Source organism: Aegilops tauschii, chromosome 4, assembly GCF_002575655.3.
Source record: "Aegilops tauschii subsp. strangulata cultivar AL8/78 chromosome 4, Aet v6.0, whole genome shotgun sequence".
In the NCBI taxonomy this organism is placed as follows: Eukaryota; Viridiplantae; Streptophyta; class Magnoliopsida; order Poales; family Poaceae; genus Aegilops; species Aegilops tauschii.
Window position 1 is genome coordinate 444453441 of NC_053038.3, and position 71195 is coordinate 444524635.

At 45.5% G+C, this 71195-nt stretch overlaps 3 protein-coding genes and 3 long non-coding RNA genes across 14 annotated transcripts; 3 read left to right on the forward strand and 3 right to left on the reverse strand.

The window, feature by feature from the left end:
* The first annotated feature begins 10652 nt into the window (after positions 1-10652).
* LOC109772854 (uncharacterized) lies at positions 10653-14273 on the forward strand. Of its 5 annotated transcripts, none has more exons than XR_012182384.1 (6): positions 10653-11346; positions 11728-11768; positions 11876-11981; positions 12406-12730; positions 13516-13604; positions 13958-14273. It is a non-coding gene; the product is annotated as an uncharacterized lncRNA (long non-coding RNA). The 5 variants fall into 5 exon arrangements; XR_006662982.2 differs by having other exon boundaries at positions 12551-12730; XR_006662983.2 differs by having other exon boundaries at positions 12588-12730.
* A 16496-nt stretch (positions 14274-30769) lies between these two features.
* Positions 30770-31831, forward strand: LOC109772879 (uncharacterized). Its single transcript, XM_020331582.4, has one exon. It carries the CDS (start codon positions 31256-31258, stop codon positions 31694-31696), a length of 441 nt encoding a protein of 146 aa, XP_020187171.1. The 5' UTR covers positions 30770-31255; the 3' UTR covers positions 31697-31831.
* Positions 31832-32710: 879 nt separating this feature from the next.
* Positions 32711-36997, reverse strand: LOC109772880 (uncharacterized). Of its 2 annotated transcripts, none has more exons than XR_002235194.3 (3): positions 34886-36997; positions 34671-34782; positions 32711-33913 (listed from the first exon to the last, which is right to left on the reverse strand). It is a non-coding gene; the product is annotated as an uncharacterized lncRNA (long non-coding RNA). The 2 variants fall into 2 exon arrangements; XR_005754814.2 differs by having other exon boundaries at positions 34020-34782.
* A 381-nt stretch (positions 36998-37378) lies between these two features.
* LOC109772856 (sulfate transporter 1.2) lies at positions 37379-41144 on the reverse strand. Of its 2 annotated transcripts, XM_020331560.3 has the most exons (13): positions 40818-41144; positions 40679-40727; positions 40359-40566; positions 40076-40250; positions 39920-39985; positions 39715-39828; positions 39498-39614; positions 39275-39401; positions 38910-39196; positions 38630-38820; positions 38469-38554; positions 38286-38362; positions 37379-38166 (listed from the first exon to the last, which is right to left on the reverse strand). In XM_020331560.3, the coding sequence occupies exons 1-13, from the start codon at positions 41142-41144 to the stop codon at positions 38023-38025; spliced, it is 1968 nt and encodes a 655-aa protein (XP_020187149.1). In that variant the 3' UTR covers positions 37379-38022. The 2 variants fall into 2 exon arrangements, with proteins under 2 accessions (XP_020187149.1, XP_073352985.1); XM_073496884.1 differs by lacking the exon at positions 40679-40727 and having other exon boundaries at positions 40359-40588.
* Positions 41130-42453, forward strand: LOC120963072 (uncharacterized). Its single transcript, XR_005754816.3, has 2 exons — positions 41130-41275; positions 41367-42453. It is a non-coding gene; the product is annotated as an uncharacterized lncRNA (long non-coding RNA).
* A 1805-nt stretch (positions 42454-44258) lies between these two features.
* LOC109772857 (sulfate transporter 1.2) lies at positions 44259-50552 on the reverse strand. Of its 3 annotated transcripts, XM_073496885.1 has the most exons (15): positions 48523-50290; positions 48301-48423; positions 47487-47879; positions 47306-47354; positions 46973-47180; positions 46677-46851; positions 46523-46588; positions 46318-46431; positions 46098-46214; positions 45875-46001; positions 45509-45795; positions 45229-45419; positions 45056-45141; positions 44887-44963; positions 44259-44773 (listed from the first exon to the last, which is right to left on the reverse strand). In XM_073496885.1, exons 3-15 carry the CDS (start codon positions 47832-47834, stop codon positions 44630-44632), a joined length of 1989 nt encoding a protein of 662 aa, XP_073352986.1. In that variant the 5' UTR covers positions 47835-47879; positions 48301-48423; positions 48523-50290; the 3' UTR covers positions 44259-44629. The 3 variants fall into 3 exon arrangements, with proteins under 3 accessions (XP_073352986.1, XP_020187151.1, XP_020187150.1); XM_020331562.4 differs by lacking the exon at positions 48301-48423 and having other exon boundaries at positions 50277-50552; XM_020331561.4 differs by having other exon boundaries at positions 48301-50290.
* Between the last annotated feature and the right edge of the window lie 20643 nt (positions 50553-71195).

Here is a 71195-nt window from a genome sequence, read left to right on the forward strand (position 1 = left end):
AAGACCATCGCTCGTCCCGACCGCCACTCATAAGGAAGACAATCAAAACAATATCATGCTCTGACTTCATCACATAATGGTTCGCCATACATGCATGCTACGGGAATCACAAACTTTAACACAAGCATTTCTACCAATCCACAATTACTCACTAGCATGACTCTAATATCACCATCTTTATATCTCAAAACAAATGCAAGGAATCGAACTTCTCATATATTCAATGCTCTTTATATGAAAGTTTTTATTATACCAAGTGAAGCATGAGAGTTCAATAATTTCTATAAAATAAAACCACCGCCGTGCTCTAAAAAGATATAAGTGAAGCACTAGAGCAAACTGCCTAGCTCAAAAGATATAAGTGAAGAACATAGAGTATTCTAATAAATTCATGATTAATGCATGTCCCTCTCAAAAGGTGTGCACAACAAGGATGATTGTGGCAAACTAAAAAGCAAAGACTCATATCATACAAGACGCTCCAGGCAAAACACATATCATGTGGTGAATAAAAATATAGCCTCAAGTAAATTTACCGATAGATTGAAGACGAAAGAGGGGATGCCATCCGGGGCATCCCCAAGCTTAGATGCTTGGTTGTCCTTGAATATTACCTTGCAGTGCCTTAGGCATCCCCAAGCTTAGGCTCTTGCCACTCCTTATTCCATAGTCCATCAAATCTTTACTCAAAACTTGAAAACTTCACAACACAAAACTCGTAAGATCCGTTAGTACAATAAAGCCAATCACCACTTTAGGTACTGTTGTGAAATCATTCTAAATTTATATTGGTGTACTTTTTTAACTCCAAAAATTCTAAAAATTTAGGATGACCTAGGAAATTCATATATCAATCTTGTTTAAAAATTTAGAATTTTATCACGCTTCTATGATTTTAAACAATCTTGTTCAAAAAGTTTCTGTTTTCAGCAAGATCAAATCAACTATCACCATAGACCATCTCAAAGGTCTTACTTGGCACAAACACTAAATGAAAACACTAAAACACAATTACTACATAAGTAATAATGTGTATTTATTCAAGAACAATAGCAAAAACAAAAAACACAAAATAAAATTTGGGTTGCCTCCAAACAAGCGCTATTGTTTAACGCCCCTAGCTAGGCATAATGCATAGATCTAGGTATTCTAATAGAAGTGAGGGAGATCATCCATGCTCATCTCACACTCCCTCCTCTCAGCAGCAAGCTTTCTTTGTGGTAAGCAAAAAATAATCAAATGGGCTAAATTTAATAGGGTAAGGATATATAAGATCAAGTTTGGGAGGAATAGATTCCTCTTTGGGCCCTTTGTAATTAATAATTGTCTCTTCATTGTAGACATTCCTATGATTAAACTCCTTAAGTCCATATCTAAGCAGAAACCCTAGTCCGTTATTTTGTATAGCAAAACTATCATGGAGTTCAGATTATCAATCAAAACATTGGTAGGGACCTTTTTTCTTAGGTTTTCAATATAAGCGGCATAATCCGGAGATTGTAATCTCATAATTTCTTCTTGATTAAAAAGGATCTCCTCTATGGGAGGACAACCACTATTAATATTATAAATGAGCAAAAAATTTCACTGGCTTCTTTCATGATGAGCCTAAACTCGTGAGCTAAAAATATGGTGGTGACACTCTTAACGGAAGGATCGTGAATATTGGAAAATTCTTGTAAAAGCCTTTGTATGCATGGATGCATGTGAACAAATTGTATTTCAAATTCAATTACAAGCAAAGATATTGCATCCGCAAGGCTATTAGTTTTATTAAGAATTGACCCTCCTAGCATAGGTAACGTACAGGCACAAGTAAAGAAATCTTGAATAACCCCTTTTCCAATAATATTACCGCTACCTATACGGAGTTTTTTAGTGTGCATGATAGTAGGTTCTTCTTCATGAGGATCATTAGCAAAATCATCAAAGTTTCCCTCAAGATTACTACTATCTTTTTCAATGATAACCACCCTCGATTCAGACATGATTGCAACAAACCAATCTAGCACACAAGCAAACAAAAGGAAAACGAAAAGATGAACGGAAAGAAGGCAAATAAAAAGGCAATTTTTTTGTGATTTTCTGAAAATGTTTTAGAAGTGGGGCGAGGAAAACGAGAGGCAAATGTCAAAGAATGTAAGCGCAAGAGATGAGAGTTTATGATAGGTACTTGGTAGGCTTGATGTAGAACCTCCCTGGCAACAGTGCTAGAAATTCTTCGTGCTACTTCTTGAGCTTGCGTTGATTTTCCCCTTGAAGAGGAAAGGGTGATGCAGCAAAGTAGAGATAAGTATTTTCCTCAGTTAAGAACCAAGATCAATCCAGTAGGAGGCACAAGCAAGTCCCCAATATATGCACCCGCACAAACTAACAAACACTTGCACACAACGCGAAAATGGCGTTGTCAATCCCTCCACGGTCACTTGCAAGAGTGAGATCTAATAGAGATAGATATAAAAGATAAGTAAATAACAAAATAAAGTAAATATAAATAAATTGCAGCAAGGTATTTTTGGATTTTTAGTTTTATAGATCTGAAAATAATATGATGGAAAATATACCCAGGGGCCATAGGTTTCACTAGAGGCTTCTCTCTTGAATAAAGCATACGGCGGGTAAACAAATTACTGTTGAGCAATTGATAGAAAAGCGCAAAGTTATGACGATATCTAAGGCAATGATCATGAATATAGGCATCACGTTCGTGATAAGTAGACCGACTCCTGCCTGCATCTAATACTATTACTCCACACATCGACCGACTCATGCCTGCATCTAGAGTATTAAGTTCATAAGAACAGAGTAACGCCTTAAGCAAGATGACATGATGTAGAGGGATAAACTCAAGCAATATGATATAAACCCCATCTTTTTATCCTTAATGGCAACAATACAATACGTGCCTCGCTGCCCCTTCTGTCACTAGGAGAGGACACCACAAGATTGAACCCATCACAAAGCACTTCTCCCATTGCAAGAAAAAACAATCTAGTTGGCCAAACCAAATCGATAGATCGAAGAGAATTACTAAGCTATCTCAATCATGCATAAAATAGTTCAGAAGAAACTCAAATAATATTCATAGATAATCTGATCATAAATCCACAATTCATCGGATCTCAACAAACGCACCGCAAAAAAAGATTAAAGAGAGAGAAGAAGTCATCTAGCTACTAGCTATGGACCCTTAGGTCTGTGGTAAACTACTGACGCTTCATCAGAACGACAACAAGGTTGATGTAGAGGCCCTCTGTGATCGAATCCCCCTCCGGCGGAGTGCCTGAAAACGCCCCAAGATGGGATCTCACGAGAATAGAAGCTTGCGGTGGCGGAAAAGTATTTTTGGTGTGCCCCTGGTATAGGGGGATATTTGGGTATTTATGGAGCAAGAATTAGGGCGAGGGTCTACGGGGGACCCACAAGCCTGGGGGGCGCACCCCTAGGGCTTGTGGCCGCCTCGTAGGTCTTCTGGCCTCATCTCCAAGTGTCATGGGTTTCTTTTGGTCCAAGAAAAATAGAAACTGGCACTGGGCTCTAGGTTAATAGGTTAGTCCCAAAAAGGATATAAAATAGCATATAAAACATCCAAAACAGATAATATAATAGCATGGAACAATAAAAAATTATAGATACGTTGGAGATGTATCAATATCCAAGTACCTACAAGGGTTAGATGCAATACACACTACAAGAAATATGTCAACTTATGACCTTCTGTCAGTGACCCTGGAAGAATTGGTCATAAATCTATGACCATTTGAGACCAATTGGTCAAAAGCTGTTCGGGGGGCTCCAAACCCCAAACTATAACGACCATTTTGGTGAGAAAGGTCGTAATTTCCTTACACGAAATGGTCATAAAGTAGACAGCATTAGTCCGCTGCCTTATTTCTAGCTGATCACGACCAATATAGATGGTCATAACCTTGTAAATTGTGGTGGGTTGCTATGACTAGGCGCCACCTCATCAGTTTTGCCTATGTGTCATGTCCATGTGTCAATTTTTGCCCTAGGTTGTGAAGCAGCCTATATTTCTGTCATTCACAAAATTCCCAAAAAAATCTCATAAATTCTTTGGGTCATATCTTCGTCAAATATGTAAAAAACCTTCCTTGCCTAGTTCAAAAATAATTCAAAAATATTCATTTTCCTATTCTGTTCAGAACAACACTTTGTGAAGGAAGTGCTATTTTCTTGATTGCCCTCAAAAATTTTGGGCACTGTTTCCTATCCAAATCATTGCCTCATGACAAAATTCAGCTCCTGTAGCGACTAGACCTCAAACAGTCTGTGCTGCTGTGCACCAGTGTCATCCCTAGATCAGTAATGCTGACACGCACAGTACAAATGGAGGGTTTATAACAGAGTAGCAATCACACACTTATTACAACGAATATCTCAAAAGAGAATAAGTATGATAAATATGGCTTAAGGCCATCTAAAAAACGATAACAGCGGAAGGCTTCGAAGATAAGTGAGTCCATCAACTCCAATGGCATCTCTGAGTATAAGACCACGACCTAAGGCACCTTTACTCGTCGTCTGAAAAGTCTGCAACATGAAACGTTGCAGCCCCAAAACGGGTCAGCACATGGAATATGCTGGCAATGTAACACATAGAGAATAATGAACATAATAATGCTATACTACATGCATATATGGCTGGTGGAAAGCTCTATGGTTACAGTTTTGCGAAAAGCCAATTTTTCCCTACTGCAAAGGAATAAGTTATGTTTAACTATCATGGTGGTTGTTAAACATTGAGAAGGTACCTCCAACTCAATCCCAATTAAGTGTATCATTAACCCAACAAAATTAATTAAAGTAACATGGTGATGAGATTCACATGATAATCCAGGTACTAGATACTCAAGTTGTCCATAACCGGGGACACGGCTAACCATGATTAGTTTGTACACTCTGCAGAGGTTTGTGCACTTTTCCCCACAAGACTCGATCGCCTCCGCTTGATTCTCGCACTGCATGATGTTTGAGAAACGGATGACCGAGACACAGTCTTTCAGAAGCGTTAACTCTCTACTCCGGGTAGACCGTACCACCTACATCCCCTACATCTGCTAGTCTACCTCTTCAAGATCTCACACAACTTAATCAACTATGCTAGAGCCCATAATAACTTGTGGCTGCACACGGAAGTTTCTAGCATGAAAAATCTCATGATCCCTTTTAGCCTGGGTGGCGGTCCATAGGATGATCACACGGGTACCCCGGGATATCCAAAAAAAATACAGGCAGCACTGGGTTCCCCAGGTGCCTCAATCCACCCAGATGTGAGTTTTAGTTGCCACCTTAAGTAAACCATTATTAACAATCTCACATCTGTCATGAATATCTCTCAAACCCAATCCACGTCTACGAGCATAGCATGGCAATATAAGCAACGTAGAAGTAACTCCCAAGGGTTTGATAAATAAAACAGGTAATAGGTACTACCTCAACTACTTCCCAATACCCACAATGTAATTAGATCCTAACCATGCAATGTTTTAGGATTGATCTAATGCAATAAAAACTGGTATGGAAAAGTATGATCAAAGTGTTACTTGTCTTGCTGATGATCCGCGAAACCTAGAGATTCGAAGTAACAAGCGGCGCACTCCGGGTACTCTATCGCAAACAAACAAGCAAACTATAAGTACTCATCTAATTTACAGGTAAAACTCGAGTAAAAGATACAACCAGAAAGTTCAACTTAAGAACTCCGGTTTGCAAAAAGAATCAAATCGAACGAAGCAACGAAAGTCAAACGGCGAAAGAAACAAGCTTCTTTTACTAATCTGGATCTAGGTCAAATTTTACAGTAGCAAGAACTTGTTTGAGTAGGGTAAACGGAAAGAGAATTTCGAGACGAAACTCTAGGCGCTTGAATCGCCTGATTCCGATAAACGAGCGAAAAGTTAAACGAAAACGAAGATCCGATCAGGAATCGGGATCTGGAAAATCCCGGAAAAAATCCGACAAAAAGAAAACTGACGAACGGTTAAACGAACAGACGTTCGTTAACAGCGAAAATCCGACGAACACGTTCGTTAAAACGAACGGGTCGCTGAACGTTCACTAAATAATAAAACCGAAAAAAAATAAACCGATCTAGGGTTTAGAAAAAAAGCGAACGTTTTTTTTAGAAAACCGGCAAACGGCGGCGGCTCGGTACCTCGTCGGGACGGACTCCGCCGGGGTCGGCGAGGCTCCGGCGGGGCTCGGCGAGGGTGGCTTGGGGCGGCGGGGCTCGGGCGGGGCGCGGGGCGGCGTCGGCGGCGGCGCACGGCGAGCGGGGCGGCGGGCTCGGGCGGCGGCGCAGTGGGCTCCGGCGGGGTCGGCTTGGGGCGGGGACGGGGTGAAGGGGGGGCGGCGGCGGCTTATAAGAGAGGGGGGGCTGGTGGCGTGGGGGGGGCAAGGCGGCGGCGGCCGTGCTCCAGGCGGACTCGGGCGCGGCGGCAGCTGTGTGCGCGCGAGGGAGACGAGGGAGGTGGGCCGGCCGGCTCGGCTGGGCCTCGGCCCGGTCGGGCGCGGGGGTTTTTTTTTTAAATATTCCGCCGAATCTAAAAAAATCGCAGAAAAATAAATAAAAATCCAAAAAATGATAAAACAAATTTTCCCCGTCTAATAAAATTAATTAGAACAAGGTGAACATTTTTTTGACCCAAAAATGCAGTTTTGAAAACGTGCAATTTTTTTAATGCAATTAAAATTGCAAATAAAATCCGAATAAAATCCAATATATGATTTTAATATTTTTCCTCCAATATTTCAATTGTGTTGGAGAAGTCATATTTTCTCCTCTCATTTATTTTAATGTGAAATATTTTCCGGAGAGAAAATAATTAAAACCAAAATCCTCGTTTTATTATTTGATGAAAATCAAATATGAAAAATCGGGAAAATCCCCAACTCTCTCCGAGGGTCCTTGAGTTCCTTAGGATTTATCGAGGATTTGCCAAATGCAATAAAATATGCTATGCAATGATGATCTAATGTATAACATTCCAAATTGAAATTTTGGGATGTTACAGCTCCATTTGCCCAGTAAATCTTCCTCGGCAAATTTCCAAAGTTTTCGTTCAGCTAGAAGCTTTGTGAAGGAAGTACTAGCTATGCATATCCTAATGAGTTGAATTTTTGCCACATCCTCTATATGCACATATCATAGCTATCCACAAACTTTTAGCTCATTTAATTTAACCATTTTCCCTCAAAAAATTCCCAATTTTTTGTTTAGTGGAGAGCATTGTGAAGGAAGTGCCATTTTTATATATCCAAATGGCATGAAATTTATACAGTGACTTCATATGCCCAAATTATAACCCTCCTCCAAATTGCAGCTCAATCAATCATCTATGTGAGCCTAGGTTCAATTTCTATTTTATGGCCAGATTGGCACATTGCAAAGCAAATGTTATCTGGACCCCTCCTATTACCCTCAAACTTTTTGGGAACTCTACCATACCTATGTAACTTAGCTACACCAAATTTGAGCTCGTTTCATTTATCCAATTTCTCTCACTAATTTTCCCAAGTTTCTGCCCAGAGAAGAGCATTGTGAAGGAAGTACCACTTTGGCATGTCCAAATGGTATCAATTTTCTACAGTGCTTTCCTATGCCCAAATAACCATCCTCCACCAAATTTCAGCTCAATACATTCATTATGTTGAGCCTGCTTCAACATTCATATTTTTGTCCAGTGTGGTACTTTGCAAAGCAAGTACCACCTAGGCTCCTCCTTTTGAGCTAAAAATTTGTGAAGACAGTCTCCTTAGTAGATGATCATCCTCAGCCAAAACTCACGCCCATTGGCCACATGCATTTCCCGTATCGCTAATCAAACACTTGGTTGCTAATTCATGTTTGAGCATAGTTCGGTCTCCTCGTGAGAATCTTATGTTGTAATTTTCTTCCTAGCACCTACCTGGGGAGTACCCAACCCACTAGACATGCCTAGGCCACCCAGAACACATGGCAACGCCACGGTCACGTGGTGACCACGCGACGGGCATGCGAGTTTACGCGCTCTGGAGTTGGGGCCCTCGTCCACCATCCAAACCTCGATGTATCGCCACCAAACCATGTATTTATGATTAAATAGATACTTATATACCTAGAAATGATTTTTGTAAAAAATAAAGAGCAAACTATAAGGCAGATGCAGTTCAAATTTGACCCGCTTCCTCCTGAATCGGCAGAAATTTGTCTTTTTCACAAGAGGTGGATCAAAACTTTTGACACCCAATCATTTTGTAAATTGTGCATTAAATATGTCCTAATATTTTAGAAAAATGATCTGGTCCAATTTTGCAACAAATATATGGTAGCTCCTTAAAAAAACTCATTTTGGGCATTCAAAAAATGGAAAATGAATTTTTCGTCCAAAGAAAATGAAAACTTCCTTAGCGAACATTGTCTGTCATTCCAAGATGCACCTTTGTACACAATATGAGATCATTTGAACAAACAATGCCATGAATGTGGCCATAAGATTGACCATTTGGCTTGGAAGCCATGAATCTTCACACATGATAGCTAATTTCTGATAACACTTTTTTTAAATAATCCCCCGTATTACAAGTTTATTATTTTTATGGTAACTTGGTCACATGTAATGACACAATGCGAAGGTTTTCCATTTTTTTGATTTTTTTTGAATTTTTTATGCCCGTTTCAAAATGCGGTCAAAACGACGGGCATGACCGTTCCTAGCTAGTGCTTGAATCTTGGAATTTTTTTGCTATTTCTATGATTAAATAGATACTTATGTACCTAGAAATGATTTTTGGAAAAAATAAAGAGCAAACTATGAGGCGCTGCAGTTCAAATTTGACCCGCTTCCTCCTGAATCAGTAGAAATTTGTCTTTTTCACAAGAGGTGGATCAGAACTTTTGACACCCAAACATTTGTCAATTGTGCATTAAATATGGCCTAATATTTTATAAAAATTATTTGGTCCAATTTTGCAACAAATATATGGTAGCTCCTTCACAAAAAAACTCATTTTGGGCATTCAAAAAATGGAAGATGAGATTTTCGTCCAAAGAAAATGAAAACTTCCTTAGCCAACATTGATTGTCATTCCAATATGAACCTTTGTACACAATATGAGATTATTTGAACAAACTATACCATGAATGTGGCCATAAGATTGATCATTTGGCTTGAAAGCCATGAATCTTCACACATGATAGCCCATTTTTTTAGAACATTTTTAAAAAAGAATTGTCGTATTACAAGTTTATTATTTTTCCTGGTAACTTGGTCACATATAATGACACAATGTGAAGGTTTTCCAATTTTTTGATTTTTTTTGAAATTTTTATGCCCGTTTCAAAATGGGGTCAAAACGGCGGGCATGACCGTTCCTAGCTAGTGGTTGAATATTGGAAAATGTTTGGTGTTTCTCTGATTAAATAGATACTTATGTACCTAGAGATGATTTTTGGAAAAAAATAAAGAGCAAACTATAAGGTGGGTGCAGTTCAAACTTGACCCGCTTCCAACTGGATCAGCGGAAATTTGTCTTTTTCACCAGAGGTGGGTTGAAACTTTTGACACCCAACGATTTGGTCAATTGTGCATTAAATATGGTCTAATATTTTATAAAATTGATTTGGTCCAATTTTGCAACAAAAATATGGTAGATCCTTCACAAAAAAACTCAATTTGGGCATTCAAAAAATGGAAAATGAATTTTTCGTCCAAAGAAAATGAAAAATCCCTTAGGCAACATTGTTTGCCATTCCAAGATGCACCCTTGTCCACTATATGAGATCATTTGAACAAACCATGCCATGAATGTGGCCATAAGATTGGCTATTTGGCTTGAAAGCTATAAATCTTCACACATGATAGCTCATTTCTGAGAACACTTTTTAAAAAGAATTGTCGTATTACAAGTTTATTATTTTTCCTGGTAACTTGGTCACATATAATGACACAATGAGAAGGTTTTTAAATTTTCAATTTTTTAATTTTCTATGCCCGTTTGAAAATGCGGTCAAAACGGCGGGTATGACCGTTTGTCGCTAGGGCTTGATTTTTGCAAATATTTTAGAGTATCTATGAAGAAATAGATACTTTTGTACCTAGAAATGATTTTTGAAAAAAATAAAGAGCAAACTATGAGGCAGCCGCAGTTCAAATTTGACCCGTTTCCAACTGAATCAGCAGAAATTTTTGTTTTTCACGCGAGGTGGATCAAAGTTTTCGACCCCCAGCCATTTGGTCAATTGTATATCAAATATGGACTAGTATTTTAGAAAATTGATGGAGTCCAATTTTACAACAAATATTTGATAGGTTCTTCAAAAAAAACATTTTTGCCACTCGGAAAATGATTAAAAATAGCTAGAAAGATCAGAAATGCGTAAAAGTTGGTCCTTATCCATAAAATGTGGTCTAACTCTAGTGAAAATTTGTGTGGTACCCTTTTGCAAAATATTTTTGGTAGCTACTTCACAAAATCCCTCTAGTTTTAGTACTTGGAAACTCTTTTAAATCACAGGTTTTCCTGAACCAATCAGAACCATTCCCACGGATCGATGACATGGCGCCCATCCATCCATCCATCTCTCCATCTCACATCCATCCATCCGTCTATCTACAGAAAAAAGGAAAAAAATGACAAAGAGATACCCCACCCGCAGCCCAAACCCTAGCTCAGATCGCCCATCTCCTCCCCGCCGCCGCCCCTTCCCGATCCAGTCCTCCGTCTCACCCCCCTCCTCTCCCCTCAACCAAGGACGACGGAGATCCAGTCCTCTCCCCGCGCCGCAACCCTTCCTCCCACCCACCGCCGACGTCGCCGTCCTCCTCACCCACCGCCCACCTCGTCCCTCCCTCCCCTCACCATCTCTTCCCACCCTCCGCCCTCTGCCCCCTGCCTCGATCCCCCAGACCAATTGACACAACCCCGCCGCCCCGCACCCCATACTGTCCACCATGGCCGCCTCCTCCTCCTCGCTCCGGATCCCCGCACCAACCCACCACCCCGCCGTGGGGGCGCGTCCGCGGCTGCTGCCCTTCCACGCCATCTCCGTCCGCCCCTGCCGCTCCGCAGTCTCCTCCGTCTCCGCCTCCTCCCCGCAGCAGGCGCCGACACAGGGCGACGGCGACGACGCCAATGGGCCCACCGGCGTGCCCGTGCCTTTCTCCCGTGCCCTCCCCGGCGGTGGCGGCGGTTGGGCGAGCGGTGGAGGAGGTGTGTTCGGCACTAAACAAGCACGCTGACGTGGTGGCGGAGCTCTTCGGCCGCGTCTCCACCGAGCTCTGCGGCGGGTTCGGCCCCGCCGTCGACTCCTTCGTCGGCTTTTTCCACGCCGTCGTCTGGAAGGTGCGTCTTTTTTCCCTCACCCCCTGCTTCGCTCACTTGACCCTAGGATTTAGTCCACCGGGAAGCAGAAGCCGCTGCTGCAACCGCCGGCGTCAGTGCGCTCGTTGTCGACTAAATCCAACGGACGCTGTGATTTTTAACCGCCGGCCTCGCCTGGATCTCTCTTGAGAGGCAGCGATGGTTTGGGTAGTTATGCTACATAGGACCAACAATTTGATTCTGCGCGATTCCACTGCCTCCTCATTCCTGTGGACTAGTAAATCAATCGAACAACACTGCGGTGCATCTAAGAGTAGAGTCTGCATCGTGCATGTTGTTTCTGTTTGTTGCTCGCTGCGCTTCTGTATGCAAGTATATGAGCGTGCTTGTTTATGAATGCAGGCCGCTGATGAGCGCGGACCATCGAGATCAAGGCCGCCGAGGTACAAACAGCAGAAATCTGAATCCGTTCACCATGCACGTTGTTTTTGTTTGTTGCTCTCTGCGCTTCTGTATGCATGTATATGAGTGTGCTTGTTTCTGAATGCAGGGCCGCTGATGAGCGCGGACCATCGAGATCAAGGCCGCCGAGGTACAAATACTAGAAAACTGCTGCTGCAGGACGTCCTCCTCCCCTCCTCCTACCCTCACACGTGGTGAGCTCCAACCTCTCTTTGCACCCCTTGAACATCTGATCTGAAGTGGACATCAATTGCAATTGTTATGGACACACCATAACAGCAAGTATTGGTTTAGTTTCTATGTGCAATTCGATTGTGATTGTGATGTTTGATGATGCTTGCTTCAAAAAAGGAAATCATGGATAATAGAAGAGGGAAACAACGAGCTTCCTTTCAAATTATTAATACTAAAAATCATTTGGTTCGTGAAACTTTCATGTCTTGCGTGAAATATGTCCCCTACTATAAATGCCACCATCAAGTTAGCTCAAGCACATGCAGCTTGATTGATTTCTATATATGCTAGCAGCAGTACCTACATGTCTCCTATACTAGCTTGATTCAATTTCATACTAGCTCAAGAACACTAGCTCTTACATGTTTGTTTGCTTCGGAGCAGCAGGCATCCTCCGTGGACGATTCGGAGCAGCAGCATGCACATGTTTATTCTGTTTGAACTCTGCATTACATGAAATAATTATTTTAAGTGTTTTTCTCAACTTGTTTTCACTGTCACTTGATATATACTTAGCCTGTACTTGAAGCTATGGGTTAACGATGATGAATTTGTTCTATTTGGAGGCATTGGTGCCCCATCATCGAGTGCACGGATGCAACAACAACAAGAAGATCATGGTCGTGCGTATCATCAAGCACACCATGGAGATCATCCATCTCACCGATGCTAACTCAATCCTGATCACTGTCGACGCTATCATCCACAGGTATATCTCAAGGTTTCCTTTATTCTCTCCTGCCTTTGTGATGTGAGTATGTGTGCGCTGATTAGTATTGTTGGATCTTGCCAGTTGAATGCATGGTTGTGGTAGTAGAATGGTATTTTTGCTTAGGTGCGATCATACTTATGCAGTAGTAAATAACTTGACATGTCATTCTCCAAGTCTACACATAGCATTGTTATTTTAGGAGCAGATTTCTCATCCTTAAGAACCTTGAATTTGCTTAATAGCCAATTTAGCGGTGTATTACCAGTTCTTTGATGTCAACTCTAATGCCTCTGTTTACATTCTTGATGTCATTTCTGGTATGCAATCATAAGACATGTCTCATGTAAATGAATATGGGCTCCTGTCAATTTTTTAATCTACAATTGATCTACTGGTGTTTTTTTACATGGTAGCTTAATATCCTCCTTCCTTTTCTAATATGCAAACTTCTAATATGTGAGGTGCATAATATGCTTGCTTCCTCTTATAGGTATATATGTTGTTCCTAATATGCTTGCTTCCTCTTATATTTTCAGTCATTTTGGCTACTTAGATGTTGGTTTAATTTGATTGTGTGGCATGTAGTTCATTTGTTGTCAGCCGCAGTCTATAGATAAATAGCATCCAGTTACCTTAATTCAATTTTCAATTTATATATATAAAAGACCCAAAATCCATAGATATATAGGAAACACTGACTATACACAACTCTTCGTCTCCCTAGTCAAAGGGCTATGCACGCTATTTCCTAATTTTAGGTTCTCATTTCACATTTCACATAGGGGCCTCAAATTTTTGGAGATGGCCCTGGTTCTCTTGCAGGGATATGATGATATTTCCAAGGAAATATACTGAACCTGATGTGACAAAGGTGCCCATTTTCCCTTTCTTAAACATTTTTACATTCTTCCTTTAGTTCCAGTTTCACATTGCTGGTGTTTCATGCCATATTCATCAGATCCTGCTCACATGCCTTATGATTGAGTAACTTGATTAGTATTTCTGCCACACTGTCCTATCTCAGTAAACTGTGTTTTTTCAGTATAGCTAAAAAAGAAAGTAAATCTATTGTATCCTGGTATTCTAGAATTTCAGTGCTTCATGGAAGCTACTCTGTGTCCTGCTTTAGCTTGCAAACCTCACGTTCTGTTGTCTGTTCTCATTTCTAAGTTTGAAATGTTTCAAACTTTGTTGTCTGTTCTCATTTCTAGAATCTTGATGCAGGGTTGTTTGGACCTGGGAATTTTAATGCTGGGTTGATGAGTTCATTTGGCTGACCTACAATATGGACATGGGATTGGCTGTGTGGTTTGATGATGTTGCACTCGTTGGTGCCATCTTATGAGTATGGTGATGATCCTAAGTAATTGGTTGTGTTATTTTGGTTGGTACTATCTTATAAACATGTGGTGTAATGATACTACTGGGACAAAGTTGGCGAAATCCTGTGTTGTTTGTTTATTCTGTTGTGTTATTTCGAGATTCTGTGGTGTAATGGTACTGTTGTGTTATTTTGAGAATTATATTATTATTATCATTATATTCCCTGTGCTTTAAATTGTGCGAGCGGGATGGACCGTTTAGAGAAAAGGGTTGGCCCAATTTATGATGGAATGAATAAATGGGTTGTACATTGCCTCAGCCCAAGAACAAACATTAACAAGCTGATCTGGTGGGCTTGGCCCATGGTTGTGGCCCAAGAGTAAATCTAAAAATGGACTGAATTAATGGGCTTGGTCCATAGTCATGTCCCAAAACTAAATCTGAGAATGGGCTAATTATTGGGCTCGGCCCATTAAAAAACTGATTTTGATCGATCCTATATGGCATCCATGTCATCATTTTTGCCATGTCATCGCATGTGCCACGTGGACATGGCCACGTTGGCTTGCCACATCAGATCCTACGTGTTCCTGGCTGATTAGTAATGACCATAATTTTTGTCAAAGATTTACTGACCAAAATTTAGGTCATGGGTGGCCATGACCAAAATTCTAGAAAAGGTCATGTTTGTTCGTTCTTGACGGCCAACTGTTGACCTTCTGAATTTGGTCAGAAAAAGGTCAATAAACGATAAAAATGACGAATCAACAACCAAAATGGGGAGTCATAATTGACCGTATTTCTTGTAGTGACAAGGGAGCAAAGTGTCCAAGATATGAAATGAGCATCACAAGAGTGATATCAAGGATTTGTCATAAAAGCCCATGCCCTTGCATGCCCAAGTGAGAGTTTAGTTCATGTTGGAAGCATCAATGACGTTCAACTCACTTCTCAAGTGACAAAGAGGCTTAGTGAAGATATCCGCCAATTGTTTGTTGGGAAACATAGTAGAAAACAAATTTTTTTGCCTACGATCACCCAAGATCAATATGAAGATGCATAACGGGTTAGGATCACGATCGTTACCGTCACCGAGTTGCAGCAGAAGAAGAACATGTCAGTGTAGATCGTACGACCGTTGATGAACGATCCCTCATACCGCCCACGAACAATCCCTCGAACCGAAGACGGAAAGCACGACCTCTCTACTTGGTTGCAAGCATGCAACCTTCACAATCTGGCAGCGCTTCGCTGTCTAGAGCTAATCGTCGTCGGTGAATTAGAGTTAGGAGATTAGAACCACACTAGGCTTCTAATTATGAGGACATGAGGATTAGCCTAGATCTAATTAGTAAACTAGGACCAACTAGAACTAGAACTAGAAGAACTAGAGGAAGCTCCAAAACCCTTGTGTGTCCAATTGTGGGCAATACCTCAAGTATGTATAGGTTAGAGGGGGAGAGGAGGGCTGCCACCAAGGAGGGAAAGCCTCCTTGGGACACCATCCAAAGGGGGGAGGAGTTGGACTCCTTCCCTAGTAGGATTCGCCCCCCCCCCCCACAAGGAAAGGGGGGGGGGTGCCTTCTCCACTTGGGCCTTCGTGGTCCAAGTTGGCTTCCACCTCTTGGCCTTTTAAGGCCCGTTGATATTTAAATTAAATATAAAATGTTCTAAATACTACTAGACCATTTTATACATTTTAACATCTCCAGAAACATTTCCCACCTATATATAATATATCAGTAATACCCCGTATTACCCGATATTCACCAAAACCCTTCCCGTGACCCCGAAACACTTCCGGATCCTCTCGGAACTATTCTGAATATTAATAAAACAATTCCACAAGTATATTCTTGATACGTCTCCAACGTATCTATAATTTTGATTGTTCCATGCTGTTATATTATCAATCTTGGATGTTTTATAATCATTTTATAGTCATCTTATATCATTTTTTGGTACTAACCTATTGACATAGTGCCAAGTGCCAGTTGCTATTTTTTGCATGTTTTTTACATCGCAGGAAATCAATACTAAACGGAGTCCAAACGCAGTGAAACTTTTTGGAGATTTTTTTCGACCAGAAGACATCCAGTGGGCCGAAGAATCGCCTGGGGGTGCTCCGAGGGGAGCACAGCCCACCAGGGTACGCTAGGAGGCCCAGGCGCGCCCTGGTGGGTTTTGCCCGCCTCGGGTGCCCCCTAAACCGCCTCTTTGCTCTATAAATACCCCAATATTCCAGAAACCCTAGGGGAGTCGACAAAATCAATTCCAGCCGCCGCAGAGTCCAGAACCACCAGATCCAATCTAGACACCATCACAGAGGGGTTCACCACTTCCATTGGTGCCTCTCCGATGATGCGTGAGTAGTTCTTTGTAGACCTTCGGGTCCGTAGTTAGTATCTAGATGGCTTCCTCTCTCTCTCTTTTGATTATCAATACAATGGTCTCTTGAAGATCCATATGATGTAACTCTTTTTTGCGGTGTGTTTGTTGGGATCGGATGAACTTTGAGTTTATGATCAGATCTATCTTTTTATATCCATGAAAGTTATTTGAGTATCTTTGATCTCTTATATGCTTGATTGCTTATAGCCTCATATTTCTTCTCTGATATTTGGGTTTTGTTTGGCCAACTTGATCTATTTATCTTGCAACGGGAAGCGGTGCTTTGTAGTGTGTTCGATCTTACGGTGCTTGATCCCAGTGACAGAAGGGGAACCGACGCGTATGTATCGTTGCTACTAAGGATAAAACGATGGGATCTATTTCTACATAAATAGATCTTGTCTACATCATGTCATCGTTCTTATTGCATTACTCCGTTTCTCCCTGAACTTAATACACTAGATGCATGCTGGATAGCGGTCGATGTGTGGAGTAATAGTAGTAGATGCAGGCAGGAGTCGGTCTACTAATCTTGGACGTGATGCCTATATAATGATCATTGCCTGGATATTGTCATGATTATTTGAAGTTCTATCAATTGCCCAACAGTAATTTGTGTTGGGGAACGTAGTAATTTTAAAAAAATTCCTACGCACACGCAAGATCATGGTGATGCATAGCAACGAGAGGGGAGAGTGTTGTCCACGTACCCTCGTAGACCGAAAGTGGAAGCGTTAGCACAATGCGGTTGATGTAGTCGTACGTCTTCATGATCCGACCGATCCAAGTACCGAATGCACGGCACCTCCGAGTTCAGCACACGTTCAGATCGATGACGTCCCGCGAGCTTCGATCCAGCAAAGCTTCACCGGAGAGTTTTGTCAGCACGATGGCGTGATGACGGTGATGATGATGCTACCGGCGCAGGGCTTCGCCTAAGCACCGCTACGATATGATCGAGGTGGATTATGGTGGAGGGGGCACTGCACACGGCTGGGAGAGATCAACAGATCAACTTGTGTGTCTAGAGGTGCCCCTGCCCCCGTATATAAAGGAGCAAGGGGGAGGCCGGCCGGCCCCTTGTGGGCGCGCCAGGAGGAGTCCTCCTCCTCCTAGTAGGAGCAGGACTCCCCTCTTTCCTACTCCTACTAGGAGGGGGAAAGGAAGGGGGGAGGGAGAAGGAAAGGGGGGCGCCGCCCCCCCCCTCTCCTAGTCCAATTCGGACCAGAGGGGGAGGGGCGCGCGGCCTGCCCTAGGCCAGCCCTCTCTCTCCACTAAGGCCCATAAGGCCCACTATTTCTCCTGGGGGGGTTCCGGTAACCCTCCGGCACTCCGGTTTTCTCCGAAACCACCCGGAACACTTCCGGTGTCCGAATATAGTCGTCCAATATATCGATCTTTACGTATCGACCATTTCGAGACTCCTCGTCATGTCCGTGATCATATCCGGGACTCCGAACTACCTTCGGTACATCAAAACACAAAAACTCATAATACCGATCGTCACCGAACTTTAAGCGTGAGAACCAAAAATACAAAAATACCTTGCTGCAATTTATTCTCATTTATTTTATTTGGCGTTCGATCTATCAATCTACTACAATTATTCACGTCCGTTTGCCTATCTTGAGGCGCAGCTACCCGAAAGGGATCGATAACCTCTTTTACACGTCGGGTTGCGAGTATTTGTTATTTGTGTGCAGGTGCTTTTTACGTTGTGTTGCTTGGTTCTCCTACTGGTTCGATAACCTTGGTCTCATAACTGAGGGAAATACCTACCGCCGTTGTGCTGCATCATCCCTTCCTCTTTCGGGAAATACCAACGTAGCATTACCGTGAGCGTCAGTCTTCTTCTTGAAGATCCATTTATTCTCTATGGCTTGCCGATCATCGGGCAAGTCAACCAAAGTCCACACTTTGTTCTCATACATGGATCCCATCTCAAATTTCATGGCTTCAAGCCATTTTGCGGAATCTGGGCTCACCATCGCTTCTTCATAGTTCGTAGGTTCGCCTTGGTCCAGTAACATGACCTCCAGAACAGGATTACCGTACCACTCTGGTGCGGATCTTACTCTGGTTGACCTACGAAGTTCGGTAGTAACTTGATCTGAAGTTTCATGATCAATATCATTAGCTTCCTCACTGATTGGTGTAGGTGTCACAGGAACCGGTTTCTTTGATGAACTACTTTCCAATAAGGGAGCAGGTACAGTTACCTCATCAAGTTCTACTTTCCTCCCACTCACTTCTTTCGAGAGAAACTCCTTCTCTAGAAAGGATCCATTCTTAGCAATGAATGTTTTGCCTTCGGATCTGTGATAAAAGGTGTACCCAACAGTCTCCTTTGTGTATCCTATGAAGAAACACTTCTCCGATTTGGGTTCGAGCTTATCAGGTTGAAGCTTTTTCACATAAGCATCGCAGCCCCAAACTTTAAGAAACGACAACTTTGGTTTCTTGCCAAACCACAGTTCATAAGGCGTCGTCTCAACGGATTTAGATGGTGCCCTATTTAACGTGAATGCAGCCGTCTCTAAAGCATAACCCCAAGATGATAGCGGTAAATCAGTAAGAGACATCATAGATCGCACCATATCTAGTAAAGTACGATTACGACGTTCAGACACACCATTACGCTGTGGTGTTCCGGGTGGCGTGAGTTGCGAAACTATTTTGCATTGTTTCAAATGAAGACCAAACTCATAACTCAAATATTCTCCTCCACGATCAGATCATAGAAACTTTATTTTCTTCTTACGATGATTTTCCACTTCACTCTGAAATTCTTTGAACTTTTCAAATGTTTCAGACTTATGTTTCATTAAGTAGATATACCCATATCTGCTCAAATCATCTGTGAAGGTGAGAAAATAACGATACCCGCCGCGAGCCTCAATATTCATCGGACCACATACAACAGTATGTATGATTTCCAACAAATCTGTTGCTCGCTCCATTGTTCCGGAGAACGGCGTTTTAGTCATCTTGCCCATGAGGCATGGTTCGCAAGTACCAAGTGATTCATAATCAAGTGATTCCAAAAGTCCATCAGTATGGAGTTTCTTCATGCGCTTTACACCAGTATGACCTAAACGGTAGTACCAAGTGATTCATAATCAAGTGATTCCAAAAGTCCATCAGTATGGAGTTTCTTCATGCGCTTTACACCAATATGACCTAAACGGCAGTGCCACAAATAAGTTGCACTATCTATCAACTCTGCATCTTTTGGCTTCAATATTATGAATATGTGTATCACTACTATCGAGATTTAACAAAAATAGACCACTCTTTAAGGGTGCATGACCATAAAAGATATTACTCATATAAATAGAACAACCATTATTCTCTGATTTAAATGAATAACCGTCTCGCATCAAACAAGATCCAGATATAATGTTCATGCTTAACGCTCGCACCAAATAAAAATTATTCAGGTCTAAAACTAATCCCGAAGGTAGATGTAGAGGTAGCGTGCCGACTGCGATCACATCGACTTTGGAACCATTTCCCACGCGCATCGTCACCTCGTCCTTAGCCAATCTTCGCTTAATCCGTAGTCCCTGTTTCGAGTTGCAAATATTAGCAACAGAACCAGTATCAAATACCCAGGTGCTACTGCGAGCATTAGTAAGGTACACATCAATAACATGTATATCACATATACCTTTGTTCACCTTGCCATCCTTCTTATCCGCCAAATACTTGGGGCAGTTCCGCTTCCAGTGACCAATCTGTTTGTAGTAGAAGCTCTTAGTTTCAGGCTTAGGTCCAGATTTGGGTTTCTTCTCCTGAGCAGCAACTTGTTTGATGTTCTTCTTGAAGTTCCCCTTCTTCTTTCCTTTACCCTTTTTCTTGAAACTGGTGGTCTTGTTGACCATCAACACTTGATGCTCCTTCTTGATTTCTACCTCCGCAGTCTTTAGCATTGCGAAGAGCTCGGGAATTGTCTTATCCATCCCTTGCATATTATAGTTCATCACAAAGCTCTTGTAGCTTGGTGGCAGTGATTGAAGAATTCTGTCAATGACACTATCATCCGGAAGATTAACTCCCAGTTGAATCAAGTGATTGTTATACTCAGACATTTTGAGTATATGTTCACTGACAGAACTATTCTCCTCCATCTTGCAGCTGTAGAACTTACTGGAGACTTCATATCTCTCAATTCGGGCATTTGCTTGAAATATTAACTTCAACGCCTGGAACATCTCATATGCTCCATGACGTTCAAAACGTCATTGAAGTCCCGGTTCTAAGCCGTAAAGCATGGCACACTGAACTATCGAGTAGTCATCAGCTTTTCTCTGCCAGACGTTCTTAACGTTGTCAGTTGCATCTGCAGCAGGCCTGGCACCCAGCGGTGCTTCCAGGACGTGATTCTTCTGTGCATCAATGAGGATAATCCTCAAGTTACGGACCCAGTCCGTGTAATTGCTACCATCATCTTTCAACTTTGCTTTCTCAAGGAATGCATTAAAATTCAACGGAACAACAGCACGGGCCATCTATCTACAACAACATAGACAAGCAAAATACTATCAGGTACTAAGTTCATGATAAATTAAAGTTTAATTAATCATATTACTTAAGAACTCCCACTTAGATAGACATCCCTCAAATCATCTAAGTGATCACGTGATCCATCTCAACTAAACCATGTCCGATCATCACATGAGATGGAGTAGTTTTCAATGGTGAACATCACTATGTTGATCATATCTACTATATGATTCACGCTTGACCTTTCGGTCTCAGTGTTCCGAGGCCATATCTGCATATGCTAGGCTCGTCAAGTTTAACCCGAGTATTCTGCGTGTGCAAAACTGGCTTACACCCGTTGTATTTGAACGTAGAGCTTATCACACCCGATCATCACGTGGTGTCTCGGCACGACGAACTTTCGTAACGGTGCATACTCAGGGAGAACACTTATACCTTGAAATTTAGTGAGAGATCATCTTATAATGCTACCGTCAATCAAACCAGAATAAGATGCATAAAGGATAAACATCACATGCAATCAATATAAGTGATATGATATGGCCATCATCATCTTGTGCCTTTGATCTCCATCTCCAAAGCACCATCATCATCACCATCGTCACCGGCGCGGCACCTTGATCTCCATCGTAGCATCGTTGTCGTCTCGCCAACTATTGCTTCTACGACTATCGCTACCGCTTAGTGATAAAGTAAAGCAATTACAGGGCGATTGCATTGCATACAATAAAGCGACAACCATATGGCTCCTGCCAGTTGCCGATAACTCGGTTACAAAACATGATCATCTCATACAATAAAATATAGCATCATGCCTTGACCATATCACATCACAACATGCCCTGCAAAAACAAGTTAGACGTCCTCTACTTTGTTGTTGCAAGTTTTACGTGGCTGCTACGGGCTGAGCAAGAACCGTTCTTACCTACGCATCAAAACCAAAACGATATTTCGTCAAGTTAGTGTTGTTTTAACCTTCACAAGGACCGGGCGTAGTCACACTCGGTTCAACTAATGTTGGAGAAATTGACACCCGTCAGCCACCTGTGTGCAAAGCACGTCGGTAGAACCAGTCTCGCGTAAGCGTACGCGTAATGTCGGTCCGGGCCGCTTCATCCAACAATACCGCCGAACCAAAGTATGACATGCTGGTAAGCAGTATGACTTGTATCGCCCACAACTCACTTGTGTTCTACTCGTGCATATAACATCTACGCATAAACCTGGCTCGGATGCCACTGTTGGGGAACGTAGTAATTTCAAAAAAATTCCTATGCACACGCAAGATCATGGTGATGCATAGCAACGAGAGGGGAGAGTGTTGTCCACGTACCCTCGTAGACCGAAAGCGGAAGCGTTAGCACAACGCGGTTGATGTAGTTGTACGTCTTCATGATTCGACCGATCCAAGTACCGAACGCACGGCACCTCCGAGTTCAGCACACGTTCAGCTCTGGCGTCCCGCGAGCTTCGATCCAGCAAAGCTTCGCCGGAGAGTTTCGTCAGCTCGACGGCGTGATGACGTTGATGATGATGCTATCGACGCAGGGCTTCGCCTAAGCACCGCTACGATATGATCGAGGTGGATTATGGTGGAGGGGGCACCGCACACGGCTGGGAGAGATCAACAGATCAACTTGTGTGTCTAGAGGTGCCCCCTGCCCCCGTATATAAAGGAGCAAGGGGGAGGCCGGCCGGCCCCTTGTGGGCGCGTCGGGAGGAGGAGTCCTCCTCCTAGTAGGAGCAGGACTCCCCTCTTTCCTACTCCTACTAGGAGGAGGAAAGGAAGGGGGAGAGGGAGAAGGAAAGGGGGGCGCCCCCCCTCTCCTAGTCCAATTCGGACCAGAGGGGGAGGGGCACGCGGCCTGCCCTAGGCCAGCCCTCTCTCTCTCCACTAAGGCCCATAAGGCCCACTATTTCTCCCGGGGGGTTTCGGTAACCCTCCGGCACTCCGGTTTTCTCCGAAACCACCCGGAACACTTCCGGTGTCCGAATATAGTCGTCCAATATATCGATCTTTACGTCTCGACCATTTCGTGACTCCTCGTCATGTCCGTGGTCATATCCGGGACTCCGAACTACCTTCGGTCCATCAAAACACAAAAACTCATAATACCGATCGTCACCGAACTTTAAGCGTGCGGACCCTACGGGTTCGAGAACTATGTAGACATGACCGAGACACGTCTCCGGTCAATAACCAATAGCGGAACCTGGATGCTCATATTGGCTCCTACATATTCTACGAAGATCTTTATCGGTCAAACCGCATAACAACACACGTTGTTCCCTTTGTCATCGGTATGTTACTTGCCCGAGATTCGATCGTCGGTATCTCAATACCTAGCTCAATCTCGTTACCGTCAAGTCTCTTTACTCGTTACGTAATGCATCATCCCGTAACTAACTCATTAGTCACATTGCTTGCAAGGCTTATTGTGATGTGCATTACCGAGAGGGCCCAGAGATACCTCTCCGATAATCGGAGTGACAAATCCTAGTCTCGATCTATGCCGACTCAACAAGTACCATCGGAGACACCTGTAGAGCACCTTTATAATCACCCAGTTACGTTGTGACGTTTGGTGGCACACAAAGTGTTCCTCCGGTAATCGGGAGTTGCATAATCTCATAGTCATAGGAACATGTATAAGTCATGAAGAAAGCAATAGCAGTAAACTAAACGATCAAGTGCTAAGCTAACGGAATGGGTCAATTTTCAGGTCTATTAAACCAAAAATACAAAAATACCTTGCTGCAATTTATTCTCATTTATTTTATTTGGCGTTCGATCTATCAATCTACTACAATTTATTCACGTTCGTTTGCCTATCTTGAGGCGCAGCTACCCGAAAGGGATCGATAACCCCTTTTACACGCCGGGTTGCGAGTATTTGTTATTTGTGTGCACGTGCTGTTTACGTTGTGTTGCTTGGTTCTCCTACTGGTTCGATAGCCTTGGTCTCATAACTGAGGGAAATACCTACCGCCGTTGTGCTGCATCATCCCTTCCTCTTTCGGGAAATACCAACGTAGCTTTAAGCCGCATCAATTCTCATCACTCCCGTCCTACTAACACTCAGCAGATAATGATTTCCTTAAGCTTGTGGACCGGTAGGTTCGGTAACTCACAGACACGAACGAAACCGTTCATTCAATGACCGGCGGTGGGACCGTGGACGTCCGTATCGATCCCTATGAGCACATGAATGATATTCGAGTGAATCTTTGGTTATCATGTGATGTTCCCTATGCTTCGCGATACTTTACAAAACCCTGGATGTATCGGTATCCTCCTAAGTCATCACCATGCTCACAATACCGAATTCGTTGTTACCGATTTTGTTCTTCTTTCTCGTTATTGTGTTCCGGCATACCCGTGACATGGTCACTTGTGTCTGGCCAGACGATGATTGATGCCGTCCCACCGAGAGGGCCCTAAGAATATCTCTCCATCGTCGGAGGAGCAAATCCCACTCTCGAGCTATCTGGCCACTTGTCAAACTTTCTGATGAACCTGTAAGTTATCATTATGATCACCGTGTTACAGGTAACGTTTGAGCAACCCCAAAGCCCACACCGTACGGTAAGAAGTGACCATGATACTCTCATTGTCTAAGGAGAAATATCACATGTTAACATTCCGTATTATTACAATTGAATGCAGATGATATTAACTCAATTCATAACAAACAAGGGTGGGTCGATTCAATATGATCGTTCTTCCAATGTCATAGTCTCAATGTTGTTTTAGGACTATCGTTACACTTAACGATGTCCTAAAATCCGGAAAACATGATCACCAACAACACTTGAGCTAGTCTTAGAGGCGATATTAGGAACCTTTTATTTACCGTTTATCATTCCACACGTGCATATGAGTTTTCCACTGAATCGCATATTCCAGGATCATAGCAGTTATAGCATAGAATATAAACTCTTAACTATACATATGGAAATATAATATTACAAATATTATTGCCTCTAGGGCATATTTTCAATAATATTTTTAACTAAAAACGAAACCGGATTAGTCTATAGCCGGCACGGCGGGTCTCCAACACCGTCCCCATGACCGGCAGCGGCGAGCCCTGGAGGTACATGCTTCAGTGCAAAGGACGGCTCCCTTCCCCACCGCTCATCGGAGTGGAACCGCTGCCTAATGCTTCAGCCGGAGAGGAACGGTCCCTACGCTGCACGGACCAAAGTTGATTCTTGGGTAAGGGGACGACGCTGGCCGGCGAGAGGGCAAGTTGAATCGACTGTGTATGCCGGCGGTGGCCTTCCTGGGACCCAAGCGGCGGGCGGCGTCGGTCTCCTGTGTTCTACTTCTCCTCGATGATGGCGGCGGGCGCGGACGTGCGGGCCGCCACCTCGTCGACATCCGCACAAACGGCTTCTTTCTTTGCCTGCATGGTGCGGCTACGCGCGCATCGACGGCGGATGACGCGGTCGCGGGCATTGGAGGCGCAGTACGACGCGGGGTCATCAATGGCAGCGACGATGCCCGTGCTACTGTGCTCCCCGCCGTGCCGGCCTGGAGCAACTCGTCACTCCTCCGCGAGCTGGCTTGCAGCGGCGCGTTGCTGAACCACGCACCGGCTTGGGGCGGCAACTTGCTCCGTCGGGCTTGGAGGTGGAGCAGCGAGCTGCCTCGCTTGTATCCGGCGGGCTCGGTGGGCCACCCAGCCGACTTTTATGCCAGAGAACTACTCTTCCGGCTCGTCAGATGCCATCAAAAGAGTGGAGAAAATGGTGGAAGGAGGAGACGGGGAGCGGCGGATTGGTGCGATTCTTGCCCGGCATCTGGCCTTGTTTAAATAGAGGGCGGACGGGAGGAGCTTGCCCGGCGTTGTGTTTAATGCCGGCCCCCTCGTGAACGGACATGTGGCCGGAGTAGATTTCTCGGCTTCCACGCTTGTTTAATGAAGGTGTTTGAATGCGGCGTGTGGAGGCCGTGTTCAACCAGCCGTGCAGCGGGCCGCCCTCGGCCAGTGTGCCGATTCAATGGCGGAGGCAGTGAGAGGTCGCGTCCGCCCTAAAGCGCCAGTGCGCCACTTCAGTGGCGGAGGCAGTGAGACGCCGCGTCCGCCGTGAAGCATTTTCAATATGGAGCGACGCACTCTAGAGCGGCATGAATGCCGGCATCTAGGCGACGGACGGAAAGCGCGCGCAGGGGGAGGTTTTTTTGGTGGGCCAGGATGGTCAGAAGCGGACGTGACAGCGGTCCGGACTCCCGCAAACTTTCCTCACGTTTTTCTCCTGTTTACGAGAGAAAAAACGTCCGAACCGTACCGCGGACCGATACAGGATCACGTTGGATGGCTTTCGCGGTCCGGACAGCACGATCGGGGCTGATGTAGGAGGTTTGCGGGTCGGCATTAGTGATGCCCTTAGAGGTGTACTGGAAACAATGAAACTGTGCACGTACGCTGCATTGCCTACCTATATACCACACAGACTGCATAAAAACACGAGCGCTACATATGGTATGCTGGTCATGCAACGCCACCGATCGCCGAGTTGACAGCACTAGCTCCTGTGCGCAAATTCCAACCAAACAACGGAACAAGGACGCCGCGCCAGATCCAGCGCCACATCACCGGAGCGTACACGACAGACAGAATACACAACCTGCACTGCACTGCCCTGCCCGCAGCCCGGCCGGCCTGTCCATCGCGCGCGATTGATCGACGGCACCGCCCCGGCCAGCCAGACGCGCGCCGTCTCCCTCCCTCCGGCCGGCCGGGGCCAGGCAGACCCGCGTATATGCAGAGGACAACTGGGCGCCAAGCGCAACGCGACGGGTCGCGAAAGCAGAGGCGCGCATGCGCTTGCACGCGGCCGTGAGCGATCAATCCATCATCTCTCCATCGATCCAAACCAAACCAAACCGGGCCGCGCAGGGGTGGTTTCGTTCGCCGGACCGCATGATTACTGCCGCCCCCCGTCCCCAACGGAGGAGGTATCGTCCGGCGCCCGCGCGCTAGCGGACACCGCCGGGAAATTATCGCCGCGCTACGCTCCGGGGGCGGGGGGGCGCAGTGATGAGTGATCGTACTCTGCATCTGCATGCATGGAGGAGGCGACGTGCGCGCCTGATCGGTCGATCGACGCGACCCGCCCGCCCGCGCGGCCGGCCGGCCATCATTATTCGACGGAAGAGTACGTCTCATCGTCATCGGCATCGGCATCCCTGGAATGGAACAAACGATATGCGTAGGTGTGTGATAGGATAGGACCTGTCATGCTACCACAGCAATGCATCGAGGATACTTCAATTATTATTAGGATTATTCTGCGAAAAATCAAAGATCATATATTAAGTAGCACAGACAGAGTATAGCATAAAACTACAAGCTTTGGGGCTAGGGTTCCAAAACCTACCTGCTTTTTAAAATTCGCTCATAACTACCGCAAAATTGGTTTTTTGTTTCAAAAAACTACAACTTTCTGCTAGGGATTGATTGGGCCGGAACTGATCGTGATTATAATAGGGATGGCCCACACGTCAGAGCTGACGTGGCATCAAAGTCCACTCTGTTAGGTTGACCGATATGCTGAATGTTATGACATGTGGGGTTCGCCCATCAGTATCGACATAAAAAAAATTCCCAAATCCAAAAAAAAGGCTGAGAAGATAGAGCTCGTCACCTTTGGCTATGCCCCTACCCTGCCTCACGCACGCCATCTTCTGCCATGGAGAGGCATCTCCATCCACTCGACAGCCTGCCAGGGGAGCTAGGGAGGTGTTGGGCGGCGAGGGAGCTCTGTCGGCAGGGGAGGTGAGGGAGCTCTGCCGACGGGGGAAGGTGAGGAGCCTTTGCCGATAGGGTAGGCCAGGGGGCTCTGTCGGCAGGGGGCAGGGGGCACCGGTGTCGAGCTCCTCTGGACCGCGCCTATCCATGGAGCGCCGCCGCCTGTCAAGCTTTGCTGGACCGTGACCATCCACTGCAATAGCCGACAAGCATCCCTACAAACTGCCGTGCGAGCCTGCCTCGAGTGTACAACCACCACGACCATGAGTGTTGGGATTACTGGCACCAGCCGGTGGTGCACGATTGCGTAAGAATCTTATGATAGAATGTGTAGGAAATAAAAGTACATTTATCATATGTACCCAATTATCTATCAATACGTACATCCCTCGACAAGGGCTCCTTTGATTCAAAGGATTCTCATAGGAATTTGAATTTCGGAGGATTAAAATCCTTAGGGACTTTTTCTATATTGGTTGTTTGATTCATAAGATTGAATCTAATAGGATTTCCCCCCTAAGGATTCCTTTGTACCATATTCCATAGGAATTTTAGCATCCACTAAAACCCCTTTGAAATAACCTTTTCTTATATGATGCAATCAAATAGACCAAAATCTTGTAGGATTGAAATGGTCATGACATGATAATCCATACGGGTGTGGGCCCCTCCTCCTTCCCTAATGTAAGCAGAAAATTATGCCACCTAACGTCAATCCATAGAATGTGTAGAACCTTGCTCGTAACTCTAACATTACCCGTCTTCACATTTCAATTCTGTGTTTTTCCTATTCCTGCATTTTCAGAATCCTGTGAGTGAAGGCCCTAACGTCAATCCATAGAATGTTTAGGTGGCTACATGCTGTCCAAGTATCTTTAGTTACACTCCTTCTCCCTCCCAATGTTTCCTTTGGTTCCGAAGGGTACACGTACGTACGTTGGCAATAGACACTGGTGCCGATCAGCAATGGCGGGGGATCCGGGGACGGCGAGGTATGGGAACCGGGATCGAACTGGCCGGGGGGTCGGTGTTCTAGCAGCTGGAGGTATAGCTGAGATCGAAGGCCGAGAGCGTGACAGGTGGGGATAACGTGAGAGAAGGAAGGGCTCTCGATCTATCTAGGATCCGGTGCATGCCATGCCATGCATACAATGCATGCATGCATGCACGGCGGATCAGTGTGTAGGTTCAGGGCACAGAGGCTGCATGCCTGCCCGTTGTTTGTTGGTAGTGATCGATGCATGCACCGTACGCTTGCCGAGTCGCTGACACATAATTTCTCAAAATAAAAATAAAAATTGAGAGATGCCGATCCATGCATGATTTGATTAGATCTTACATTAGCTTGATCGAGGTGGTTCGGTAAATGTCATGTCGGGGTAGTAGGTAACTAGCCTCCCCATTTGTGATGCAAATATATATGGTCGATTTTCTAGGCCAAGAGTACTTATCATGATCGGTTTTTGTACTACTCCATGCACGACACACATTTCTTAGCTACACACCCAATTCAAGTGATGCACAAGCTAGTGTGAGCATATGATTGAGCGGAGGCCCCACCCGTGGATTCTGTCAATAATCAAACTCAAGCTGTCAAGCATGGATTAGGACATTGACACAGATTAGTTTGTATTCGCGTAACTATTATACGACACACATGATGTAAGTGTACCCGGTGATGGATCGATGGATGGCCCATGCATGATGACATAAACATAATTGCGACGGAACAGTAAGCTGTGACACGGCCGGTCCCTTTCTGGCAAACAAAGGAAAGGAAACACCTACGCACAGTACCTGGCTGAACATCCACACATGCGCACACATGCATGTACTACTACTCCTACGCCCGCGCCCACAAGGCCAGAGCCAGAGGAATCAGAATACGCAAAGCTTGCTTGTCGCACCAAGTCCAGGTCTTAAAAGTAGACGGGAAAGAGCAAGATATAGTACGCATAAATAATGAGTTTTGATCCTTACAGGAGAGGGAGTGATCATAAATTAATACTCCACAGAAAGAGCAGTCAGCATGCAAGGACGGAGGTCGCACTGTTTGTGCCCCTTGTCTTCTCCCCCTTGGCATAGCATGCGATCTGGGCCTACGACTCTGCCATTTTTTGGGGGGTGGACAAGCATGATCTCATTTTAGAACAAACAGCATAGAATAATGGTGTAACTCAAAACCTACCCCCTGGAAAGCGTGAACTTGCTCCAATAGTCCAACCGCACCGAGTAAAAAACAGAATCCGCGTGCAACCACAAAGGCTAATAGGCTATAGGCTAGGTATAAGTAATATTATTTATTTACACCGATCCTTAACTCATCATCTGGCAGGTCGATTGGTTGGAGCACTACTTGGCCACACAGCAACCAAACAACAGAAAACATCAAAGCCACCCCAACCCCTACGCACACGACGGCACACGGCTCCACGGCGCAAAACCCCAAGCCATCTAGCGAGCTAGGGTTTCGTTCGTACATTAACTATGAAAATCAAGAACCGGAGTGGGAATAGAATGCGCTGCCATGCATGGATATACACTCCTACTACATGGATCGATGGGCCAGCTTATCTTAACATAACATAACATAACCTTGGTGATCGATGAGCTGATGAGCAGCTCCTGTCCCAGTCGAGCCGAGGGTCGTCCACGTCCATGACATCAAACAAGGCAACGATAAACATTGGGGAACAAGGAGGGCGGGGACAAGGAGGGCTCGCATGCAACCAACCCTTCCGAGTTTAAGAGAAAAACGAAAAAGAAGAGAGGCGTCAAGGGTTAGAGGACAAAGAGCACCACGAAATCCTATACGACCATATTCCTCCCCGCTGTCTCGCGCCAAGCGCTAGCCTCCAGGGCCCTTTGTACTACTTCCCCGGCCTCACCCGACTTTAAAAAGTGGCGCCTCACATCCAATCACCAAACCAAACCCAACCCAACCCACGACCACTACACTAGCGCTAGCTAGCTGCACGCGCCACACCATCCATGTCCGTGTCCATGTCCATGCATACACCCTACCCCGGCCCGGAGGCATTTTCCCGCTTGGACTTTCCACCCCTCGCCCTGATTCCCTTCCCTTTCTTCCTCCTCGAACCGCTTTAGCTTGCCAGCAAAGTGGACGGGCCTTGGATTGGATCCCTTGGATTTGAGTTGGCGCGGAAACACATGCAATCACTATACATACCCAAACGAACGCATCATCATGAGTAGCCAGTAGCTAGCCAGTGTGAGAGTATTAGTGCAAGAGGACACACGATCTATGCTATGCAAACCCCCCATGCCTGATGCCTCACCCCCCTCGCATACATATATACACCCCGGCCTGCCCCCTCCAACCTTCCCTCAACCAGTGATCGGTCCATTTGCGGCTTGCTTGCTAGCTCCAACCAGACCAAACAGCGCCACCCCTCCCTCTCGCATCGCACACTCGCATACCCACCTAGCTAGCTCTACCCACTACAAGTGAGCTAAGCCAGTCCTAGCTCTGCAACAAGAAGCACTTGCGGGCCAGCTACTCGTAAGCAAGTCCATCTCTCCGATGAGAAGGCAGGGGCGCAATGAGGCCTCCCCGTCGATCATCCACACGTCCTCCATAGCCCTCCTCCAGGAGCGGTTCAGGAACCTGCAGAGGGTCAAGGAGATGCGGGAGGGGAGGGAGCTGCAGCGGGTGCACCACTCCGCCGACGCCGCCGACCGCGCCGGCTCCCCGTTGCCGCCCGCGCCTCTGGACCTTGGCCTGCAGCCGACGGCGGCCAGCGGCGACGAGCGGCCGAGGTGGTTCTTGCACCCGGACCTGGTGCGGCCGTCCAGGCCCCTGCACGGCGCGTCCGCCTACAGCGGGTTCGGCGGCGGCAACAGCGGCGTCCAGCAGGCGTCGCAGCCCGCGGCGGCGGCGGCGGGCTCGTGGGGGGAGGTGCCGAGAATGCAGAATTCAGGCTATAGGGGTGATGTAGACGTGGACACCTCGCTTCATCTGTAATATCGTCTACGTACGTACGCCGTCCCTGCTGCGGGCTGCGGCTAGCTGTTCTTTGGTTATTTTGTACGTACGGCTTGTAAGCTCCGGACTTATTTGCAGTACCACTAGTTATTACCTGCTGTTGGGTTACTATAATTTGAGGTCTCCCAGTCCCAGCTAGTCACACTACTTTACATATCTGAACCTTCAAGGCGCGCGCATATGCTTGCTTGCTTAATTAGCATGTCCATTATTAGGATGGTCGATGTTGACACATGCATCTCTCAGAATGCGACTTTCAATACTAATTTCTCTCTATCGGAATACACGCATGTATATAAAGCCAGACAAGATCATGACCTTAATAAATTATAAAAAGCACATATGTTGAGTAAAATTTACACATGGGATTCTCCTACGTACGTCGATATAAAAACAGAACATTGTTGGCTGAAGTTCTCGACGAACCAGAGTAACCAACTTACATATACACTTGGTCAGGAAAAGTTAAATCCTAACAGAGACACTACATATGGGAGCATACGCATATACTCCTGCAGAGAGGAAATAAAACATGATATCTAGTTTCATTTTTCAAAGTAAAGATAAGTGCATGTCGCATCAGCAGATTATATTTAGCTTAAACGTACCAAGTGTTCACACACACACACTACTCAACTTGAAGTATGGCAAGGAGAAGAAACGTCGATCACATGCATCACGCACGGGCTACTAGCAGTCTACTGACACGACACTTTAAGAAAGTACGCTGGCTCCTCGGTCAGGAGCTGAAGTGGATCACGGACAGCGCGTGATCAAAGCGGGCGGACAGTGGAACTGGCCAGGGTATTCAATACGGCGCGCCCAAACCGTGATCTCATCAATTTTGAGCCGAGCCGACATCGCATAGTATTTGAATTGAATACATACAGGGTGAAGGAAGACCAGAGGTTTGAATCAACCGGAAACATGCCTGCTGGCATGCAAAAGCATCCGAAGCATGCTGGTGACTGGCGCGCGCACACACACTCAATCAAAACATTCAAGTACTTAATACTTCAGATTAGAATAACATCGAGACAAGTATAGTACTTCCTCCGTTTCTAAGTTTAAGTCTTTTTAGAGATTTCAATATGGACTACATATGAATGTATATCAATCATAGTTTAGAGTGTATATTCACTCATTTTTGCTCTGTATATATGTAGTCATGTTGGAATCTCTGAAAAAACTTGTATTTAGAAAGGGAGGGTGTATTTTGTAGCCTAGAGCATAGAATGCTCGAAGGAATCGTGTGGCCTAGCCTAGCTGTCTTCGTCGTTTTCGTGTCGCTTGCGCCGGCAGTGCTGCTGGCTAGCTAGATATTGACCGGCGTCGAGCGAAACAAACAAGGCTTCTGACGACGGAGTACGTGGTAGGTCTCTCCGAAGCAGCGCCACGTGATGAGGCCCCGTCGCCGCGGCCAATGGCTGCGTGGCAGATCGGCTTCAGCGAGGGCATGCATGCCCCGGCAGCAGTTCGCTGCGCCGCCGCAGCGGTTCTTCATTCCCCCCCTTGCCTTTTCCTGCCTCATCGTATGCGTAATATTGGACCTGAACCAGGCGCACGCAGGCGCAGGGACCAATCCATCGTACGTACTGTGCAAGCATGCGAGCTCAGGCATTGCCACAGGCTTTTTCGCAATCCCTTTCAATGCGCGTCACGAGGATCTACTGACCTACTGCATCCGCTCGTGTAAATTAACCGCGCGCTTCCTGTGCTGTGCAGTCAGGCAGGCGACCAAAGCTAGGCTGGAATGGAATGGCAACGTTGCGCAACAGTCGGCCTGGCTATAAGCTCCACACTTCTCACTGCTCAATTTACCCGCATGTCCCCTGGAGCCATGGACATATGGAGTTTTCACTCTTGAATGTTGTTGGATCACGGATCGATGGCCGCGCCGTGAAAATATGCGACGGATTCTGCTACAGGTTTCGACTCGAACTGACTTTGAGCTCCAAAAATTGCAACCATGCATGAAAGCCCAAAACAGGTTTGGTTGCTCTTTCTTTCTCAGACTCAAGTATTGGTACATGCTGGTAACGGCGAGCAGCATAGCGGTTTCTGAACCAATTGGCGTCCATGAAATCAGTTTGGGCAGGTCAGTCCACTAAATGGAATGGCAGTGATCATGCATCTGTTCACCATCCTGTGCAAGTTCAACTTGAGGTGACCTGGCATCGCAATTTGTTGTTCCTGCTGAATTGCCAAAGGTAGAGTTTACACTTTAGCTCTTGCATAGTGATTACTGATGCACGAACCAATATAGGCAATATATCAGCATATTTAAGAGTTCTAGCCATACCCTGCTTAACTAATCAGTAGCTAGAAATGGCAGATATTGATGCCCCCAGTAAACGGCTGGAGCTTCTAAGCATGCAATAGGAAGAATTCTACAAGTTCAAAAACACAGAGAAAAATTGTTTTCTGAACCAAAATATAGAGTATCAGATTGTCATGTGCTAGGATTGGAACCGGTCCTAAGACCGATGAACGTGACACGGTTGGGGGTGACCGTCGTTAAAGCCCAAGGAGGCCCCAAGTTGTTGACATGTTGTGCCTGCTGCACTCATACATTTATGTGACCCAGTTCGGAGGGCCTGCGTGCTGCTTTCCATTGTGTTGGCTTGCATAGGAGCACCGTGGTCCGCCCCTTTGGCCTAAGTAGAAGCTAAATCCCAACAAGGCATGCTCATATGGGGAGGCTCATCTGGTTGAGCTTACCCACCTGCGATGGCTCTAGCAATAGCAAGACCAAAGGTGGCTGATTTCCCATGCCCACGAGCAGCGAGCAAGGCAACCATGCTCGCAACTCACAAGGGACTTGTCCAAATAGAGTCCAGGAAATTGGTAACAGCTTTACACTGTGCATATGTTTTCAGTCTCAGTTTATTGCAGGGAAAACAGCTTTTTTTTATGCCTATGCAAAATGCGGACAGTGTAAGAGGTATATCACCTGATGCATCTTGCACCACTTTCCAATTAAAGGGCCAATCGGGAAGTATTCACGGAATTGATCTTTTGGGTCTTCCAACTCTGGCTCCCATTTCTGACAATCCCTAGGAATCCTAAACACAACAAGAATCTTGAAGGTATTATGCATCACAACTTTACAGGGCAATCACAGGATATAGGAAATTAGAATTTAAGCACAGGAATTGAAGTCCGTACCTGAGGTTTGAAATAGAGGTTGGTAATCAGTGATTCAGTGTAGAGTGCAAAATGATGGGAATGTTCAGCGTGTAACAGCTAAACTGGATATGAAACTTGCTGCACATAGGCATTCTTTGATCTCACTGGAACCACAATGCGGAAGCCTTGGGAATAGATAACAAGGATCAAGGAAGACCAAGTAGCAAAACAATGAAAAGGTCCCTCTAGCCATCTAACTCACTCCAGATTAACAGCTCTGGCACATGAGGCATCACAAGAAAATCCCAAATTGCTGCAGTGCATCAAGTCCAGCTGATTCTATGGCTACTCTTTCAATGCTTCCCTTGCTACAATTGTGCACATACAGAAGCTACGCTTATGATGATTTTTTTCCATAATGTGCAGAAACTCCACGCACAAGTCTTTGTATCCGGCCCCAATCAGTCCATTGATGAGAACAGTCCATACAATGTTATCAGAACTAAAATTCCTCGATAGCATGTCTTCAAATACAAATTGGGCTTAATTTCTTCTATGAAGTTGGCATAAAGCACATATTAGTTCTTTATAACCAACAAGGTGGAGCTCACGACACTGAGAAGACATATTTCTGAATACATCCATAGTCGGTCAACTTTCAGGGCTCTCAAAAGTGAAATAACAAAATAATTACATGCCTCCTGGTTTGGGCATAAACCCTAACCAACCATGCGTCTGTACAGCTTCTCTGCCTTAAACCATCTCTGACTTCTGCTTAATCCAGACAACAATGCATCATACAACTGTTGAGATAGTCCAAGATCCAGTTCTGCTAATTAAGAACACAAGACTGAAATGTCATCTTTGTTACTCCCTCCGTCCAAAAATATAAGATCATTTTCGACACTATTGGTTATTTGGTCATCAAAGTTGCGGTCCGAGACTGCATCAGGAAAGGCTATAAGTTTCTGGTCCACCATGAGGTATTTATTTTGCAAGCCTATAATTATTACAAGTGTAGCTCTAGCTCTGCCCTCCAACATATTGATCAGCATGGATATTGCCTTATCGGTATTACCAATTGCGCAATAGCCCTTGATCAGTACATTGTATGTCAGTCACGGTGTCAGGTAAATAACCATGTCCCTGCATCACATTACAAACAATAAGTGCAGAATCCATTTTTTACCCTCCCCCAGTCCACCAGAACATTCATCGAACCATTATATGTCACTGTATTAGGGAGCAAACCATCTCTTGCCATCCTATGAAATAGTCCAATGGCCATCCTTGACACACACTGCCCTCCTATAAGTGATTTTTTGACAGAATAAGTGCCCACCTATAAGTGATGTGCACGTATACACAGTTGGTCTGCATCCCTTCTTTTTCATATCAAGAAACAGCTTCCAGGCATCTTGAATGCAGCCCCATGTCACACTGTGTATTTTGCCAATCAAACCCAATTCCTCATTCACCTTCACACTACTGCACAGCTTATTGATTAGGGTTGAGTATGTCACGGCGTTTGGCACACACCCCTCTTTATCCATTGGATTGGAAATCCCAAGAACAATTGACGTGTAGGTGGAATGTGTCGGGCTTCATCCTAACATCCTAGACTCAGACATCTCGTTCATGATTGACTCTGCATCCCTAACATTACCATCCTTGCACAATGCATTGATCACGGCGCTATAGATAAGTAAATTTGGCTTCAAACCCTCTCTGAGAGCGCTGGTGGTACCTGTCCATGACCGTGGCCGTCATGTTAGAGCCTGCTCATACGCGAAGAGACCCATCTTGGACCCTCTGCGGCTGAGAGGCTGCAACGTTGCGTAGGCGTGAGAGCGGCGAGCAGGGTGCTGCGGTGCCAATCCGCGGGCGCCCGGCCTTTGCGGGCGCGCTTAATCAGGGCGGCTGCTCGAACATTGGGCGGAGAGGAGAGGAGGGAGGATGGGTCTGAGAGGGGAGAGCGGTCTGAGGCGGGCGGCGGTGGAGAGGGGGGGCGGCGGAGGCGAGAGGTGGGCGCCGCCATTGGGGGGGGGGGGGGGGGGGGGGGGGGAGGAGGAGGAGGAGGAGGAGGAGGAGGAGGAATTGGAGGCGGGGGATCCCATCCATGTGGGGAGGCGGTGGCCAAGGGATTTCCATGGAGGGAGGGAGGGAGCTCCACGAAGAAGAACAGAGAGATATGGGCCGTCGTGGGCTGCATTTCCTTCTTTCTTACTCCTAGAAGGGTGGAAAGTGTTATTGCTCAGGCCCAAACTTACTACTGACGGAACGGAAAACGTAGGCCCAAATTGTGACCACGGCAACGGGCTCGTCGGCCGCACGGCACGGGCGCCACCGCGCCAGCCGAGGCGTTGGCGGCGCAGGCGAGCCAGCCGCTGTTGTCTCGTCCCGCCGAGCAAACGCTTCTGCTGCTTCCTACTGTGTAGCATCGGAAAGCAGACGGCGGCGACGATTGATCTGTTCGTCCTGAACGGACCAGTGACGGCGGCGGCGGCGGCGGCGGACGGAGACGGTGAGCCCACCTATCTCTGTACTTAGCTGCCGTGGTCAAGCAAGTTTGAGTAAGTACTAGGCATCCGTACGCCTCTCGTGGCCACAGAGAGCACTCGACAGCTTACACATGTGGCGGTGAATAGCAAGGTTCACACATGCACACCATGTGTTTGGTTCAATACCCCAGAGCTGGAATGCGCAAGCAAGCGACTCATCTTATCAGAGTACAGTGCTGGAACCCTTAGTATCCTTGTTACTCACACAAGTTCGAGCATGCCTCGCAATCTAGTGCACCATACCACTGGGCCAATTTGCCAAACCTCTTTATGAAGCCTTCAACTTGAAGTACAAACACTAACAAGATACAGAGGTGTGGATCCAAAGACCGGGGAGAAAAATTACCCCAAAGATGGATCATGATATGAACCTCCATCCAACTGCTCGCCGACACACACCATGGCCGCACACACTGATGTAGATGTCGAACTAGGCCACCATCTCCTTTTTCTCGAACCACGTCTTGCAAACCTGACGTGCTCCAACTCTGAACACCTCCATTATTTACCTTTACACAAGCTATGCCATTCACTTGTATACTCCTTGCTCTATAAAAACAGCACCAACACATCTCTTTGCTTCACATGTACATCACTTTGTGAGGCGCACTTTCTTCACACGTTCAGGGCTGACTTTGGAGCAAATTTCTTCACTGCGTCGTCTACGGACAGGAATATCTTGTCGTCGCCGATGAGCTCCGTGAATTTTGCTGACCGCAGCTTCTGGATCACTGCTGGCCCGGGATTCGCGAGTATCAGCTGTAAGTGGCACACATGGATTTATTTGTTAGTAAAGTGTTTCTTCCATGATCATTCTTGCGGAGTTGCGGTAGCAGCTAGTAGCTGTACAATTCTGATCCTAGTTTTTGGTATTTTACCTGAATTTTGCGCTTTTCAAGCGCTTTGAGCAACTCCTCCAAGGCATGGATTCCACTTGTGTCGATATCAGTTACCGCTGTTGAAGAGTGAGTAGATCAGTGTTATAAACCATTAGCAATAAATTAACTAATTAATTAGTAATTTCCTTATTATAAAATACAGTAAATCTGTTGTCTCCTTACGGGATAGCTCAACAATGAGAAACTCTGTTTTGGACAGCTTCTGTTCCTGCTGTTGTTCCTCCTCGTCCCTCAGCCATCTCAGGATTCTGAAAATAGGACATAAGTTCCTATATTAGTAATCATGCCAATAAATCAGTAAATTTTGTACAAAAGAAGTTTACCTCTCTTTAACATAATTGGAGTTTGTGAAGTAGATGGCTGAGTCCACTCTGACAATCATAACCCCGGGCACCTTGGTAGCTTCTGGGTATTGTTCAACATTTGTGTAGATTGTTGTTCTTGGAAGGTTACCGAGTAAAGCTGTTCTTGGCCGTGTTACTTGGAGAAGAATTTTGCCAAGAGATATTGCAACCTATTCCACGCAAGATCCACAATCATCAGCCATGTCAGTAGGCGGAATTAAGCTGTAATTAACATGAAAAAAAATGTAGTAGTTCGCACCGCAATGAGCAAGCCGTACTCCACTGATGCAAATACGACCCCGAAGAATGCTCCTAGCAATGCCATGAAGTCCATTTTATCAACCTTCCAGATAAGGTATGCCGTTTCATAGTCAACTAGGCTAACCACCGCATTTATGATGATAGAGGCTAGAATGGCATTGGGCGTGTACTTGAACAATGGAGTGACCAACAACAGCGTAAGCATCACGACAATTGCCATAACAACATTGGATATGGCTGTTTTGCAGCCAGCCATGTAATTGACTGCTGATCGTGACATTGAACCTGAAGGGAACATATCTTGTCAGTAGAATGCTATATTTGTATGGAGTATGTAACTTTTTCTACTAAAAATGTAGTCACCTGTGCCTACGTAGCATGAAGTCATTGAACCAACAATGTTCATCGTTCCTAGGGCCAGCATTTCTTTATTCCCATCTATTTGGTAGTCCTTCAAGGCAGCAAATGTTCTTCCAATTGCAATTGCTTCCTAAAAAGTTTGCATTGGTTTTAACACATTGGTGGATATCCTAAAAAGTTCCAGGAAAACAAATTGAAATTAAAAAGGCCATAAAGTTTTTGTTACCGTTAAGCCGACCATTCCAGCTACTACACCAATTCTGAACCCTTTCACCAAGTATGGGCCAGTCCAATATATGAGATGAAATGAAGGTGGGTTGATGCCTTGCTTTATATCCTTGACCTGCAATTGTCCAGTAATTAATCCACATAGTTATCTTCAACTAATTTGTTACCACTGAAATTTCTGATGGCAAAAGTTGTGAGTAGTCAAGTCGACTTACAATTGCAACACCCTGCTTGTCTGCACGGGTGATGAACACACAGAAGGTGGATATGATCACTGAAATGAGCGGAGCGATTGCAGAAACCCAGAAGAGCTTTTTATTCTTCTTGGCCTGAATTATCCCAATGGAACAGCATGATCATCACAAATAGTTCGAGGAGAACCAAGATGAAATTTTGAAATTTACTAGTATTCTATCTTACAATGTATTTGGTTGTTAGAAGAAACGCCAAGAAGGATGCCCCAATCAATATCGTCTGCCAGTTACACTGAATCAACAACAACGCAAGGGCAAGTTGATAAGATATTGGTCTTCATGACAAGAGTAACGAAATATATGGAAGCTAGGTAATTCTTACCCCATGATGTACATTTCCCCATACTGATTCCATGACCGAGATGATGTCAGACTTCTTGGTGAATTTTGCGATGCCAAGGAAGCCTTTCAGCTGTTGAAGGCCAATGGTGATGGCCGCACCCGCCATGAAACCAACAATGGCTGCATGAGACAAGAACTCTATGATAAACCCTAGCCTGCAGCAGATCAATCGAGTCGGTTCAGAGACTTCCAGGTGCTCATGCCAATATGACATCATAAACTGGAAGTGGCAGGTCAGTAAACCAGGGACCACGCACGCTCACCTGAAGAATCCGAGCATTGCCTGAGTGACCCCTGCGAAGAATGTCGCGGTGAACGCCAGCCTGCTGTACTCATATGGATTCTTGACCGGATCGATCTCTTCCTGGAGGAGAGTCCCGAGCAACAGCGACAGGACGGCCGCGGGACCGATTGCTATGTCCCTGGAAGTGCCCATCGCAGCGTATATCAGAGGTGGAACGAAGCTACTGTCTGCAAACGCATATCGGCAACACTCTGGTCATTATAGTTGCAGACTTGCAGGAGCAAAACTGGAAATCCTGAGATCTCAACAATGATGAAAATGTATATATGCTGAACTTACAGAGCCCAACATGTGCTGGCAGGAAAGCAAGCTTTGCATAACCAATGTCCTGGTGTCCCATGAGAGAGCACATGAAAGAGTACGTTGACAAGCCAGTGGAGGCTACCGTGCTGCTGTGCGAAGTTTGCTAGTTTGTTACCTGAGGTATGCAGAGGCTGGCGATGGTGAGGCCGGCGACAAAGTCCCCCTTGAACATGCCAAAGGTGTAGCTCCTGGCCCAGTCCAGCACCGGAAAGAGGTGTGCCAGGCTGAGCCACAGCTTCTTGGACCTCGGCTGGTCCTTGTACTCCCGCAGCGGGTCGTTGGCAAAGAACGTCTCCTTCACCCCTTCGGCTAACTCCGTGAAGAGGCCCTTCGCCGGCGGGAACCTGACCTTGTATCCATGGTGGTCTGTCTGGCGGTGCGACCCTGTCCTGGAGATGTTGCCATTGAAATCTTCACTTCCGTCCGACATGGTTCTCGACATTGTCGCCGAAGTTTTTGCACTGCACGCCGGTGCGGGGATGGGAGTGTCTGTCTGTAAGTGAAGTAGTGAGAACTGAAGTTAAACATCCATGAACAAGCACATACAAACGCATGAACAAGCACGATTACCAGGTACATGCATGCTGCAAGTTCTCAGTTCCGAATTAAATGGAATTGTTTTATTTACAGTAAGAAAACCAAGACCAGAAATGCTATTCTGCAGAACCGAAGGAAGGAATTCGAAACTTGTGCATGAACAACAATATATATCAAGAATGGAGCACCCAACAGGACCGATGTATCATTCAGAACAATGAAGAATGGAGGAAGGAAGGAGAACCTACACAGCGATGAAAAGCCCTGCTGCTTTTGTGTTGATTGTTCAGAAGCTAGGGAATGTTCATTATACATAGATGCGGAGAAGCTCCCGTTGCCATCAAAGGTCAACCCCTCTTTTTTGATTGGTGGGCTCTGCGAATTATGAATCTGCGTCGAGGATTGCACCATATTAAACATTGCGCATGCAGGAAACACCTACCTAATGAAGCTAGCCCTAATGAACTGGTTATTCTCACAGCTCATCACTCGCTCAACTTGTAAATTATTTTGCAGAACACAACCGGTGTTGAAAGAATGTGCATCTGCTCTATCTGCTGAACAAGCAGACTGGCTATGAGCACTCCCTGGTAGTTTATCAAGACATCATATCATAACCTGGTTAGTTGCTGTTTACCCTGCCTTGTGTGTGCATGCAGTTATACACTCATCCTTTCAAGGCTGTTCAAGCGGCCTATTGATCAGAGTCATAAAGGGGATAAAATATTGCAGCATCTCATCAACTAGTAGTTAAGCAATCGATCTGTTTCTGCGACGACTAACTTTGTCGATCTCCAGTCTGATCCTGCTGCATGAAGCAATCGCTCTGTTTTTGCGACGACTGGCTGTGTCGATCTCCAGTCTGATCCTGCTGCAGATCATGCTCCGTCGGCGGTGCATAATTAGAATTAACAACTGCATTATTGGGGCCTGCCTAGTCCCGGAGACAGCTTGTTAAGTAGAGTATGTTGTAACATGCCATAAGCAGAGGAGCTCGTGCACAAGTCCACAACTACGTTGAAGAAACTAGTATATTTTATCCCCTCTATGACTTTGATCAGTAGGCCACTTGAACAGTCATGGAAAGGATGAGTAACTGCATGCCTACACAAGCCAGCGTTGTCAATGATGTATTGCTGTGTTGTACTGTTGTGCTTCCCTCAGCCATGGATCAAAGTATTTGGAGGAAATCCTTACCAGTTCTATTAAATAAATATGTCTGTTCTATTTCTAGACTAGAGCTGAAAATTTAGTCATGAGTTAACCTTGAGCGTTATTCGACAAAGAGAATATATTAATATCAAAGATATCAATTCCACCCAGTCTCTGCACCAAAATAATGTCAAGAACTAGTCGAGACATCAAGGATGCACACAACCAAAAGGATAAAAAAAGAAGAAAGAAAAAAAGACCCAACCACATTGATCAACCACTCGCATGAACCCAAACCGCCAACAGTGAAAGCACCCGAACTACAAAAGAGGTTCTTCAAAAGCGACGCTTCTAGAAAGGAAACGGTGCACAAGCACCGTCGTCGCCCGATTAACAGATCTAAGGTTTTCACCTTTGAAGAAAGTACGAGCTCTCGTTGGGTACCAATGAAGGTCAGACCTAGAATTTTCACCCTAGAAATCGAGACTCGGTACTTAAGGAGCACCACTAAAATTGAAGTCCTCGAGTGCTGCCACCCCCACTTGCCGAGGCCGCCGCTGCAAATCACTAATCACCAGGCATGCATCATGCGTGCGGTTTGCACGAGAACATCATCCCACGGCAGAAACATGCACGCATAACAGCATGTGAAGCATTGTTTTCATCGCATCCAAGACCCCACCTCCGCCATTACTTAACAGTCTCGAACTCAACTTGAGCCATTGAGACCTTCTGGTCTTCCAATCGTAGCCACCTTGACATTCCCCACCTCTGTCAACATCATGGAGATCGCAGCATAGATACCGATGTCGATGTACCCCATCGTGTCGAAGAAAACCGGAGATTCACGACGTTCCCCCTTGAAGCCGCACGGTTGATGTTTCCGGATGCGCACGACCGGATCCCATCCGATCCATAGGTCCAGGAGTGCCATGCACCAATCCGTGAAGACCGCCGATGAAGAAGTATAGAACTTGTCGGCGGCCTGATCAAGGACGACCGGCAGCAGAAAAATCAGCGAGTTGGACTGGAGAAGAACACTAGGGTCGCCGCCCTTCCTTCATTTTCCCCATCAGCGCCGCCTCACACGGGACAACCTCCACCTTCAGCGCACGGCCCCGAGGAAACCCCCACCTCCTTCGGAGACAGGGCCTGCCGCCACCGCAACAGAGGCTAGAGGCATTGGCGGCAAGGAAGGCCAGATCAGACGGCGACTAGCGGTGGCGCTATGGTTTGGCTCCTAGCATCACCTGGGGAGCAACGTCCAGGAGCGAACCGTTCCATATTTTCTACCGCCCAGTTAACCTTGTGCGTATTCGAAGGAAGCGTTTTCGGTATATGTTGTGGAGTTGCCTGTGTACCTTTCTGCATTGTGACAATGAATGTTGCAAGGACTTACTTCATGGATTTGGCCTGCCGCCCACGACGAGGAGGTCGGCCGCTCTGGCGTGGGGGTGATAAATATCCCCTCCGACCAGGATTAGAGCTCCTCTTATCTTTCTCTGGTGATGCTTTAGCTTGTTTAACGTTGGTGTAGTGGAAATGTACTAGGTAATGAGCTGTTCAAGTATGTTAGGTTTGATGTTAATGTGGTATTGTCATTTAATTATGCAATGGAATAGTTTAAATGCGTGTTTCAAATGAATTTGTGTGCAAAATTTTGTGTTCGACTTTTTTTGAGAGATCGGCTAGATGGACAAACTTTATTTCCTAAAAAAGGTAAGGAATTAGATTAGAGGATGATAAATACGATGAGGGAGTTTTGAAGGATCGGCTAGAGACACTCTAATACCCCAAAGATAGAATGCACAAACAAGCAACTCATCTTATCAGAGTAGCGTCGGAATCTTTACTGTATCCAGTCCACTCAGCCAAATGCAAAACCTCTTTATAAAGCCTTGAAGTACAAACACTAACAAGATACAGTGATACAGATCCAAAAACTGGAGAGGAAAAAAACCCCCAAAGATGGATCATGATAAACCTCCATCCAACTGCTCGCCAACACACACCACAACCACGGCACACTGATGCAGATGTCCAACTAGAACTAGGCCACCATCTCCCCCTTTCTCACCAACCACACCTTGCAAACCTGATGCGCTCCAACTCCACACACCTCCATTATTTACCTTTGCACGAACTATGGCGTGTACCTCTGTGCTCCTTGTTCTATAAAAATCACACCAACACATCTCTTTGCATCGCCTGTACAATGCTTCGCTCGACGCGCCTTCTTCAGACGTTCAGGGCTGACTTTGGAGCAAATTTCTTCACCGCATCGCCGACCGACAGGAATATCTTATCGTCGCCGATGAGCTCCGTGAATTTCGCTGACCGCAGCTTCTGGATCACTGCTGGCCCGGGATTGGCGAGGATCAGCTGTAAGTGGCACACATGGATTTTGTTCTTGGTTAAGTGTTTCTTCCATGAACATTCTTGCTGTAGCAACTAATAGTTATACAATTCTGCTCCTAGTTTTTTTGGTATTTTACCTGAATTTTGCGCTTTTCAAGTGCTTTCAGCAACTCTTCCAAGGCATGGATTCCACTCGTGTCGATATCAGTTACCGCTGTTGAAGAGTTAGTAGATCAGTGTTTAGAAATAAATAAATAAAATAGTATTTTCCTTATTGTAAAATATACTAAATCCTTGTCTCCTTACGAGATAGCTCAACAATGAGAAATTCTGTTTTGGACAGCTTCTGTTCCTGTTGTTGGTCCTCCTCGTCCCTCAGCCATCTCAGGATTCTGAAAAATAGGATAATTAGTTCCTATACTAGTAATCATGCCAGTGACTGGAATAACTGAGTAAAATCTTGTAGAAAAGAAGTTTACCTCTCTTTAACATAATTGGAGTTTGTGAAGTAGATGGCTGAGTCCACTCTGACAATCATAACCCCGGGCACCTTGGCAGCTTCTGGGTATTGTTCAACGTTCCTGTAGATCGTTGTTCTTGGAAGGTTACCGAGTAAAGCTGTTCTCGGTCGTGTTACTTGGAGTAGAATTTTTCCAAGAGATATTGCAACCTATTCCATGCAAGATCCACATTCATTAAGCATGTCAATAGGAGGAATTCAGTTGTAATTAACATGACAAAAATTGTAGTAGTTCGCACCGCAATGAGCAAGCCATACTCCACTGATGCAAATACGACCCCAAAGAATGCTCCTAGCAATGCCACGAAGTCCATTTTATCAACCTTCCATATAAGGTAGGCTGTCTCATAGTCAACTAGGCTAACCACTGCATTTATGATGATAGAAGCTAGGATGGCATTGGGCGTGTACTTGAACAATGGAGTGATCAACAACAGTGTGAGCATCACTACAATTGCCATAACAACATTGGATACTGCTGTTTTGCAGCCAGCCACGTAATTGACCGCTGATCGTGAGAAAGATCCTGCAGCGAACATATCTTGTCAGTAGAATGCTACATTTGCATGGGGTGTGTAGCTTTTTTCTACTAAATTTGTAGTCACCTGTGGCTACGTAGCACGAAGTCATTGAACCAACAATGTTCATGGTTCCTAGAGCCACCATTTCTTTGTTCCCATCTATTTGGTAGTCCTTCATGGCAGCAAATGTTCTTCCAATTGCGATTGCTTCCTGATAAAGTTTGCATTGGTTTTGACATCTTGTTTGATATTCCAAAAAATCTATGCGGAAAAATTGAAACTACAAAGGTAATGACGTTTTTATTACCGTAAGGGCAACCATTCCAGCTACTACACCAATTCTGAATCCTTTCGCCAAGTATGGGCCAGACCAATATATGAGATGAAATGAAGGTGGATTGATGCCTTGCTTTATATCCTTGACCTGTGATTATCCCGTAATTGATCAACATTGTTATCTTCGACTAATTTTTTACTACTGGAATTTCTGATGGCAAAAAGTTGCAAGCAGTCAAATAGCGACTTACAATTGCAACGCCCTGCTTGTCTGCCCGGGTGATGTACACACAGAAGGTGGATATGACCACTGAAATGAGCGGAGCGATTGCAGAAACCCAGAAGAGCTTCTTATTCTTCTTGGCCTGAATTATCCCAGTGGAGCAGCATGATCGTCAAAAAATAGTCGAGGAGAGCCAAGATAAAATTCTGAGAAATTAATATTCTATATCTTACAATGTATTTGGTTGTTAGAAGAAACGCCAAGAAGGATGCGCCAATCAATATCGTCTGATAGTTCCACTGAATCAACAACGCAAGGTTAAGTTGACTAAATATTGGTTTTCCATCACAGAAGTAACAAAATAGACAAAAGGTTGAATATCCTTACCCCATGGTGTACATTTCCCCATACTGACTCCATGACCGAGATGATATCGGACTTCTTTGTGAATTTTTTGATGCCAAGGAAGCCTTTGAGCTGCTGAAGGGCAATGGTTACGGCAGCACCCGCCATGAAACCAACGATGGCTGCATGAGACAAGAACTCTATGATAAACCCTAGCCTGCAGCAGATCGATCGAGTCGGGTCAGAGACTACATAAGGCAGATGAACTTTTCTGGAGCTCATGCCAATATGACATCAGAAACTGCCAGGTCAACAGACCAAGGACGATGGATGCTCACCTGAAGAATCCAAGCATCGCCTGAGTGATCCCCGCGAAGAATGTTGCGGTGAAGGCCAGCCGGCTGTACTCATATGGACTCTTGACTGGATCGATCTCTTCCTGGAGGAGAGTTCCAAGCAACAGGGACACGACGGCCACCGGACCGATGGCTATATCCCTGGAACTGCCCATCATAGCGTATACCAAAGGCGGAACGAAGCTACTATCTGCAAAAGAAAATCAGCAAAAACTATGATCATTATAGCTGCAGACTTGCAGGAGCAAAAGTGCAAAACTGGAAATCCTGAGATCTGATCAGGAATGAAAAAGGTAATTGGTATGTTGAACTTACACAGTCCAACATGTGCCGGCAGGAAAGCAAGCTTGGCATAACCGATGTCCTGGCGTAAGATGCCACCAGAGAGCACATGTCAGTAAGAACCCAGAGTACGTTCAGTGGATACCCACCGTGCTGCTGCCTGTGCATGCAACTACGCAAAAAAAAGCAGCTTTCCTTGCTAGTGAGATGTTACCTGAGGTATGCAGAGGCTGGCGATGGTGAGGCCGGCGATGAAGTCCCCCTTGAACATGCTGAATTTGTAGCTCCTGGCCCAGTCCAGCACCGGGAAGAGGTGCACCAGGCTGAGCCATAGCTTCTTGGACCTCGACTGGTCTTTGTACTCCCGCAGCGGGTCGTCGGCGAAGAACGTCTCCTTCACCCCGTCGGCGAACTCCGCGAAGAGGCCCCTCGCCGGCGGGAACCCGACCTTGTAGCCATGGTGGTGGTGGGTGCTGTTGCTGTCTGTGTGACGGTGCGACCCCGTCTGGCTGGAGACGTCGCCGTCAAAGTCCTCGCCTCCGTCCGACACGGTTCTTGGCATTTTTGCCGACGTTGCTTGCACCTATGTGCAGATGGATACGTCTGTCTGGAAATAAGGCAGCGAGCGAGAAATGAGAACATCAATCCCTATGTACGTCGGACGAAATAATTAGCATATACTGCGAAACTGAAGTTAGAACTAGAAACGAACTCTCCATGTATTTCAGACGGAGAAATCATTAGTACTAGTCACACACACACACACACACACATGGACATGCATGACCATCCATCTGCATGCATGGTGCAACTAAGCTCTGAACTGATCAACTGAATGAAACAATTTACAGCAAGGAAACCAAGACCATAGGTGTTTTTCTCCGGAACTGAAGGAAGGAATCAGAAACTTATGCATGAACAACAAGAAATATATATCAAGCTAGAATGGAAGCACCAACACCACTGATCATTGCATATCATTCATAACCATGAATGAAGACTTGATGGACCAAGGAAAGAAAACCTACACAAGGATGACTATTGGAGACACTCAGCCAGAGGCCTGCTGCTTTGTGTTGATTGTTCAGAAGCTAGGGAATGTCCATTATATATAGATGCAGAGAAGCTCCGCCCGTGATGAAGGTCAACCCCTATATTTTAATTGGAGGGCCAAGAGATAAGCTAAGCTGCAAATTATGAATCTGCGTCGAAAATTGCACCACATTCAGCATAGCGCGGGAAACGCCTACCCTAATGAATAGGTTATTCTCACAGCTCATCACTTGCTGAACTTGTAAATCATTTCCGCGAAAACAATCAAATGGTTTCAGCGACAGGTGACAGAAGGAACAATCAAACTGGGTTTCAGCTCTCTCTATGTGCTTGAATGTGATTGCAGAAAACACATATGGGCCAGAGTGGACTTGAGAAAACATATGGTTGTATGTGATGTGCCCCTACATCTACATGGCAAACTTATTAAGTTATACTACTACTAGCAATCCCCATCAAGTTGCAGTTTTGAAATGTTGGCAGTTTTGTTAGCTGAAAAGGAACAATTTTCTTCCAGGCCTGCCCAGTCATGCACACGTTCGGTTAATATGCAATCGAACTCCAACCAATAAAAGAACCATACTTTTGCAATTTGACATTCAGGCTTGATCAAATGCATGTGTCATGACTTGTGAAGCCACTAGAAATGGCGGTTTCAGAGGAGACTGACCACTGCAAAAGAAACTTTGGGAAACACCAGGCACTCTCGCTTGTTCTGCTCTCACCAGCTTATGAGAGCATCACACCCTAGCTGCTATTTACTCTACTCTGCCTTGTGTATGCAGTCACAGCATACTCATCTTTCCAGTATGTATGTACAAGGTGGCTAATTGATCAAGTCATCAAGGGAACGACAATACAATTTCTTAAACCGTAGTTATGGACAAGTTCCACTACTTATGGCATGTTATAAGTTATAATAAGCTGCCCCCCGGTCTAGCCAGGCCCCAATAATGCAGTTGTTAACTCTAATTATGCACCGTCTGAACATGATCTGCGGCAGCAGAAGTACAGAATCAGACTGGAGATCGGCACAGTTAGTCATCGCGAAAACAGATCGTTTGATCAACTACTAGTTTAATTTTCACTAATTAACTAGTACTAGTAGCGTTTGGAAAACAAGGTATGCCATTTGCATGAACCTGGTCAAAGAACCGGTCAAAAGGCAGGTTAATGTGATGGGTTCCTGATGTAGGTGGAGGGTCCTAATGCACAGCTGAGACTGAGAGGCTGAGAGAGACCAACCGACGTGCTCCTCTGCCTAATAGATTCCATGCACTCTTGGTGGCTCTAATCACTTGCTTGCGAATGTACCGTGGCCCTGGCACACGTTGCTGCTAGCCTTTTTCCTCTCTCCATCTTTCCGTTCTAGTGGTGACCCAGTGGTGCTCTGCTATTTTCAATACAGTTTCAGGATGGGAGCATCTACAATGTTCAGTAAGACAGTAACAGCTCTGTGTAGACCAAGTTCCACACATGCATGACAAAATGGCATTTTTCTACTAGAATACATGATGAAATGGTATTCTTTCATGAAAAATTGTGAGAGATCGCAAGAACTCCCCTGTAAGAACCCAATGATATTTCTTTCTACTGTAAAACCCAAGACAGAAATAGACAGCAGAAGAACAAGTCACCTGTAGTGATCTGGTCCAGTTATCCTATCACACAAATCTAAGGAAAAAAAATCATGTTTAACATTCCAGAAATCATCTATAGATCACTCAAAAGTCAAAACTGAACAATGAAGGCCTGAAAAAGAATGCAACCACAAAAAGAACAGAGAGAAGGTGATAAAACAAAGGCGGGAACTAAAACCCTTTACGAACACGCGGTTGAAAAAGAACTTTTCTGTGGGGCTTTTGCCTGCCTAGCTGTGCCAAAAGGGAGAAAAAAATTCGAGAAAAAGCAAGAGAGAAATCGAAAAGAAGGAACAAGTGGTCTTTCTTACTGTGTTGTTCCTCTGGGAGCACCTTCGTGGAGCTCCGGACCTTTTCCTCCTGGCTTTTCCTGGGCCCCGCCAGTGTTCTACTCCGACTATACCTTCCAGCAGATTGGATGGTGGAGGGTCGCCTCGAACGTGGACGCGATTGTGGGTCAGGAGATCGACGACAGCGCCTTCATCACTATTTAAAAGATTGGGGGAGGAAGAAGCGAAAAGAGAGAAGGAGAGAGCGAGAGAGGGAGTCAAACCGTGTCCAGGTTCGATGAACCTGGTGGGGGAGGCAGCGCAGGCGTGAAGAACGGGATGGAAGTTAACCGCCTGTTGCCACGTTGACCTTGCTCGATATTACGGCAAGTCTTTACGGGTTGGGAGGCAGCCAGTTCACTGCCGTTGCATGCAGGGATGATGTACTGTACACGACCGCACAGCGTGTTTGTTGTAGCAAAATCACAACATTACCGTTTTGGTTTTCATTTTAGGCCAATTTCTCAACAAACCATGATTTGCAATCCAAACTAATTTTTTAATTTTATTTTGAGTTGGTATCTAAACTTATTCAAACCATCAGTTGTCTTGTCTAACAACCTGACATGAGAGATCCACTTGTCAACACATGGGATGCATAGATTGACGTGCACCCATGTCAAACGGGGCTTCTGGCTCTTGGAATAACACTAAGGGCATGTTCGGTAGCTCCTCTGGCTTCGGGCTGAGGATGAATGAGAAAACTCCACGGAATTAAAAGGTTTCGTTACTTAAATATGAATAACACCGCGACAAAGGATGAGTATTGTAAAAAAAAGGTGAGTTGGCTGTCAAGTGGGACCAACATTTATTTCAATAATATATTTTTCACATGTGCATCCTATATAAAGCTCTAGTTGTCATATTGACATACAGAGTTGTCATCTTGTCATCCCGTGCAACTTATCCTATAATAATGGATGCATATTAAAAATTACACGCGTTGTTCGAAAAAATAGTAGAGATAACTGCACACTCCGCTATGTTTTATGCATGGTATTTCCCCTACGCTGGCGGCTAGGGTTTTTCTCCTCTGAGGCGATCTGATCGCCTCCGAGTCCGGTTCCCTTCGTTCGTCTCCGGCCTTCGCCTATAGACCCCGACGGTCCTCCCCTTCTGTGGGCCGATGGTGTCCCCCTCGGACGCCAACTCTGCAACGAGCGACAGCGCCACAAAACCTGACCTGGAGAACTTCTTCGACCAACTAGATCTCAATGATGAGGAGTTCCAGGATGTCGAGATCGATGAGGATGATCCCGAGATCAATGAAAGTGTCCGGTGGCTGGCCCTAGCTAGGGTTCACACGGACAAAAACTTCAGCCCATCGGCTTTCTACAAGCATATGAGGGCGGCCTGGAATCCAGCGCAGAGCATGAGGTTTCGCCCGGTCGGCCCCAACAGATTTGTTGTCCAAGCCTCGTGTTTGGGTGATTGGGAACACATCATGTATCAAGGACCTTGGCTGTTCCGCAACTGGGCGGTGCTCTTGTGCAAGTACGACAGATTCAGCCGAGCCGAGGACGTGGTGTTTGTTCATATGCCTATTTGGCTTCAAATCCACAAGTTGCCGAATCCATACTGCAAAAGGAATATTGTGGAGAAACTACTGAAGGGTGCTGGAGAAATTTTAGAGATGAGGTTAAACGACAATACTCGTGGTGACTATGTCAGGGTAAGGGTGAATCATGATATTCAACAGCCTCTCACGAAATTTGTGAGTATTGTCCATGCAAGGGAGTGGCAAGTTTATCTGGTGCGTTATGAGAAGTTGGTCAGGTTCTGTAAAGTATGCGGTCTTGTCAGCCATGAGCACAAAGAATGCGGTCTGGGAATACACGATGAGAAGAAGCTAAAATACGGTGGTTGGCTGTATGCTGATGCTCCTAATCAGCCACGGCCAGATGCTAATCCGTCCAAGGCAGCCGACCTTCGGCCATCGGGCGTTGCTGTCCCAGCCGCCCCGGTGGATCCGGGGCAGGAGAAGTTCGACCCTGAAATTCTGGATACGACGTCTAGCTCGGTGAAGAATTCTGCGACCGTGATATAGGTGGACAAGGAGGTGAGGAAAAGGTTAAACATGGACCTAGTTGGGGCTGAACAAGTTATCACCTCAGGAACACCGAAACAGTTGCTTGCTATCACTGATGGAAGTGGGGGTGATTTGGGGGCGGGTCAATCGCCTTCGAGCAGCACCTCAAGCAGCAAACGTTTGAAGTTCTCAGCGGATACAGAGAAGAATGGGATATCGGCGGCCTCCCCCGAGGAGGACCGCCGGAAGCAATGAATATCTTATCATGGAACTGCCGGGGGGGACCGCCGGACAGTTCGTGAGGTGTCGGCCCTCTCAAAAGCCAATAACCCCAAACTAGTCTTTCTTTCCGAGACTAGACAAGATGCAAGGAAAGTTGAAAAATTGAAGTGGAGACTTGGTCTGAAAGGTTTCCATGGTGTGAGTAGTGATGGTAGAAGTGGTGGATTGGCTTTGTTCTGGGATGAATCTTTATCTGTAACAGTACTTGAAGCTTGCAATCGATTCATTGATGTCAGAATTATGGATGTGGGTTCAACTACTGCTTGGAGAGGGACCCTTGTGTATGGAGAGCCTAGAGTGGAAAATAGGCAGCGCACGTGGGATCACTTATGCCGCCTTCGGGCTGCCTCGCAGGATCCGTGGTTTGTCTGTGGTGATTATAATGAGGCACTATGGCAGCATGAGCACTTATCTATGAACTTGCACTATAAGAATCAAATGGTGGCCTTCTGAGACTGCCTTATAACATGTGAGCTTGAGGATCTCGGTTTCTGTGGGTTACCATGCACATACAATAATGGTCAGGAGGGTTCTCGCAACGTCCAGGTCCATCTAGACTGGGCGTGTGCGGATGAAGCTTGGCGGGATATTTTCCCTTCTGCGAAGGTGTTGCATCTAGCCACTTCGTGTTCGGATCATAGCCGTCTGTTAGTTCAACTAGAGGGAGTACAAGAGCAACGGCGCCGAGCCTCTGTCTCACGTTATGAAATCATGTGGGAACGGGACTGATACATCTCCAACGTATCTACTTTTTCTCACGCTTTTCCTCTTGTTTTGGACTCTAATTTGCATGATTTGAATGAAACTAACCCCGGACTGACGCTGTTTTCAGCAGAACTACCATGGTGTTGTTTTTGTGCAGAAATAAAAGTTCTCGGAATGGAACGAAACTTTGCGAGGATTTTTTATATCAATAATAAGAATTTCTGGAGCCAAGACCTGCCGGAGAGGGGCACCTGGGTGGGCACAATCCACCAGGGCGCGCCCCCCTCTCCTGACGCGCCAAGGTGGGTTGTACCCACCTGGTGGCCCCGCTGACCCTAAAACCGATGCTATAAATTCCTATTTTCAGAGAAAAAATCAGGGAGAAAGAATTATCGCGATCCACGAGACGGAGCCGCCGCCAAGCCCTATTCTTCCTCGGGAGGGCAGATCTGGAGTCCGTTTGGGGCTCCGGAGAGGGGGATCTTCCTTCTTCGTCATCACCAAACCATCTCCATCGCCAATTCCATGATGCTCCCCGCCAGGAGTGAGTAATTCCTTCGTAGGCTCGCTGGTCGATGAGGAGTTGGATGATATTCATCATGTAATCGAGTTAGTTTTGTTAGGGCTTGATCCTTAGTATCCACTATGTTCTTAGATTGATGCTGCTATGACTTTGCTATGCTTAATGCTTGTCACTTTGGGCCCGGGTGCCATGAACTCTGATCTTAACCGTTTATGAATTCATCATTATATCCATCTTTTAGATCCGATCTTGCAAGTTATAGTCACCTACTACGCGTTATGATCCAGTAACCCCGGAGTGACAATAACCGGGACTTCTTCCGGTGATTACCGTAGTTTGAGGAGTTCATGTATTCACTATGTGTTAATGCTTTGTTCCGGTTCTCTATTAAAAGGAGGCCTTAATATCCCTTAGTTTCCAATATGGACCCTGCTGCCACGAGATGGTAGGACAAAACATGTCATGCAAGTTCTTTTAATAAAGCACGTATGACTATTTACGGAATACATGCCTACATTATATCGATGAACTGGAGCTAGTGCCGTATCGCCCTAGGTTATAACTGTCACATGATGAATATTATCCAACAAGTCGCCGATCCAATGCCTACGAATGTATCGTATATTGTTTCTGCTAAGTTACTATTGCTATCGTCACTGTTACACTTGTTACAAAATTACTGCTATCACTGTTACTGTTACCGTTGCTGCTGTCACTACTATCAAAACTATCATATTACTGTGCTACTGATTACTTGCTACAAATAATTAATCCCCAGGTGTGGTTGAATTGACAACTCAGCTGCTAATACCTTCAAATATTCTTTGGTTCCCCTTGTGTCGATTCTATAAATTTGGGTTGAATACTCTACCCTCGAAAACTGTTGCGATCCCCTATACTTGTGGGTTATCAAGACCTTTTTCTGGCGCCGTTGCCGGGGAGCATAGCTATATTTGTTGAGTCACTTGGGATTATTATTATCATATTATCACTATGAAGAATATGAAGGATCCAAAGACTAAGATATTTCCCTCAAAGACGAGGGGAGGTAAGGAACTTCCATCTAGTTCTGCTTTAGATTCACCTTCTGTTTTGAGTAAACTTGCAACACCACCACATGCTATTAATTCTGATATGTCGCAAGTTATTGATGATGCTACTTCTGCTATGGATAATGCTTATGATGATGCTAGTACCTTGCTTGATAATGATGATGTGCCACTTGGTGATTTTCTTGATGCACAAATTGCTAGAGTAATACAACATGATGTTGTTGAATCTGATGATGAGCTTGAAACTGAAACTCCTGAAACACCTATTAGAACTGGCCTTCCTAGATATGAATTGCCTAAGGTACCAGAAGGTTATGTTATGAATGAGGAGACAACTAGAGATATTCTTGCTTGTAAGGATATAGATGATCTAGAGAAATTACTATGCAAGTATAAAGAAAAATCTCTAAATGCTAGAATGAAATGTGATCCTAAGTTTGCTACTTCACCTATCTTTATTGATGATAAGGATTATGAATTCTCTGTCGACCCAGAGTTAATTACTTTGGTTGAATCTGATCCTTTCCATGGTTATGAAACTGAAACTGTTGTGGCACATCTTACTAAGTTGAATGATATAGCCACCCTTTTTACTCATGATGAGAAAACTCGCTACTACTTTATTCTCAAATTATTTCCTTTCTCATTAAAGGGTGATGCTAAAGCTTGGTACAATACTCTTGGTCCTGGTTGTGTGCGTAGTCCCCAGGATATGATTTATTACTTCTCTGAAAAATATTTTCCTACTCATAAGAAACAAGCTGCCTTACAGGAAACATTTAACTTTGTGCAAACTAAAGAAGAGAGTCTCCCACAAGCTTGGGGGAGGCTTTGCCAGTTACTTAATGCTTTGCCTGATCATCCTCTTAAGAAAAATGAAATACTTGATATCTTCTATAATGGAATAACCGATGCTTCTAGGGACTTCCTAGATAGTTGTGCTGGTTGTGTTTTCAGGGAACGAACTATTGGACAAGCTGAAGAATTATTGAATAACATATTGAAAAATTATGATGATTGGACTCTTCCTGAACCACCGGCTAAACCCACTCCGAAGAAGAGGGGTATTTTATATCTCAGTCCTGAAGATATGCAAGAGGCAAAGAAATCTATGAAAGAAAAAGGTATTAAAGCTGAGGATGTTAAAAATTTACCTCCTATTGAAGAAATACATGGGCTTAATACACCACCAATGCCTAAGGTGGTAGAGGTAAATTCTCTTACGAAGTTCAATGAAAATGATAATCCTCACAATATGCATCCTAGTCAATGCCTTTATGAGTTTGAAAACTATATTAGAAAACAAGATCACTTCAATGCAAATGCTATGAAACAATTGAAATATAATTCTGATATGATTGCTCGCTTGAGTGAGTTGTTATTTAGAATATCAAATGATGTTAGAGGTGTTGGAAAGCATGCTTATATGGTTCAAACTCAGTTAGAACAAGTTGCTAAATCACAAAGAGAATTACTTGATGAAATTAATCATAATATGCATGACTTTACTATTAGAGTTGCAACTAGAGGAGGTAAAATGACTCAGGAACCACTTTATCCTGGGGGACACCCAAAAAGAATTGAACAAGACTCACAAAAATAACACTAGTGCACCTAGTCCTTCTAGAAAGAAAAGGAAGAAGAAAAATGATAGGACTTTGCACACTTCTAGTGGACCTGAAATAGAAAAACCTCCTGATAATGAAAATGAAACTTCTATCTCTGATGCTGAAACCCAATCTGGTAATGAACACTCACCTAGTGATAATGAAAAAGATAATGATGAGGTTCATGAAGACACTCAACCAAATAATAATAAAGAACCAAACAATGATGTTGAGATAGAACCACCTCCGGATCTTGATAACCCACAACCTAAGAATAAAAGATATGATAAAAGAGGCTTTGTGGCTAGGAAACACGGTAAAGAAAGAGAGCCTTGGGTTCAAAAACCTATGCCTTTTCCACCCAAGTCAACTAAAAAGAATGATGATGAAGAATTTGAACGCTTTGCTGAAATGCCGAGGCCAGTCTTTTTGCGTACCCGCTTGACTGATATCTTGAAAATGCCTCCTTATGCAAAGTATATGAAAGACATCATCACTAATAAGAGAAAAATACCGAAAGCTGAAATCTCCACTATGCTTGCTAATTATACTTTCAAAGATGGAGGAGTACCTAAAAAACTTGGAGATCCGGGAATACCAACTATACCTTGCTCTATCAAAAAGAATTATGTGAAAACTGCTTTGTGTGATTTAGGAGCTGGTGTTAGTGTTATGCCTTTCTCTTTATATAAAAGACTTGACTTGAATAAACACATACCTACTGAAATATCTTTGCAAATGGCTGACAAGTCAACTGCCATACCTATCGGTATCTGTGAGGATGTGCCCGTTGTTGTTGCTAATGTTACTATTTTGACTGACTTTGTTATACTTGAGATGCCCGAGGACGGCAACATGTCGATTATCCTTGGTAGACCTTTCTTGAATATTGCAGGGGCTGTTATTGATTGCAATAAAAGCAAGATCACTTTCCATATTAATGGTAATGAGCATACGGTGCACTTTCCGAAGAAACAATTCCAAGTGAATGGTATTAATGTTATTGAAAAATCTCCGACAATCACTATTGGAAGTTTTGAAATACCTCTACCTACTGTCAAAAAGAAATGTGAAATGCTTATTGTTGGGGACATTCATATCCCCATAGAGGTAACTTAGTGATTTACGAAAGTTCTTCGGTTTCATGCCAATCGAAAGTGGTTGTTAATAAGACCTGATCAACCTTATTAATCAATCATTTTTGAGAGGTATGAAGTTGATGAATTAGTAAGCACTACCTTCTGTCCTACCTTTTATTCTCTGTTTTTATTAGTTAGATAAAATAAAATGCCATGTTTTGTCTGTTTTCTGAATTTTCCATGCAATAAAAAATGACCCAAAAAAAAGTTCTCAGAATGCCCTGAAAATTGAACATGATTTTTTTCTGAATATTTCTGAATTTCTGGGGCAAATAATATCATAGGGAGGTGCACCATGTGGGCACAACCCACCTGGCGCGCCAGGACCCCCAGGCGCGCCCTGGTGGGTTGTGGTCCCCACGTGGGCCCCCTCACTTATCTCTTTAGCCCACATCATCACTTACCTCTAGAAAAAAATCTTCATTGCTCTCTCTCCCGTGTTCTTGAGCTCATACTCGCGGATTTTGATCTCTTTGCTCGAAGCTCCGTTTCCGAAAATGTTTCGGGGGATTGTTGCTTGGTATGTGACTCCACCATTTTTCCAATTAGTTTTTGTTTTAGTGGTTTATACTTTGAATAATTAGCTACTCTTGGTGCTGCTGTAGATGTGCTTGCATGTTGAATTCTTAGTGTTCTAAGTAGTTTGAATGCTTGCTATGGCCTCTATGTATCCTTATGAGTAGTTGCTATCAATTTCATAAAGTTTTGTTGACAAATTTTTGTCACCCCAAATTCTTTTTTTCAGAAATTTGTACGCGGACATGAATATCTTCAGGAAGTTTGGCTCTAAGAAGAACTCCAAGGGTGTTATTGGGGAGTCTTCTGACAGCGATCTCTATCGGTGTCAAAACCGGCAGATCTCGGGTAGGGGGTCCCGAACTGTGCGTCTGAGGATCGAAGGTAACAGGAGGCAGGGGACACGATGTTTACCCAGGTTCGAGCCCTCTTAATGGAGGTAATACACTACTTCCTGCTTGATTGACTTTGATGAGTATAGGGGTTACAAGAGTTGATCCACCTCGAGATTGTAATGGCTAAACCCTAGATGTCTAGCCTGTATGATTATGATTGCCTCTATGGACTAAACCCTCCGGTTTATATAGACACCAGAGGGGGCTAGGGTTGTACAGAGTCGGTTTACAGAGAAATGAATCTTCATATCCGAACGGCAAGCTTGCCGTCCACGCAAAGGAGAGTCCCATCCGGACACGGGGAAAAGCCCTCTATCTTGTATCTTCACGGCCCTCCAGTCTGGCCCATGTCACATAGCCCGGACGCTCGGGGACCCCCTAATCCAGGACTCCCTCAGTAGCCCCTGAACCAGGCTTCAATGACGATGTATCTGGCGCGTAGATTGTCTTCGGCATTGCAAGGCGGGTTCATCCTCCGAACACTTCAAAGTAGTTGATCAAAAGAACTATTTCAGGCTCTGTTTAACAGTTACAATCCACAACCGCAAGGGCATAATACTTAATCAAAAAACATGGTATGTCTTTACTGGCAGCTTTGCTAGTGAGACGTTACGTCTGGCCACTTCATTATTTCAAATCGTTTTTGACCTCCCGTTTCGCGTTTCGATACGCAACCTCCGGTGACACGTCTTGTCAAAGCAGAGATCGTGCCCCCTTATTACGGGATTCTCATCAATGAGGGCCTGGGTAATCCAACTGTGCCATCCGCACGACCCCTTGGGAGTAGGCAAATTTTAAGGCCGGGGAGGGGCGCTTGACATTCACTGCCTTTATAAGAGGATAAGGATCCACCTTTTTACCTCACGCCTTCTTCCTCCTCAGCCCATCCGCCCTCGAGCTCCAGCACCCAAGCTTCAATCCTTTCCATCCCCAGCAAGCACTCCAGCCATGTCCGGATCTGGAGCGCAGGGCAAGTGGATGGCCTCCTCTGTCACGGAGGGGAACATCAAGGAGCTCCGGGAAGCGGGGTACCTAGCCAAGGAAATCGCCCACCGGCTTCCGGCCAAAAAGCATATCGTCCCCACTCCGGAGACCAATGAGAGGGTAGTATTCATCCCCCACTTTCTTTGTGGATTAGGGTTTCCCCTCCATCCCTTAGCCCGCGGTCTCATGTTTTACTATGGGTTAGATTTCCATGATCTAGCCCCGAATTACTTCCTCAACATTTCGGCGTTCATCGTCGTGTGTGAGGCATTCCTCCGCATCCCTCCCCACTTCCGCCTATGGCTCAAGGTCTTCAATGTGAAGCCGAAAGTGGTTGATGGTCAACACGCGGAGTGCGGCGGCACTATGGTCAGTAAGCTTCCCAACGTCACCTAGCCCAAGGGCACCTTTGTGGAGACCGTGAAGGGATGGCAACAGGAGTGGTTCTATATCACGGAGCCTCGTGACACCACATGGGCCGCCCCTCCCGAGTTTAAGTCCGGACCTCCAATGCGACTCACATCCTGGCTCAACAAGGGCCTGGATTGGGCATCGTCCGATGAGGTGATGACGCTGCAGAAGCGCATCAAGAGTGTGATAAACAAGAACACCAGTCTTGCCAGCGTGATCCAGGTGATGCTTTTTCGCCATATTCTCCCCTGCCAACGCCGGACTCAGTATCTGTGGGAGTTCAATCCGGACGGTCCCCAGACCATGCAGCGGTTCCTCGGCACAACGCACGAAGACATATGGAAGCTGCTTTTCAAGGCCCAGAAGTCGTGGCCGAAGACGACCGAAGACCTTGGCCTCGACCGCACTCATCCGGCCACTCCCGTAAGTTTTCTGATAGCCTTGATTTGTAGACCCGAGGAGTATACTGAGCTTTCCGTTCTCCTCACAGGGCTGGACGAAGAAGGCGGAGCGGATCCACTGCCCGGCTCCGCTACCCGAAGACCCAGCCATTCCTCTGCTAACGAGGATGCTGGTTCCGGCTCCGTATCAGGCGCCGGAAAAGAAGGCCAAGAAGAAGGGCAAGGAGGCCAAAGGTTGCCTTCGCCGTAAAGGCGCTTCGGATGTAGTATCCGAAGATACCAAAACTCTCTCCTCCCATGATGATGATGAAGAGGAGGAGGAAGAGAGCAATTCTCCCCTTAAGGGGGGAAAGAAGAAAAGGGAGGCTTCCGTGGATCTAGAGGCGGAGGCGTCCAAGAAAGGGAGAATCTCCCTTACGGATGATTCCGAATCAGACACCGACGACATCCCTGAGTGGTGCCCCAGGCCGAAGCCCCTCGCCAGATCGTAAGTGTTCAAGGGCACTGTACATATATCTGGCTTTTTGCCTTATGGTTTTAACACATTGAATTGCGTGTTGCAGTCCGGCTCGTGACCTCCCCCAGCGATCCTCATCTTCTGGGAATTCGCTGGGTCCGAACATGATGGAGAGCGAGTCACCTCCACCAGCCTCCCCCCACACTGCTACGGACAACACCGAAGTGTTGTCTCGAAGGACCCTTCCGGGTCAGGGAGAGGTGAGGGAAGCCGTCAAGGCAACGGCAGAGGGTGATACCTCTGTTGCCGAGAACATGGGGAACCGACCCCCATGGAGACTGGCGACGGGGGCCATGTCCAATTTGCCCCCCAACCAAATGTCATTCCGGAGACCCACACGGCTCCGGAATCAGGTGAGCAGCCTCCTTCAAAAGAAGGGGGCGCGTCAACTCCAACGGCGACCTCTGTCAATCTGGAGGCGCTGGACGCTCTGGTGGAAGCGCTTCAAAGCGCCTCCATTGTGGAGGAACATCGTACCCTTATGGGTACGGTGGTTGAAAAGGTTCGGTCCGCTAAAAGCGGATTGAACGAGGATACTAGCCTTCTAAGAGGCTTTGAGGTATGTGATGTAATACTTTTTAGCTATATAAAAGGAATGCCTGTGTAAAGATAGTAGCCCGTGAGACTTTGTTCGGTGTTCGCAAAGAAAGACCGAACAGAGGATCGAATAGTTCTCGCAGGAGATTAACATATCTATTTGAACAAATAGGCTGTGATGTTGGGAGCCGCTTCCCATGCCGCCGAAGTGTCCGAACTGAAGCGGAAATTAGAGAAAAAACAAGGTATGTGATACCGAAACACATCTGAAATGATATCAGCTCTGATTTGTTATCTGAATGAGTTTTATGATTATGCTTATAGCTGACACATCTGAGGTCGAGACCCTCAAGAGTGCGCTGGCCTAAGCCAAGAAGGAGGCCGAGGAGGAACGAGTCGCCCGCCTAAAACATGAATCAAGGGTGGAGGAAGTCCAACAAGAGCTCAAGGATGCCATAAGCAAATGCGAATCCTTGGAGCGCAAGATTTCGGATCAAAATTCCGAACTTGCTAAGGCCCTTCAAAGTGCAAAGGAAACCCGGGTTGAGGCCCAAGGCGCCCGCCGGGAGATCAAAGAGGCTAAGCAGATCGCGGTGGGTAAGGCCTTTAATATGCAGAGCAAATTTGTAAGGAAAAGGTACATCTTACTGACCCGCGTTTGGAGTTCTCCAGGAGCGTTTGTGGATCTACCCTGGAGTATTGCTGATGCTGCGGAGTTCTTCCGAGCCGAAGAAGGGAGCTCGACGGAGAAGCTGTTATGGTCGCAGTTCCTTGCGCCAGAGCATTCAGTGCCCTTCAGTGATCAGGTGAAACAACTGACCGAACTGCATAGGGTGGCCGAATTGGCAATGAAGGATGTTATAGTCCGTATTTGGCCAGCCGAACCCATACCCAGCAGTTATTTCGGGCTCGTGAAGTGGCTAGTTAGTGCCTTCCCCGGGCTTGATGCCATAAAGCGGTCGGTCTGCATCGAAGGTGCCCGGATGGCCTTCGCCCGTGTCAAGGTGCAGTGGGCGAAGATGAATGCAATCAAGCTTGCATGAGGGACTGATCGCAGGCAAGGAGCACCGCACGCCGGAGCGGTATTTTGATGACGTCTTGGAAGGATCCCGCACTGTAGAGGGCCAGTGTTCGAAGGACATTATTTTTGAATGAATATATCCGTGCTGCCCGAACTTTGTATTATGAAACAAGGCTTATATATAATTGATACGTCCCCAACGTATCTATAATTCTTGATTGTTCCATGCTATTATATTATCTGTTTTGGATGTTTAATGGGCTTTATTATGCACTTTTATATTATTTTTGGGACTAACCTATTAACCGAAGGCCTAGTGCAAATTGCTGTTTTTTTGCCTATTTTAGTGTTTCGCAGAAAAGGAATATCAAACGGAATGAAACCTTCACGAGGATCGTTTTTGGAACAAACGCAATCCAGGAGACTTGGAGTGGACATCAAGGAAGCAACAAGGCGGCCACGAGGCAGGGAGGCGTGCCCCCACCCTCGTGGGCCCCTCGTAGCTCCACCGACCTACTTCTTTCACCTATATATACTCTTATACCCTGAAAACATCGGGGGGAGCCACGAAACCTATTTTCCACTGCCGCAACCTTCTGTACCCATGAGATCCCATCTTGGGGCCTTTTCCGGCGCTCCGTCGGAGGGGGAATCGATCACGGAGGGCCTCTACATCAACACCATGGCCTCTCCGATGATGTGTGAGTAGTTTACCACAGACCTTCGGGTCCATAGTTATTAGCTAGATGGCTTCTTCTCTCTCTTTGGATCTCAATACAAAGTTCTCCTCGATTCTCTTGGAGATTTATTCGATGTAATTCTTTTTGCAGTGTGTTTGTCGAGATCCGATGAATTGTGGGTTTATGATCAAGATTATCTATGAACAATATTTGATTCTTCTCTGAATTCTTATATGCATGATTTGGTATCTTTGCAAGTCTCTACGAATTATCGGTTTAGTTTGGCCTACTAGATTGATCTTTCTTGCAATGGGAGAAATGCTTAGCTTTGGGTTCAATCTTGCGGTGTCCTTTCCCAGTGACAGCAGGGGCAGCAAGGCACGTATTGTATTGTTGCCATCGAGGATAAAAAGATGGGGTTTATATCATATTGCTTGAGCTTATCCCTCTACATCATGTCATCTTGCCTAATGCGTTACTCTGTTCTTATGAACTTAATACTCTAGATGCATGCTGGATAGCGGTCGATGTGTGGAGTAATAGTAGTAGATGCAGGATCGTTTCGGTCTACTTGTCACGGACGTGATGCCTATATACATGATCATGCCTATATATTCTCATAACTATGCACTTTTCTATCAATTGCTCGACAGTAATTTGTTCACCCACCGTAGAATTTGCTATCTTGAGAGAAGCCACTAGTGAAACCTATGGCCCCCGGGTCTATCTTCCATCATATTAATCTCCCGTCAACTAGCTATTTCTATCGCCATTTATTTTTGCAATCTTTAATTTTCAATCTATACAACAAAAATAACCAAAAATATTATCTTATTATCTTTATCAGATCTCACTTTTGCAAGTGGTCGTGAAGGGATTAACAACCCCTTTATCGCGTTGGTTGCAAGGTTCTTATTTGTTTGTGCAGGTACAAGGTGACTTGCGTGTAGCCTCCTACTGGATTGATACCTTGGTTCTCAAAAACTCAGGGAAATACTTACGCTACTTTGCTGCATCGCCCTTTCCTCTTCAAGGGAAAACCAACACATGCTCAAGAGGTAGCAATAATATGTTGCTTGTTTTACCTCAAATTCTTTTCCTCCTGTGCGGCTGTTTACGGTATTTGAGAGTTGGCCAGTCGTCGGCTTCAGCCCCACGTAGGTAGTACGGGGGTGTTCGGAATAGCACCTGAGGACACTTGACCCAACGATTTGGTCCTTGAACACTACGGGAAATAGGTAATTTGCCGTCAGGAGGCGTCTTTGCCGTCAGCTTTTCGTCGGGAAGACGGCAACGAGTGGGTTTGCCGTCATCAGTAGACGGCAAAGAAAAACTGACGGTAAAAAAAACTTTGCCGTCTGCGAAAATAAATACAGACGGAAAAAAGCTCACTTTGCCGTCTGCAGCAAAAATCACAGGCGGCAAAGAAACTTTGCCGTCTTTATTTGTTTTGGTAGACGGCAAAGATTTTTTACCGTCTATGTTTTTTTGGTAGACGGCAAAGTGATCTCTTTGCCATCTCTATTTATTTTCGCAGACGGCAAAGAAGAAGCACATCACGCGGATCAATCACACGGATTGATGACTTGGCAATATCTCAAACGCACATCCCACACCGTCGGACGCACGCCTCCACCCACCGCACGACGCACGCCTCCACCTACCCCACGACGCACGCACCCCCACGCACGCCCCCACCCATGAGGCGACGACCCCACCTGCTCCACCCAGGACTCCCATCTCCTCCCCCGTGCTCCCTCTTCTCTCCAGCCTCCACCTCCCCGATCGAGCAGTAGCACCCCGCCGGCCAGCGCCCTCATCTCTCCTGCTCCCTGCTCCTCCCCCGAGCTGCCACTGGCCGCAGGGCAACGCCCGCCCGCCCGTAAGGCGCCCCGAGCAGCCGAACGCTGATCCCAGCGCTCGCCCGTCCCCAAACAGGTGCACGCCGCGGCCAGTGCCCTTCCGCCCGTCCATCCGCCGTCGCACCCAACATCCTCCGGCTGCCGCCCTCCGGCCCGCCCTCCCGCCCGTCCGCCGCCGCGCCCAGCATCCTCCTGCCGCCGCCTCACACCACAGCTCCTCCGGTTGCGCACCCGAGCCCGTCCACACTCCGAGCTCCTCGTCCGCTGGTCGTGCTCTCCGCCTCGCGAGCTCCGCCGTCAGAGCAGCCGGGCGCTCCACCTCGTGAACTCCGTCGGTCAAGCACCGCCCATCCCCGACCTCCCTCGCTGCCTCGTCGTGGCGTCGGAGCGAGTCAGCTCCCGAGCGCGGCTAGGCCGGAGCGACATGGCTGAGCAGGTCTTGGAGACGGCGCAGCGAGCAGAGCACGGCAGAGCAGTGCGGCCAGCGTTGAGGCCGGGCGCCGGGGCGAACAAAGCACTGCAGGGGAGAAGAAGGACCTGATTGATTTTTAGATTTAATTTTTAGGGTCCTTTGTGTTAATTTCCAGGACTATTCTGTAGCTTTAGTTTTTTCAGGTCATGTTTACATTATGTACTGACAGCACTGTCATGCAATGAAAGCAATAAACATGGCCGAGCCTTTGCCTGTTAAAAGAAGAAACATGGGCAGTGCACTGCGTGCGTTGACCGCATCCCTCGGGAACAACACTGATGTGTGTTTTTTTATTTGATCCTTTTCTTTGCCGTCTGTGTATATGAGGCTGACGGCAAAGACAAAAATAGCTGACGGTAAAGATATAGTCGGGCTGACGGCAAAAGTACTTTTCTTTGCCGTCTGTGATTTATAAGGATGACGGCAAAGTAGATTTGGCTGACGGCAAAGTCTTTGCCGTCTGTTTGATGAAAAGCAGATGGCAAAGTATTCTTTGCCGATTTATCTTTGCCGTCTGACTTTGCCGTCTGCTTCCTGATGGCAAACTCTTTGCCGTCTGGATTTAGGCCTTTGCCGTCTGTGATCCACAGATGGCAAATTACCTGTTTCCTGTAGTGGAAGGAGGTGTTAGTGCAGCGAACCAGACAATCAGACTATGTGGCTTTATCACTCTCACTTAGCCATAGGAGTTTGACAATGAGATTGCAGGCGCAACCCTTGGTATTATTCGATTATCCGAACTTGGGTGCTGTAGACGCCTGACCGGGTGAAGACCAGTCCTTCGCATAATGCGGAAAAAATCGCAAGAGATTTATAATTAGTCACCGAATAGCTGACTAGCTCTCACCGCGTCATGACAGTCAGTTTTTGGCTGTCTCTACTAAGGTGTTTATCCGGATGAACCAGAAACACAATCGCAGTAGTTCTCCCTTTACTACCCTAGCCGAACGAGCGGAACATAAGGCAGTAACCACAGGAGCCGGGCAACCCAACTATTGACCAAAGATATGATTCGAAGTCGATTCATATAATGCTATATTCGGGACGCCGAATTGTACTAAGAAAGTGTTCGGACTTATTTTAAGAAATATACGTGGCTGGATGGAGCCCCTGGTGATTTAAGTCGTACCGAGGTGTACATGACAATCAGATGAAAAAGAGGGAATACAGATTAGTAAATAAGCCAGTACCGAATAGGTTGCCCGAAAAACTGCTTCCATTATAGTCTGATTGATACGTCAAAACGTATTTGTACAAGTAATGCAATAAGCATCGAGGCTATTTTACATGCCTAGCACAAGGGAAAGCTGTGTATATTTCCGGAAAAAGGGAGATGTGATCTTTAAAGATCCATTAGATACTCTACCGCATGTCTGCCCTACTTGTATTATCCTTCGAGAGGATCAACGATCGGGTTTTCATAAGGGGCCTGGAAAAAGGGCCCTTGGTACCATCAAAAGTTGACGTGGGTTGTAAGGAACCTGAAAAATAAAAATGAGGAGAAAAAGAAAAGAAAGAAGAAAAAAAAGAAAGGATATGAGGGTCCAGATAGGGTCGAGCCGTATTGTGGACTTTATCTTTAATATGCCTCCGTCTTTGCCCATGGTATATTTAGTGCGTAGTTATGTACTCATGGCACATATGCCGCAATTTGGTTGGGGCTGAGATGGAGGCCTATCTGTTAATCAAGTTCCTGACGAGACGGACTGTCACTCTAGAGGGTAGTTAAGACTCGTTTAACAGTGTGCGAGGGCTTGACTGCCGATGTAGTATTTGGCTTGATAAGGCCGCCCTGTACTTCCGCTGCAAGGGGCGCGATGTGCTCCTCAGTACGGAGGGAGCGCTCCGTATTTCCATTGACTGTTATAATACCGCGTGGTCCGGGCATCTTGAGTTTGAGATAGGCATAATGCGGAATCGCATTGAAGCGAGCGAACGCGGTTCGTCCAAGCAGCACATGATAGCCGCTACGGAAGGGGACGACGTCGAAGATCAAGTCTTCGCTTCGGAAGTTGTCCGGCGAACCAAAGACGACTTCCAATGTGATTAAGCCCATGCAACGGGCCTATACACCGGGTATTACTCCTTTAAAGGTAGTTTTGGTGGGTTTAATTCTTGACGAATCAATACCCATTTTGCAGACTGTGTCCTGATAAAGCAAGTTAAGACTGCTACCGCCGTCCATGAGGACTCGCGTAAGATGGAATCCATCGATAATTGGGTCGAGGACCAACGCGGCCGAACCTCCGTGCCAGATACTAGTCGGATGGTCTCTGCGATCGAAAGTGATCGGACAGGCTGACCATGGGTTGAATTTTGGGGCGACTAGCTCTATCGCATAGACGTCCCTTAGCGCACGCTTGCGCTCCTGCTTGGGGATGTGAGTAGCGTATATTGAAGGAATATGCCCTAGAGGCAATAATAAAGTTATTATTTATTTCCTTATATCATGATAAATGTTTATTATTCATGCTAGAATTGTATTAACTGGAAACATAATACTTAATGAAACATAAGTCTGAAACATTTGAAAAGTTCAAAGAATTTCAGAGTGAAGTTGAAAATCATCGTAACAAGAAAATAAAGTTTCTACGATCTGATCGTGGAGGAGAATATTTGAGTTATGAGTTTGGTCTTCATTTGAAACAATGCGGAATAGTTTCGCAACTCACGCCACCCGGAACACCACAGCGTAATGGTGTGTCCGAACGTCGTAATCGTACTCTACTAGATATCATGCGATCTATGATGTCTCTTACTGATTTACCGCTATCGTTTTGGGGTTATGCTTTAGAGACGGCCGCATTCACGTTAAATAGGGCACCATCAAAATCCGTTGAGACGACACCTTATGAACTGTGGTTTGGCAAGAAACCAAAGTTGTCGTTTCTTAAAGTTTGGGGCTGCAATGCTCATGTGAAAAAGCTTCAACCTGATAAGCTCGAACCCAAATCGGAGAAATGTGTCTTCATAGGATACCCAAAGGAGACCGTTGGGTACACCTTCTATCATAGATCCGAAGGCAAGACTTTTGTTGCTAAATTCGGAATTTTTCTGGAGAAGGAGCTTCTCTCGAAAGAAGTGAGTGGGAGGAAAGTGGAACTTGATGAGGTAACTGTACCTGCTCCCTTATTGGAAAGTAGTTCATCGCAGAAACCAGTTTCTGCGACGCCTATACCAATTAGTGAGGAAGTTAATGATGATGATCATGGAACTTCAGATCAAGTTATTACTGAACCTCGTAGGTCAACCAGAGTAAGATCCGCACCACAGTGGTACGGTAATCCTATTCTAGAGGTTATGTTACTAGACCATGACGAACCTACAAACTATGAAGAAGCGATGGTGAGCCCAGATTCCGCAAAATGGCTTGAAGCCATGAAATCTGAGATGGGATCCATGTATGAGAACAAAGTGTGGACTTTGGTTGACTTGCCCGATGATCGACAAGCAATTGAGAATAAATGGATCTTCAAGAAGAAGACTGACGCTGATGGTAATGTTACTGTCTATAAAGCTCGACTTGTTGCAAAAGGTTTTCGACAAGTTCAAGGGATTGACTACGATGAGACCTTCTCACCCGTAGCGATGCTTAAGTCTGTCCGAATCATGTTAGCAATTGCCGCATTTTATGATTATGAAATTTGGCAAATGGATGTCAAAACTGCATTCCTGAATGGATTTCTGGAAGAAGAGTTGTATATGATGCAACCGGAAGGTTTTGTCGATCCAAAGGGAGCTAACAAAGTGTGCAAGCTCCAGCGATCTATTTATGGACTGGTGCAAGCCTCTCGGAGTTGGAATAAACGCTTTGATAGTGTGATCAAAGCATTTGGTTTTGTACAGACTTTTGGAGAAGCCTGTATTTACAAGAAAGTGAGTGGGAGCTCTGTAGCATTTCTGATATTATATGTGGATGACATATTGCTGATTGGAAATGATATAGAATTTCTGGATAGCATAAAGGGATACTTGAATAAGAGTTTTTTCAATGAAAGACCTCGGTGAAGCTGCGTATATATTGGGCATCAAGATCTATAGAGATAGATCAAGACGCTTAATTGGACTTTCACAAAGCACATACCTTGACAAAGTTTTGAAGAAGTTCAAAATGGATCAAGCAAAGAAAGGGTTCTTGCCTGTGTTACAAGGTGTGAAGTTGAGTAAGACTCAATGCCCGACCACTGCAGAAGATAGAGAGAAGATGAAAGATGTTCCCTATGCTTCAGCCATAGGCTCTATCATGTATGCAATGCTGTGTACCAGACCTGATGTGTGCCTTGCTATAAGTCTAGCAGGGAGGTGCCAAAGTAATCCAGGAGTGGATCCCTGGACAGCGGTCAAGAACATCCTGAAAATACCTGAAAAGGACTAAGGATATGTTTCTCGTTTATGGAGGTGACAAAGAGCTCATCGTAAATGGTTACGTTGATGCAAGCTTTGACACTGATCCAGACGATTCTAAATCGCAAACCGGATACATGTTTACATCGAATGGTGGAGCTGTCAGTTGGTGCAGTTCTAAACAAAGCGTCATGGCGGGATCTACGTGTGAAGCAGAGTACATAGCTGCTTCGGAAGCAGCAAATGAAGGAGTCTGGATGAAGGAGTTCATATCCGATCTAGGTGTCATACCTAGTGCATCGGGTCCAATGAAAATCTTTTGTGACAATACTGGTGCAATTGCCTTGGCGAAGGAATCCAGATTTCACAAGAGAACCAAGCACATCAAGAGACGCTTCAACTCCATCCGGGATCTAGTCCAGGTGGGAGACATAGAAATTTGCAAGATACATACGGATCTGAATGTTGCAGACCCGTTGACTAAGCCTCTTCCACGAGCAAAACATGATCAACACCAAGGCTCCATGGGTGTTAGAATCATTACTGTGTAATCTAGATTATTGACTCTAGTGCAAGTGGGAGACTGAAGGAAATATGCCCTAGAGGCAATAATAAAGTTATTATTTATTTCCTTATATCATGATAAATGTTTATTATTCATGCTAGAATTGTATTAACCGGAAACATAATACTTGTGTGAATACATAGAAAAACAGAGTGTCACTAGTATGCCTCTACTTGACTAGCTTGTTGATCAAAGATGGTTATTTCCTAGCCATAGACATGAGTTGTCATTTGATTAACGGGATCACATCATTAGGAGAATGATGTGATTGACTTGACCCATTCCGTTAGCTTAGCACTCGATCGTTTAGTATGTTGCTATTGCTTTCTTCATGACTTATACATGTTCCTATGACTACGAGATTATGCAACTCCCGTTTACCGGAGGAACACTTTGTGTGCTACCAAACATCACAACGTAACTGGGTGATTATAAAGGTGCTCTACAGGTGTTTCCGAAGGTACTTGTTGGGTTGGCGTATTTCGAGATTAGGATTTGTCACTCCGATTGTCGGAGAGGTATCTCTGGGCCCACTCGGTAATGCACATCACTATAAGCCTTGCAAGCATTGCAACTAATGAGTTAGTTGCGGGATGATGTATTACAGAACGAGTAAAGAGACTTGCCGGTAACGAGATTGAACTAGGTATTGAGATACCGACGATCGAATCTCGAGCAAGTAACATACCGATGACAAAGGAACAACGTATGTTGTTATGCGGTTTGACCGATAAAGATCTTCGTAGAATATGTAGGAGCCAATATGGGCATCCAGGTCCCGCTATTGGTTATTGACCAGAGAGGTGTCTCGGTCATGTCTACATAGTTCTCGAACCCGTAGGGTGCGCACGCTTAACGT

Excerpts from the sequence above, each read along its gene's own strand:
- LOC109772879 (XM_020331582.4), top strand. The coding sequence starts at position 31,256 with ATGAGAAGGCAGGGGCGCAATGAGGCCTCCCCGTCGATCATCCACACG.
- LOC109772856 (XM_020331560.3), bottom strand. The coding sequence starts at position 41,144 with ATGTCGAGAACCATGTCGGACGGAAGTGAAGATTTCAATGGCAACATC. Across the intron at positions 40,567-40,678 it reads GCCAGCACATGTTGGGCTCT|ACAGTAGCTTCGTTCCACCT; the intron begins GTAAGTTCAGCA and ends ATGCGTTTGCAG. Across the intron at positions 39,402-39,497 it reads CTGGAATGGTCGGCTTAACG|GAAGCAATTGCAATTGGAAG; the intron begins GTAACAAAAACT and ends CAAACTTTTTAG.
- LOC109772857 (XM_020331562.4), bottom strand. The coding sequence starts at position 47,834 with ATGCCAAGAACCGTGTCGGACGGAGGCGAGGACTTTGACGGCGACGTC. Across the intron at positions 45,420-45,508 it reads AGTATGGCTTGCTCATTGCG|GTTGCAATATCTCTTGGAAA; the intron begins GTGCGAACTACT and ends TGCATGGAATAG. Across the intron at positions 45,142-45,228 it reads TCCAATTATGTTAAAGAGAG|AATCCTGAGATGGCTGAGGG; the intron begins GTAAACTTCTTT and ends CCTATTTTTCAG.